This window comes from Hibiscus syriacus, unplaced genomic scaffold (assembly GCF_006381635.1).
Source record: "Hibiscus syriacus cultivar Baekdansim isolate YM2019G1 unplaced genomic scaffold, ASM638163v2 tig00020118_pilon, whole genome shotgun sequence".
NCBI lineage: Eukaryota > Viridiplantae > Streptophyta > Magnoliopsida > Malvales > Malvaceae > Hibiscus > Hibiscus syriacus.
In genome coordinates, this window is record NW_024062482.1 from 45604 (window position 1) to 117692 (window position 72089).

A 72089-nucleotide genomic window follows, 5' to 3' on the forward strand; every position below is an offset into this window, starting at 1 on the left:
TAATTGTACAACATGTGATCAATCCAAATAAACGAGCATACTATGTATAAATTTTTTATTTAATTGGTGTTGCTCTTAATTTAATGAAATTAGGGTGAAGTAAACAAATGTTCCCTTGATTATAGAGTATTATTTTATTAAGTTTTTTAGCTATTAAAAATATAAAATAGTTTCTCAATTATAGAGTATTGTTTTGTTGAATCCTTAGACTATTAAAAGTTATAAAATGATTACTTGATTATTCATATGTTCCAAACTCTTCTTTCGTTAAAACTGATGACAATCTAAGCTGATATTAACATGTTGACTGAGATATGATAGTCGTTTGAGATTTTTGGATAAGATTTTATCATATCACTATTGACATGTTAACGTCCAACTTAGATTATCACCAATTTTTTAATAGAAAATGACTAGTTTGGAATATACGAATAGTCATTTTATAACTTTAAATAGGAGGGACTCAACAAAACAATGTCCTACAATTAAGGGATCATTTCATAACTTTTAATAATCATGAAACTCAACAAAGTAATGTCCCATAGTTAGGGGATCATTTGTGTACTTTACCCTAAAATTTAAACAAAAATTGAACTACCTAAATCATATACACATGTAAAAATATATCAATAATTTAAGAAAAATAACGTTTTACCTTTTTTTCATTTAACTTCTGTTATTTACTATTAAAAAACTTCTTTTATTTTACGTTATTTAATCTTGTTTACAAAGTATTTGTGTGTATGTTTTTAGTAAATATAATATTGAAATAATAAAAGAATAATTTTCATTTTCACTTAGTGAGTGTGCTTGGACACCTATTATAAAATTGACTTGAGATGTAATTACACAATTAAGATATGTTTGAACAATTATCGTAAACTGTAAATCTTGTTAAATTGATATAACTAGATATTTATCTTTTTTATTTTTTCCATCGATAGTAGTAATAGTAGTTCACATCTTTAATTATTAGGGTAAATTACGAATTAAATACATAGTTTATGTACTAAACATATGATTTACCCAAAATAATAGATTGTATATTAAAAAAATAGCGATTATCTCTCTCATCTTGGTAGTTGATAGCTCAAAAAAAAAAAAAAAAATCATCTGTTATATTTGAACGTTATATATAAAATGTAAATCATTCGTAGGTAGTTTTTCTCTAAGTTCACTGTCTCTTTTGCTTGTTAAAGAAGAAAAAAAAGCTACTTCTCCATCGATCTCTTCCTCTCATTCTCACCATGTCTGCTAAATCCAAGTACGTTCACCTCACTCTCTTTCTGGGTTCTCTTTTCTCTTTATGAACTTCATGCTTTGTTCCTCAATTCCTTTTATTTTGGACTTAGATCTGACTTGGGTTTTCTTTACTTTCTTTGGACTGCTTATTTTTTAGTTCATGTGATGCTTTTCTCTGTAGTAAATTCTGGAATTTTGTTTGATTTGCTCCTTGATGCTTTTAGGCTCATGCTAAGGACCTTTTTCCCCACTCAAATTCATAGTTTTTTTTAGTAATTTTGTTGGTTGATTCTATTTTTCAAATGGGTTTTACTAGAATTTTGAGTATTCGAAATTTTGGGTGTTTCTTTTATTCCTGTGATTCTTGTAATTTGATATTTAAAGACCCCTTTTTCACTCAAATTCATAAATTTTTAGTCGATCTTGTTCTTTGATTCTCTTTTTCAAATGGGTTTTACTCAGATTTCGAGTATTTAATTTGATATAATAATTTTATCCTGCCAAATTATGTAGAAAAAAAGTTGCCATTTTTGAGATGAAATCCATCTTTAATTTGATTTGCTCATGAATTTTGTTTATATTCTTTGCTATTTTGTGTTTAAACTATGAGCCTTTGAACATTATCTCTACAGATCAAGTTCATCTGATACTCCAACCAAGGTTTCACCAGCTACACCTAGAGTGGCAAGTAAAGTAAGCCGGGGACTGGCTAAACCGGAACCTGGTTCACCCTCCCCATTGCAAAGTGCTTGTAATTCAGCTGATCGGTCGCAAAGACTATCTCTTAACTCGACGCCTACAGTTGTTCGTAGATCACCAAAGGTTGCCACGCCACCTGAAGTAAGTTTTTAAGTCAATGTTGTCATATAGTTCGGTATTTGATCTTACATTTTTCCGGTTAGATGTAAGTTCTTTTGGATTTGTTGATATGGGATTTGGTTATGAGGATTCTGAAGCTGTGTTGATTTTTGTTGATTTTTCCGGATAACGAGTTGTATTTCAAGTAATATTGTGAAAAGAAAATGTGCTATCTGTTATGAATCATTGTGTGTATGTTTTGACGTTTGGTGAGGAGAAAACCGGTTTTAGGAAAGAGAAACAAATAAACTACTGTTTTAATTACGAAGCTAATGGATTTCCATTTGCGTTATCGGTTGGTTTTGGTTTTCAGAAACCGCAAACACGTGTGGGTAAGGGATTAGAGTTGCAAGCACAGTTGAACTCGGTTCAGGAGGATTTAAAGAAAGCAAACGAGAAAATATCATTGATCGAGAAAGAGAAGGCACAAGCAATTGATGAACTGAAAGAAGCACAGAAAGCAGCTGAAGAAGCAAATGACAAGCTTAGAGAGGCTTTGGCCGCACAAAAGCTAGCTGAAGAGAACTCTGAGATTGAAAAGTTCCGAACTTTAGAGTTGGAACAGGTGGAGATGGATGCTGCTCAGAAGAAAGATGAAGAATGGAAGATAGAAATCGAATCCGTTAGGAACCAGCATGCTCTGGATGTGGCTGCTCTCGTCTCAACCACTCAGGAGCTTCAACGGGTGAAGCAAGAACTAGCCATGACTTGTGATACGAAAAACCAAGCATTAAATCATGCTGATGATGCAACCAAGATTGCTGAAATTCATGCCGAGAAGGCGGAAATTCTCTCGGCCGAATTGGTTCGGTTGAAGTCTTTGCTTGAGTTGAAGCGTGAACGAGAGATTAGTGAAAACAATGAAATGGTGTTGAAGCTCAGGGAAGAGATAGAATCATTGAAACAAGAAGTAGAGAAAGCAAAGGCCTATGAGGAGAAGTTGGTGGAAAACGAGGCATTTGTTGAACAACTTAATGTTGATCTAGAGGCTGCGAAAATGGCTGAATCGTATACACGCAATGTAGTAGATGAATGGGGAAACAAGGTTGAAAAATTAGAAATGCAGATTGGGGAAGCAAAGAAGTTAGAAAGATCTACATCGGAATCTCTAAATGCAGTCATGAAGCAATTAGAAAGCACCAATGATTCATTGCAAGACGCAGAATCTGAAATTGCTTCTCTTAAAGAGAAAGTGAGATCATTCGAAATGACGATCAGTACACAAAGAAGGGATCTTGAGAAATCAGAACACCAGATTAATACGGCTAAGGAAGAAAGTGCAGAAGCGAGGAAGTTGGTTGAGTCTCTAAAGTCCGAATTAGAAACTGTGAAAGAAGAAAAGACCCGAGCTTTAGATAATGAGAAGCTTGCAGTTTCCCGTGTTCAAACTCTTTTAGAAGAGAAAAGCAAACTCTTTAATGAGTTGGAAAATTCTAAGGATGAGGAAGAGAAGAGCAAGAAAGCAATGGAAAGCTTAGCTTCAGCCTTGCATGAAGTTTCTGCAGAAGCTAGGGATGCTAAGGAGAAGCTCTTATCCTGTGAAACCAACAATGAAAAGTACGAGACCCAGTTAGATGAGCTAAGGTTATTCCTGAAAGAAACAGATGAGAAGTACAAAACCATGCTCGATGATGCAAAAAACGAGATTGATCTTCTTACAAATACCATTGAACAATCCAAGAACGAACATCAGAATTCCATAACCGAGTGGGAACAAAAAGAACTGCATTTAGTAGATTGTGTAAAGAAGTCGGATGAAGAAAACTCTTCTCTACAAAAAGAAATTAATAGGTTGGTAAATTTGCTAAAACAATCTGAGGAAGAGGCTACTGCGTCCAAGGAGGAAGAAGCTCGGTTGAAGGATAGCCTAAAGGAAGTTGAATCTAAGGTGATTTATCTGCAAGAAGCTCTAGAGGAACTCAAGACTGAGAGCATGAAATTAAAGGAGAGTTTGTTGGATAAAGAAACCGAGTTGCGGAGTGTCATTCAAGAGGCTTCCGAGTCCAAGGAGGAAGAAGCTCGGTTGAAGGATTGCCTAAAGGAAGTTGAATCTAAGGTGATTTATCTGCAAGAAGCTCTAGAGGAAGTCAAGACTGAGAGCATGAAATTAAAGGAGAGTTTGTTGGATAAAGAAACCGAGTTGCGGAGTGTCATTCAAGAGGCTTCCAAGTCCAAGGAGGAAGAAACTCGGTTGAAGGATAGCCTAAAGGAAGTTGAATCTAAGGTGATTTATCTGCAAGAAGCTCTAGGGGAAGTCAAGACTGGGAGCATGAAATTAAAGGAAAGTTTGTTGGATAAAGAAACTGAGTTGCAGAGTGTTATTCGGGAGGCTTCTGAGTCCAAGGAGGAAGAAACTCGGTTGAAGGATAGCCTAAAGGAAATTGAATATAAAGTGATTTATCTGCAAGAAGCTCTAGAGAAAGTCAAGGCCGAGAGCATGAAACTAGACGAGAGGTTGTTGGCTAAAGAAAATGAGTTGCAGAGTGTCATTCAAGAGGCTTCTGAGTCCAAGGAGGAAGAAACTCGGTTGAAGGATAGCCTAAAGGAAGTTGAATCTAAGGTAATTTATCTGCAAGAATCTCTAGAGGAAGTCAAGACTGAGAGCACGAAATTAAAGGAGAGTATGTTCGATAAAGAAACTGAGTTGCAGAGTGTCATTCAAGAAAACGATGAACTCCGGGCTAGGGAAGTTGCTTCTCTTAAGAAAGTTGAGGAGCTGTCTAAGCTGTTAGAGGAAGCTATAATAAAAAAGCAGAGCGAGGAAAACGGTGAGCTAACCGACAGTGACAAGGACTACGATTTGCTGCCTAAGGTGGTTGAATTCTCAGAAGAGAACGGGCATGGAAGTAAAGACAAGCCCAAGTCATCAGGAGAACATCCTGAGGAATCCAAAATCGAAAGCTCTCCGCATGTGAATGATGGCTCGAAAGATGAGGCTCTTCAAGCAGACAGTTCCAAAGTGTTGAACATGAACGGAAAAGTGGTGCACGAGACAAAAGAAAAGGAGAATGATTCAGTAGAGTCAGTTGATACTGAATTTAAGATGTGGGAAAGCTGCAGAATCGAAAAGAAGGAATTTTCAGCAGAAGGGGAACCCGAGCAAGAGGAATCCTTTGATGAGGAAGTTGATTCAAAGGCGGATGCTAGTGAGGGCTTTGATCAGGTAAATGGTTCAACAGAAATTGTTGATGATGGAGGAAACTCGCCATCAAAGCAGCAACAACATAAAAAGAAGAAGCCTTTACTCCTTAAATTCGGGAACCTACTGAAGAAGAAGGGAAGTAGCAACCAGAAGTAAACAATGAAATCAGCCATGGCTTGACTTATCCCTACCAGCAGGCTTGATGTGTTTGTTTCATTTGTTTTCCTTAACATTATCTATATAGGGTTAGTCTCTTTACTTCATTTCCACTTCTATAATATTTATAATTGGATTCTCCATATTTTTTACTATCCAATGTGTGATAGAGATAATTCTTATTTTCTTTACTTGTTCTTCTTATCTGGAATTCATGAAAAACATGGTGACTTAAGCTGTATTTCAATGTGTTTTCTTTATGTTATACGAGGAAAGTAAATGTTTTGCCATGCACCGTTTGCTGTTTTTTTGTCTGCATATGTTTTTGTTGTGTGTATATATATATACACAAGGATGGATGTCATGGGTTGGGTTTTTGGTCCACCCGACCCGAGATCAAGGAATCTTCCACCTGAGACCCGATTCAACCCAACCAAAACAAGATTTCACCCGACCCGACCCCGACCCGATATATAACTTAAAAACCCAACCCGACCTGAAATAATAATAAAATATTATTTTTATTCAATATAAATAGTGACTTAATTGAAAAAAATAATATATAGAGGGGTATTATTGTAATTATTCTTAAATATATAAGATAAAATTATAAATTTTTTTTTGGGTCGGGTCGGATATTTTTCACCCTAAACCCGAACCTGACTCGGACATCATATTTAAAAAAACGATCCGACCCGACCCAAACCCGATTTTTTTTAAAATAACCCGATCGGGTTGGGTTCAGGTCGCATGCCCACCGCTATATATACACACACTGAAATTGTTTTTAAATACTTATGCGATTTATGGGATTTGCATTGTATTATTGTTTTATTGTATTTAGTATTCTATGATTAAAATAATTATAAAATATCTGGTTAAAGGGAATGTTGTTTTCCTCAGAGATTTTAGGTTCGTGCAATTACGTCTGTAAATTATGTACACTAGGCTAATATGTTATAGTGGTTAAAAGAAGTGTTGCACTCCTTAAAGATAAAGATCTTGGGTTCTAATTGTTGCCATATGCATGATGTGTTTGCGTTATCAATAGGTTGGGAAAGATTTTATCCAAATTATTTTGAAAAAAACTATCATTAATAATAGTGATGAAAATATAACTAAAATTAATATTTATAAAATAAAAAAGAAAAATACACAAGATCAATAAATGGTGGAGTTCTATTACCAAAACGTTATCGTTTTGTAGCTCACCAGATTGAGAGAATTTAAATTGGATTCAATATCGTCGGACTTTTCCCTACGGATCAAATTTCTCTTGATTAGTTCTCCAAAATCCTTCCCTTTCGTTTTTGTTGACATATCACGAACTTCGATGGATGAAAGTGTTAATTGTGTCTTATGAGTTCACTCTGATCTTAGAAAGTTCGAGATTCGTTAACTTATCTAATCATCATTATGTACTAGTTAAAAATATATTTACCAGTGCTTAAACAACTAATTTTCTTACTTCTCTTCTCATATTTTAACTTCAATGCTTTTATTTTTTATGTAAGATTTCTTTAGTATTAGTGGGGAATGTTGGTAATGCTCAATTATAACATACTTTTAAATGTTATTTATTTCTATTTTAAATAGTTTTAAATTATGTTTTGGAAATGATATTTTTACTCTCAAATGTTTGTTTTGACACACTCGTCCTCTTTTGAGTGTTGTTTTAGTTGAGAGAAGAGTAATACCATCCAAGGTCACTCCAGTTTTCGGGTGTACGAATTCTTAGAGAGTCGTGCTAACCACAGGGGTTGTTTGTCCATTGCAACGATTATACGCATAGTGACGAATTCGCTTCTAAGATAGTGGATTACCACGATACGATTATTGTTTTGATTGGTTATTTTATTTAATATTTTTCAGTTAATATTAACGTATCATTTTACATCAATCAATTTTCCCAATAACGTGGACCCGTTAGCGCGGAAAACAAGAATAACCTGAATGAGATATCTAATTCTTCATCTACTTAAACTCACTTTGAAGCTTGGGGAGATATAATGGATGATGTAGCAATGTTATTTCATTGTATTTAAATAAAAGGAACATAAAAATATAGGGCATATGCCATTGTGTAAAGGGAAAAAAATAATTATTCCTATATATGGTGTGTGTGTGTGTATATATATATATATATATATATATATAAAGTACATATTCCTCATGATAAGTAAAGTTAAGATGGTACTCAATAGGTTAGATTATTTCCACTTACTAATTGACATGCAAAATTAAAGAATATTAATATTGTTTTAAATAATTATAAATATAATGTATTAAATACAAATGATATTATTTGAAATTATAAGTAAATAATATTTAACATTTATTATTTTTTAAAATCATGTATAAATTTTAAATTGATCCGCAAACTTTAAAATATTTTAATTGAGTCTTCAAATTATCAATATTATTTTATTCATATTCTTTTATCAATCTAACAATATATTTGAGCATTACATGTCATTTTTATATGACATACAACATATTTAAAATATTCGAATTAAATTTTAAAACACGTACACGCGACATTTTTTCAATTGTCACACGACATTCTCATTTTTCTTGAAAACTTGTTACATGAGAGTCCAACATGAAGAAGTTTTAGGGTTCCATACAGCAGGAAGAAGAAACCTATCTCCATGGTACCCATGAGCATTGAAGCTACCACTAGTGCTAGGGTCAATATGGACCTTGTCCGGGTTCCCGGGGAAAGCGCCACTACCAAAGATCGCCTTGCAAACCGATCCGACACCGAGCGGAGCTTTTTCGGATCCGCCGTAGAAGCCTGTGTTTAGAGGGTTAGTGACCATATCAGCCAAAGTCGTCGCCAACGCAATCACCATCGCATCGGCTGCCTTATTCTGGCTCGGCGGTCGGAGAAAGATAATCGACTTCGGACCGTTGTCGACATCCTTGAAAGGCCATTCGCATTTTCCAGGGCACTCGATTTCCGGATTCCCGAGTATAATGTATGGTTTTTTGTTATCTTCGGTTCAAAAAATGTAAACAAATAAGTTCATAGTACGAGATGTTTATAAATGAAGGGGTAAAGTATACAAATGGTTCCCAGGGCGTTATTCTGTTGAATCTCATTACTATTAAAAATTATAAAATAGTATCTCAATTATAGATAGTTGTTTTGTTGAGTCTCCCGATTATTAAAAGTTATAAAATAGTCACTTGACTATTTATATGTTTCAAACCCATCATTTTCCGTTAAAAAATGAAAAACATTTGAGATGGACAATAACCTGCTACCTACATGAGATATGATAAAATCATACTTTAATGATGTCTACTGACACCACTGTTGCTTTCGAACATTAGCTCGACGACATAATATTTCAAGCATTGACTCAATGACATAATGTAATGGAGATTCGATCCATAAAATCCATCTCAAATAGTTCCGTGATTACATTTTATCATATCTAAGTTAACATGTTAATTTCCAGCTCAAACAATTACATTTTTTTTAACAAAAAATGATGAGTTTGGAATATATGATTAGTCGGGTGATCATTTTATAACTCTTAATAGTCAGAGGACTCAACAAAATAATACTTATAGTCAAGAGATCATTTTGTAACTTTTAATAGCCATTTAAAAAACTTACCTATAAGTCCTTGATCGGCACATTTTCTGGAGCAGAGTCCTTCAATATCTACATCCTTTGCAGTAATTATAACGGGGATGAGGTCAGGTTGATCATGTATGTGTTCACGTACAATTTTCGGAATAGAACCCGCTATGGTCAAATTCCTTCCATATTTATACGGAGTATCATCGATTTGTTTCATCACGTTCACAATTATTTTCGGATTCGGGTGATGTGCTTTGGCTTTTCCTCCTCCCGGCACCGTAGTTTGGTAGCTCTCGATCGTTTGCCATTACCGCGTGACCTTAGGATTGAGATCACGATCACCTTCTTTGTTCAAGGACATCAGGAAGTTGACAATGGTGGTTCTCTTGAGGACATTGCACTTTCCATACCAAATGATGGCGAAGTTTAGCGTCCCGTTGAGGATAGGGCCGCCGTGATAGGTGATTTTCGGGTGCATCTTCGAAGAGTCGTTCCGGCCGTAACCTAGGGACGGAACGAGGGAGAGGAGGGTAAGGAAGACCACTCCAATTGAGAACGAAGACATGTTTGCTTGGTGGAAACTTTTTAGGGCTCAAGATATGGAATGCGTTCTTCAATGAAGGGTGGTGAAATTATTGATTTTAAACACCCCAATATGATTTAATTTAGGCAGTTAAATTTTTGGTTGATGATTGAGATTTTTTCTAGGTAAATAACTAAATTTTAAAATTTGTTAAAACCAGTCAAATGAAATTCTATAATATAGAATGGAGGGAGAAATTCTTTAATAAAGGATGGACATCTTAAGTACCGAGGGTATTTTTAAATTTCTTAACAAAGTGGAGATTCTAAATATTTAACGTTAAATTTTGAACATGTATTAAAATGAAATAAAAAATAAAGTTTTAACGGTAATATTACTAAAATGAAACAAAAACTAAACTTTAGGTATGATTGTGAAAAAATTGAAATTTTAAGTATTAAAATGGACCAAACTGATAGTATAAGTACTAAACGTGTGATTTATCCTAATTTTTAAAATCTAAACAGAATGCTAATTTGACTCATAAATTTGAGATGAAATATAATTTTGATCTCTATACTTTAGACAACATACCAATATAACCCTAAATTCGATTAAAGTCTTCCACCACATGCCTCCACTTACCATTGTCGTCGTTGGTTACCATCAGTCGTCGAACGATCATTGAACTCTAAAATTTTCAATTCACTCATTTTTGGTCTCATAAACAAAAATTTGACGCATGTTTCATTGAAAAATGCTCCAGACTCGATAAATCTAACCTAGAACGAGGGAGATAAGATGTTAGGTCTTAAAGCAAGGCTAAAAGTTTAAATATTAGCGTTTTCAATAGAATAAAAAGAGATGAGAGGATCATCTCTATAACAAGTTTCTGCAACACATAATCTAGATTAATCAATTAATAAATTAAATAAAAATATTCATTCAAAAAAATATAGGGTAAACCACACATTTAATACTTAAACTATCAGTTTTAGTACCTAAACTTTCATTTTTTTAAAAATCATACATAACGTTTAGTTTTCATTTCATTTTAGTATCCCGCCATTAAAAACTTAACCCATTTAATACTTAAACTCTCAATTTTTTTCAAAACTTAACGTTAAATTTTGAACGGTGTGCTAAAATAAAACAAAAATAAAGTTTTTAATGACGGATACTAAAATGAAGTAAAAACTAAACGTTAGGTGTGGTTTTGAAATTTTTGAAAGTTTAGATACATAAACGGACAAAAATTGATGTTTTAGGTACTAAACACATAATTTACCCAAATTTCAGTCAGTAGATTAAAGAAAATTTGTTGAAACCCTCATCCTTTCCTTTCTCCTCTCCTTCCATAAATATAGCAAATTCTTGTCATATACTTTCCTTTCCATAGGCATTAGATTTTGATCTTTGATTAAGTTTAAAGATTGGGATTTCATTTATTATATATATATATATATATAATATAATATTTAAAATAAGTTTTTTTTTTCTTTTAAATTTTTAAAAATAGTAAATTACACGATGGAAGTGTGAGGTAAGTTTGTTGAAGCATCACATAAGCATGTCCCCAACAATTATACCTATAAACTATGCTCCCTTTATAAGAAACCCTAAAGATCCCCATGAAAACTTTGCTCATCCCATCACCCAAAAATGACCACCAAGCCAATGGCAACAACTCCCATAATGATCACCATGGTTACTCTCCTAATATCACTTCTCGAATCATCATGTTCGACGACTATGACACTTTCTCCCAACGATAATCGAGACCTTCGTGTCGCGATGGAAGAGATGCAGAAAGCTAACTACTTCACCTTTGTGATGCTTCTCAATATGTCGCCGTTGGACACGAAATTCCTTGCCAACATCACTTTCTTGATGCCGAACGACAGGATGTTGTCGAAGACGGTGATCCCCGAGAACGAAATCCACGCCTTCTTGCAACGTCATTCTATCCCTTCTCAGTTGATCTTCGAGCACCTTTTGTTTGTCCCGACCGGTTCGATTCTCCCCAGTTCGTTGCCCGAATACGCGATGAATGTCGTGAATGGCGGTACCCGGAGAGGTTTTGTCCTCAACAACGTTAGAATCATCAGCCCGAATATATGCACCGCGGGCTCTATCCGGTGTCACGGAGTCGATGGGGTGTTGAGTCCGGTGAGTAATATAAGTCTACATACTTGCTCCAACAACGGAGGTTCCGTGGCACCGCTTTCCTCTCCGGCGGATTCACTGCCGCCTTTGTCACCGCCGGCCGTCCCGTTACTTAATCCCCTCGTTGTCGATTTCATGGCGCCTGCCCCACAACCAGCTGGCGGCAGCCCTGGGCGTTCACAATTTTCATGGGATGAGAAAGTGTTTAAAGTGATAATTACTACTATTTTGGTACCTCTAGTGATTGGTGTTTCCATTTGAGGAACTTGATAGCCGTAGCTTTAAGCTTAAATGTTTGAAAATTGTTCATGCATATGTATCTGATCAATATAATAGTAAACTTTTATTTCAATTTATTTTGTAATTTTTTATAATAATATTGTTCATGCATATGTATATGATTCATCATGCATGAACTTGGTTTGAATTTATTCCAATAAATTGTCAAAAATTATTATAAATAATTCAAAACAAATAAAAAATTGAATATTTCCATTTCCTCCCACATGGGTTCTCCTCCTACCACGAAACAGCTGGGAAAATGGAAAGAAAAAAAAAAGAAAACCCAAAAATGAAAATCAAAATTGATAGCCATTTATGCTTAACAGCGTCATCTTGGTGTTCGCCCACAAACAGGACATGGTGCCTTTTCTGCAGTTGTTTCATACCCGTGTTTATCTCCGTGTACATTGCGGAATGAATATGATATCTACTAGAGGAACTATTACAACCAAAGCATGCGATTTTAAGTAGTCCGACCCCAGTTAGAGAAAAGAATGTTATTATATATATATTATTATTTTTATGAAAATTACATCATATATATATATATATAATACTTAACTCTAAGTCATTTCCCCTTAACGCCGTCGACTTTCATTGTAAAATTCTCACCGATTGTTTTCCGAGTCATTTTTGGTTTCATTAACTCCAATCCCCTTCTTTTAGTAATTTCAGAATCAATTTTAAAGAAATATGATATACTTTTCTTAATTTCAGATCGAGTTTGTATCTCAAATGTCAAGATGGATTCGAGGCAGGTGTAATAACATACTTTTCAAGGTGGGTTGGAGTCGGAACGGTAAAAAATCTGACTTGTCTCGTTGCCATCTCTACTTCTAACCTAATTTTTGTTCAATTCCTTTTTTTTCATGTTATTGAGTTATTTTGAATGTTATTGACGAGGTTTTATGTCGCTTTTGACATATCTGATAAAAAAATAGTAGTTTAAGAGGAGATTTATAATATACTTAACGAAAATGTAATTATAGTTATGATATTAACAAAATTGTCGTCCTATATATATAATATTTAGGTTAATTCTAAACTATTTTTTATTTTAGGAAAATAACTTCTAATGAGGGAAAATAACAATATTTGATCTCTACTATACTTCTTTTATTTTAGAAATCATATTTAGGGAGAGACGTGATAGGCATAGTATGATTAAACTTTGGGTTTGAATTGAGATCGAATTAGGAATAACTCGCATTGATTCGACTCGAGATGTTAACAATAATGTTATTATATATACGTTATGATATTTATGAAAACTGCGTCCTATATATATCTAATATTTAGGTTAATAAGTCATTTCCCCTTAACGCCGCCAGCTTTCATTTCAAAATTCTCTTCGATTTTTTTCTATATTATTTTGGGATAGCTGCAATAAGAGCCCTCTATATATTGTTTATACATTTGGATAATCTGAAAATAGAAACAAAAACATGGTGAGCTACAAAGACCAATGTGTCATTTAAATATAAATAATAATTCAGTCAATTCAAGCATGATATAAAAAATAATAAAATAATCAAGTAACAGGAAAAGTCAAATATTATTATTAGTAAATCATACAGAGTTCCTTATAACCTTACATCTCGTCATAAACGGATAGAACGAAAACCATTACCTCCTGAAAGGAACCCGACACCACCAATGTGGACTCAAAGTAGAAAACAAAAATCAGGATATGGATGTTACCTTCCGAAAATAAGCTCGAGTTAACCTCCAACGAGGAACTCATCAGAAATCAAAAGCATGACATGGATGTTGCCCTTCGTAGAAGATCTTATGCAAAATCAAGACAGGGAAATAACCCATACAGATGTCAGAACAAGGATATAATCCCATGCAGATGTCAGAACGGGATATAATCCAGGGTCGGATGCACTAAGCCCCCATAAGGGCAAGTGTATCCCATTATTTTAGAAAAATTATTAAATTTAGATTAATATGTTAAGGAAAAAATAAAAAAAAATATTTTTTTTGCATACCCATTATTTAAAAAAATTAAAATTTTGGACTCACATTCTTAATTATCTAGATTCGTCACTGATATAATCTCATATAGAATCAGAACGGAAACTATGCCCATGTAGAATCAGAATGGTAACTATGCTCATGCAAATATCATAAATGCATCAACATGCAAATTAACAATGATGTCACAATATTCAGAAGTCAGATATATATAAATATATATAATCAGTTCACGAACATTTTTACTAATAGCAACAAATAACATAACATGTTAAATATATCGAGCAGGTCAAGGGGACACACCTATATCAGCTAATCGATATTAACTAAGACTTACGCTTCTCACAATTAGTAGTAATAGATGCAGAATGGAAACCTTGAATCAAATGCGCGGAGTCGAGCTGAGCTGAACAAAGGTGATTCAGACTTACCGGAGAATGATGCGGAGACATATGACCACAAACGTTGGTTTTTCGAAAAGATTGATAGAGATGGAATTTTAAGAAAACTCGAATATTTGAACCTTCATCAGTTGCAAACAACGACGGAGAACGATAAACCAATGACACCATACGAATGAGGTCGACGAGACGAATACAATGGTGCCAGAGGTGTCGCACACCATACTAGCAATAAATCAAAGAAAAACCAAAACCAAAACTGTTGCGGAAGACGGCTATCGGATAGAGCAAAATCGTAACTGATAATTTGAGAAAATAAAAATGAAGATAAAAGAGACACAAAATTTACGTGGAAAACCCCTAAAAATTTAGGGTAAAAACCACGGGCAACGGTAGAAGAATTTCACTATGAGAAAATAGGAATTACAACCTCTCTCGATCTACCAAGGAGAAAACAATGATAATTCTCTCTAGATAAAAAGGAGAAAACATCTCAACAAACTCTCTAAAATCTATCTAGTATTGGAAGAAAACTAGAATGCTTTGGGATGATTTTGAAGCTAAATGAGCTAGGGTATTTATAGTTAAAACTTAAGGAATAATTTGTAAATACCTTAACTTACAATGGCTAAAATTGAGGTTCTACCATTGTTGAAAGATCAAAAATTTCTGCAGCCCTTTCTAAATGTCAACAAATGCTGCCACCAAATAATTTCCACTGAAAGTTTGGTTTACTTTCGGTGATGCCACTTATTTTCAACAATCTCTCACTTGAAGATTTGATTGGAACAATCATATCTTCACACAATTCTTTCTACCTTGTACCATCATGTTGCTTACGTCTCTGACAGGCCACAAGAGGATCGACACCAGGTAAATTTATCAGCATTGATCGCCTTCGTCATGAAATTTGCTATATTGTCTTTGGTATGGATCTTCTGCATATCTACCGTCCCTTCTTCTACCTTTTCACGAATGAAATGGTATTGAACTCGTATGTGTTTTGTCCTTGAATGAAATGTTGGATTCCTTGCTAGATGCAAGGCGCTTTGACTGTCACAAAACAGAGAGACATACTCTTGATTGTGCCCAAGCTCCTCCAATAGCATATTCAACCAAATTGCTTCTTTACTGGCTTGTGTAGCTGCTACATATTCTGCCTCTGTTGTGGATGTAGCCACAACTGACTACAATTTTGAAACCCAACTTACAGCTCCACCAGCAACTTTGAACACATATCCTGTAGTAGATTTGCTTTTATCCAAATCCCCTGCATAGTCATAATCTACATACCCATTGATTAGTAAGTTTGATCCTCCGTAACATAATGCAACATTTGAGGTCCCTTTGATGTATATTAGGATCCTCTTTACAATATTCCAATGCTCTTTGCATGGATTCGCCATGTACCGACTAACCACTCCCACTGCTTGTGCAATGTCTGGTCTTGTGCATATCATAGCGAACATTAAACTTCCCACTGCTGATGCATACGGTACTCGAGACATCTCCATCCTTTCTTCTTCACTGCTAGGACTCATACTGGAGGATAATTTGAAGTTAATAGGAAGAGGGGTAGAAATTGGCTTACAATCTTGCATACTAAATCGTGACAAGATTTTCTTCAAGTAATTCTTTTGTGAAAGCCAAATCTTCCTATTACTTCTGCCTCGGTGAATTTGCATCCCTAGAATCTTGTTTGCTAGTCCCAAGTCCTTCATTTCAAATTCCCTAGCCAGTTGTGCCTTCAATTCTTCAATATGATCTTTGTTGGATCCTGCAACCAACATGTCATCCACATACAACAGCAATATAACAAAATCGTTATCACCAGACCTCTTGAAATAAGTACAAGGGTCTGCATTAAGTCTGTTGTATCCAAGGCACATAATAAAGGAATCAAATCTCTTATACCAACACCTCGGTGCCTGCTTTAGACCGTATAGAGATTTGTTCAACCTGCAAACCAAGTTCTTCTTTTCGTCTTCTTCAAAACCTTCAGGCTGGAGCATATAAATCTCTTCTTCAAGATTTCCATGAAGAAAAGTTGTTTTAACATCTAACTGCTCTAGATGTAAGTCCAATGTAGCACACATTGCCAAAACTACTCGAATTGTTATTAGTCGAACCACAGGAGAAAATATTTCATTGAAATTAATACCTTCTTTTTGAGCATATCCTTTGACCACCAGTCTTGCACGATACCTCTCCACTTGATTGTCACCATTTCGCTTGATTTTGAAAACCCATTTGTTACCAATTGGCTTCCTTCCTTGTGGTAGTGGCACAAGGTCCCATGTATTATTTTTATGAAGGGCTTCGATTTCTTCTTGCATCGCCATCATCCACAGTGAAACATCTGAGCTGTGTATTGCCTCCTGGTATGTTGATGGCTCACCATCCTCTGTTAAAAGGCAGTATGCAATATTACCTTCTATAACATAATCTGAGTGCCAATTGAGACGTATTCTCACACGATCTGATTGACGAGTTGTTGGAGTTTCAGAACTCCCTGGTTCTTGTTCATTATGTGCTGGTTCTGCTTCAGAAGAATCTCATTGTTCAACCTCATTTTCCACATGTATCTGTGTAGTCTCTGACTTTTCAGTGCTATCATCATCTTCTTTTCTTTGTAACTTATCTTCTACAAAGATAACATCCCTGCTAATGATCACTTTGCGGGCAGTAGGATCCCACAAGCGATACCCCTTTACTCCATCAGCATACCCCAAGAATTTGCATTTCCTGGATTTTGGATCCAGCTTTGAAATTTCTTGGGCGTTGTACATCACGTACACAATACTTCCAAATACATGGAGGTTTGAATAATCAACTGGTTTAGCAGTCTACATCTCCATTGGTGTCTTCAGCTCTATTGCAGTTGATGGAGCTCGATTCACCAAATAACAGGCGGTATTGACTGCTTCTGCCCAGAATGATTTTTCTAGGCCTGCATCCCTCAACATTGCTCTTGTTCTTTCTAACAAGGTTCTGTTCATCCGCTCTGCCACTCCATTTTGTTGAGGAGTGTTCGCCACTGTGAACTGTCTTTTGATGCCTTCTTTCCTGCAAAAGCCATCAAATTCTTCACTTGTGTATTCTCCTCCATTATCTGTTCTGAAACACTTGATTTTATTTCCAGAATCAAGTTCCACCCGCGCTTTGAAGTTTTTGAAAGTTGAAAACACATCGAACTTCTTCTTAATAGGGTGCACCCAACATCTCCTGGAGTAGTCATCAATAAATGAGACAAAGTATTTTGCTCCACCTAGGGATGTTACTGGTGCTTGCCATACGTCAGAGTGAACCAGTTCTAGAACACTTTTGCCTCTAGAATTTGATGTGTTGAATTTCAACCGGTGCTGCTTACTTGTTATGCAATGCTCACATAAAGTAAGTGATACCTTTGTTAAGCCTGGAAGTAGTTTTTGCTCCATAAGGATTTTCATTCCTTGTTCTGACATGTGTCCAAGTTTCTTATGCCATAGCATTACAGAATCTGAACTACATGAGGCAACAGAGGCTTCTGCTTCTAGCAATGTCTCTCCCTTCAGCATGTACAAGTTTGCAGCTATCTTTTCACCTTTCAGCACCACAAGCGCTCTACGGAACACCTTCATGATTCCTTTCCGTGTTTCAATCTTGCTAGCATTATTATCCAACAATCCGTACGATAATAAATTTTTCTTCAGACCTTTCACGTGCCGCACATCTCGAACAACTTTAATTGTTCCATCATACATCTTCAATTTGATGGTTCCCACGCCAACGATCTCTAAGGCATAATCATTACAATTATACACAGATCCTCCTGAGACAGGTTCATAATGATGGAACCATTCTCTTCTTGAGGTCATGTGATATGTTGCTCCCGAATCAATGAGCCATATATCTGTAAATCGTTTTCTTCCTTCCACGGTGGTTGACGCTTCACAGCATAGAGCATCTCCATCATCTGAAGTGTTTGCGATATTGCCTTGTGGATTGGAGTTTTTATTTAGACTCCAACAATCCTTCTTCAAGTGACCCTTCTTTCCACAGTTGTAACACTTTAAATTCTTCTTGCTTCTCGACTTCGATCTACCATGTTTGTGACTGCTGCTTTGGCCACGTTCTGTTGATCTCCCTCTCATCGTTGTCATCGTTGTCAACGCTTCTGCTTGTTGCAGATTTACTTGTCTGTCTTCCTTGTTCTTGCGCCGATTTTCTTCTTGTAGAACAGCAGCTGCAACTTCATCGAAGACTAGACTGTGACATTACTGTTTGTCAAGTTGATGATGAGTTAATCATATGAATCCGGTAGACTTTGAAGTAGAAGTTCAGCACGTTCTTGTTCTCCTATTTTACAGCTTAAGGATGTAAGCTGAGAAAATAAGGTGTTCAGTGTATTTAAGTGCTCCGTCACTGAAGTAGATTATGACATACGGAGAGTGTACAATTTCCTCTTAAGAAAAATTTTATTGTGCAGCGATGTGGCCTCGTACAGTTTGGTAAGATGATCCCATATCTCCTTAGCTGTCTTCTTCTCCTCGATGCTTGACAATACTTCATCTGCTAATGCTAGATGAAAGTTTGCCATAGCATTCTTTTACGGATAGCTCCCACTATTTCACTATCGTGAATAGTTCTCTGGAACCTTCAAAGAATGGGTAATAACTTCTTATTTTCTTATGTTGGAGGATCCACCTTTTGGTGGGAACCACAAAGACAATAAGCAGATATTACACACTCTAATCTAGATCGGATACCAATTGTTGCGGAAGACGACTATCGGATAGAGCAAAATCGCAACTGATAATTTGAGAAAATAAAAATAAAGATAAAAGAGACACAAAATTTACGTGAAAAACCCCTAAAAATTTAGGGTAAAAACCACGGGCAACGGTAGAAGAATTTCACTATGAGAAAATAGGAATTACAACCTCTCTCGATCTACCAAGGAGAAAACAATGATAATTCTCTCTAGATAAAAAGGAGAAAACATCTCAAGAAACTCTCTAAAATCTCTCTAGTATTGGAAGAAAGCTAGAATGCTTTGGGATGATTTTGAAGCTAAATGAGCTAGGGTATTTATAGTTGAAACTTAAGGACTAATTTGTAAATACCTTAACTTACAATGGCTAAAATTGAGGTTCTATCATTGTTGAAAAATCAACAATTTCTGCAACTCTTTCTAAATGTCAACAAATGCTGCCACCAAATAATTTTCACCGAAAGTTTAGTTTACTTTCGGTGATGCCACTTATTTTCAACAAAAACAGTGAGTAGTTGAGAGAGAAAATTGAGAGAGAGTGTGTGTGAGCGCCTGAGCGGGAATTTCTTTTTCAAAATGAAAAAGGAAACAGAAACGAAAGTTGAACCAAAATTATGGGCGTTAACCCAAAATGTTTTGGTAAACTATGTTATAGGTCCTCAAACTTTTAAAAAGTCCTACTTAAGCACGAAAGTTTTAAAAACAGCTTAAGTTGGACCCTAAAATTTGGGACGAGACAATTATTGTTTCTGTTTTCTTCATTTTCAGTTCTTGATTTTTGATATTGTTTCAAGCTCTTATATTCATTGATATGAATCATACCCTAATCAAAACCCATGAAGGTTAGAACAAGGACATATATCATAAAGCATCTGAGTCGCGACAGCATGTTCCCTACTAAACAACTCAACCACATGTGGTGGGTTTTCAATTGAGCTAAACCCTTGACTTGATGAAAGAATGGACTAAATTGGCGGAATATTGAATGTTAATTATTTAAAATTAAAATTAAATTAAAAGTAAAGTGTAAAAGTTGAGGACTAAACATATTATGTCAATTTTATTTGCTGTTATGTAAGATTAATAGAAAATGATCAATTTATTACTTTTTCAAGTCAGGGACAATCTTATAACTTTTTATAGTTAGTGGACTTAACAAAAAGTATCTTATAATTAGATGACAATGTACACACGTATTACAAAACACTACTTAAATTTAAATTTTTTAAACAAACAAATAATATTTTCTTTTACCACCGACAACATTCAATAAATCTATTATTTTCCCACTTTTTATGTTCTACAAGTGGCTAAAAATATTAGAATAGGACAATAATGCATGCATGACCAAGAATGGTCCGATAGGAATTAGTAGCCAAAATAATTAAGGCTTTAAAAGCATGTGCAAATATGTACCATGCATACCTTTATATGTGTCATTGCGGTAGTTGTACCGTCAATATTTTTGTTTAAGAGAAAATAACTTCTAATTAGGGAAGATAAAAATATTTATTCTCGACTCAATTTATTTTATTTTAAAAATTATATTCAGGGAGAGACCTGATAGGTCTTATATGATTAAACTTCGGATTTAAATTGAGATCAAATTAAGAATAACTCGTCTTGATCTGACCGACTTATTAACAAGAATATTATTATATATACATTATTATATTTATGAAAATTGCGTCATATATATATATATAATATTTAGGTTAACTCTAAGTCATTTTTCCCTTAACGCCGTGGACTCTCATTTTAGAATTCTCTCCAATTTTTTTCCTAATCATTTTCGGTTTCATTTGCTTTAATCCCCTTCTTCTAATAATTTTAGATTCAATTTTAAAGAAATATGATAGAATTTGCTTTTTTAATTTCAGATCGAGTCGGATCGAGATCGAGTTTACATCTCAAATGTCAAGATGGATTTGAGGCAAGTGTAATAACATTACTTTTCGAGGTGGGTTGGAGTCGGGACAGTGAAAAATCTGACTTGTTCAATTCCTTTTTTTTCATGCTATTGAGTTATTTTGAATGTTATTGACGAGGTTTTATGTAGCTTTTGACAGATCTGATCGAAAAAAGAGTAGTTTAGTAGGAGATGCGTAATATACTTAACGAAAATGTTATTATAGTTATGATATTTACAAAATTGTCATCCTATATATATATATAATATTTAGGTTAATTCTAAAATATTTTTCCTTAACGTCGTCGACTTTCATTTCATAATTCTCTCAGTTTTTCCTAATAATTTTTCGGTTTCATTTCCTCCAATTCCCTTCTTTTCTTAATTTTGGAAACAATCTTGATATGATTCTTTTTTATTTTAAATTGAGTCGGATCTAGATCGAGTTTGCATCCCAAATGTTAAGATGGATTCAAGGAGGGTGTAATAACATTACTTTCGAGGTGGGTTGGAGTCGAGACGGTAAAAAATCTAACTTGTCCCGTTGCATTCTCTACTTCTAACCTAATTTTTGTTAAGTCATTTTTTCATATTATTGAGTTATTTTGAATGTTATTAATGAGGTTTTATGTCGCTTTTGATCAGATCTTGTCCCATTGCCATCTCTAATTCTAACCTAATTTTTGTTAAGTCCTTTTTTCATGTTATTGAGTTATTTTAAATGTTATTAATGAAGTTTTATATCTCTTTTGACGATATGATCGAAAAAAGAATAATTTAGGAGGAGATGCATAATATACTCAAATCTTAGATTGATCCATAGGACGAATTTGAAGATTTAAAGATAGTAGAATTTTTGGAGATATAGATGAAAAAAATTGAGGTTTATTTTGGTAAAATTAGGTCTTGACTTGGAAAGAGGAAGTCCAAATCTTGTTTGTAGATATTATTTGTGATTTTGGTTTGAAGTTCATTTTTCTTTTTTGGTTGCCTTTTAAGACTTTACTTTGATTAATATAGACCGATCTAGGTCGTACACCTGATTTTAGGGGATCCGTATATACATTATGTAAATCATGCTTATGATTTTTTTTATTAATCTGGATAGGTACAAGGCAATATTTGTTTAAAGATAGCTCTCAACCATTTGACATCGACTGCTCGTATCCTTGGCATTCTTGGTACTCGAACTCGAGACCTCATAGAACAACAACAATTCCTTTACACTGAGATCACTCGATTCGTTCAAATCATGTTTGTGAATAGTGTTGAATAATTATTAAATTTATATTAAATAGTAATGGATAAGAATTTGACCCGAACACTTTTGTTTTGGGTCATAAGGCCCAAAAAATGGAATTTTGTCTCTACTAAAACTCGATTAAACCCTAATACGGACCGGTCAAATTAATTTATATTTAATCAATGGGCGTGTCGTAATAAATTTATTAATACAAGGAAATAAAAATCCAGCCAGCACTATTTTTCCGAATTAAGCCTATTCCAAAATCCTGAATAGCTTTTTTTTTACCATAATTAGCCCATTCTTAATTATCAATATATATATATATATAAATATATATATTTCTACATATTAACTAAAATCAAACAGCAATCTTTGTCGAAAAGTGTGGTAAGAAAAAAAGTGGTTTGTTCGAATAACTTTTTAGATTTTTACAATTTTAGATTTTTTTTTCTATTGCCAAACAATAAGAAAATTGTGTTGCATTTGTGATTTTATTCATTTTCATATTAATACATCCACTTTATTAATCTCAAAATATTTTACATAAATTTAATTATAGAATATAAGAAGATTAGTATATTTTTATTTTTATTTTTCTAAAACTATTTTTTAAAAATTAATATATATATATATATATATATATATATATATATTCGAATATTGAAGGATTATGTATCAATATCAGCAAATGAAAATGGAGAGTGAATATACAGGAAATTCTTCATCATCGTCCTCGTCGTCATTCACAGATGAAATCATTGGAGCAGATGAACAACTCAATCATGAGCAAGCCAATGTTGTTGAACTTCCATTTTTGTATGTCATTTATTTTTGTAGATATTCTTTTAAATTCAAATCTTAACACCTATAACTCTTCATTTTATCGTAAAATCGAGATATGTTTAGTTACGTAAACATTTAATAACATTTTTAATGATTAATTAGGCCTCAAGCAATGGACACACCAGCTGATGGGAGTTCATTGATTACTGCTCACAACTCGACTGAAATTGCGATGAACAGTACCATTGAAGCCTCTAATGGCTACCTTTTTCTGACGACAAATCTCCCACCGGAGTTCCGTCTGGATTTCTCTTCTACCTTTCAATTTCATCAGGTTAATTTCTTTTCTATACTTGTATATTAAAAGTTACAAAATGGTCCCCGATTATAGGGTATTGTTTTGTTGAGTTCATCGTATTAAAAGTTACAAAATGGTCACTCAATTATTCATACGTTACAAACTCGTTATTTTCTGTTAAAAATTTAACGGTCATCTGAGCTGAACAGTAACAAACTGATTGAGATATGATAGTCGTTTGAGATTATGGGGATCATATTTTATCATATCTTAGTCAAAAGGTTAATGTTCAGATAAGATTGTCATCAATTTTTTAACGAAAAAGAACGAGTTTGGAACATATGAATAGTCGGGTGACCATTTTGTGACTTTTAATAGTCAAATGACTTAACAAAATAACGCCTATAATCGGGAGACTATTTTGTAGCTTTTAATAGTCTGATGACTCAACAAAACAACACCCTATAGTGGAAAGCCATTTATGTACTTTACCCTCTATATTATTAGTTAGTCCAAATAATTACTATCACTTTTGTTTTGTTTTGGACACCCAACTATTTATATGTTTTAAAATATATCTAACGTTACATTTTAATTTCATTTTGGTCATCCGTCGTTAAAATATTAACATAACTTCTGACATTGAATTTGTTTAAACTTTTTTAAATGATGAGATGACATTACCTTATCGTGACATATCAATATCACCGTTAATTTTTTTTATAGGCACTTCTTAAATCTTGATTTGTCAACTTTGTGTAGTATTATCCGATAAATATTTAACATCATTATCTATTTAAACTAATTAATAATAAGAAGTCGATAATACATTGGGAAATAATGATTTTTTTTACATTTTAGTCCTTTTACATGGTTCAAATTGTATAGATGGCGCAAGGAATTTGGAGTGGATCCTCTTTGGCCAGCACAAACTGGATTAATTATTGGCAGCATTTTTCTCAGAAAACTACACATCAACCTGCTACAAATTTCGGGTATTTGTATAATATTCGTGTTATTTTCGTTTCGTAGAATTTTATTTCTCATTTTCGATTCGAATATAGTAAAACATTAACTTTTTCTTCCATATAGGCCACATGGTTTTGGATTCCAAGCACTACTGAATCAAGTCATCGCTACAGATAATTTTTATGTGAATGATGATGTGTTAATTCAACAAGCACGTGCAATATTTCATGCAGATATATATATATATATATATATATATATTAATCATTTTAATTAAATCCGTTAATTAATAAAAAATCTTAATTGATATCGGATTTAAAATTTGATTTATGAATGATTAAATCTTAAGCTTACGATGGTAATTAATATTTTCTATGTACAGGATAATGAATTGGCAAGAAGACCCTAATCTTCATTTTATGGAGTGGATGTATCCGATGCTTCAACCTCAAAATATTGGTGGATCCGATGCTTCAAGTTCAAGGTAATTATTCATATAAGGGTCTAATCTTTTAAAAAAAATAAAATAAAAGTCCAACATTTTCAAGTTTATGTAGATAAAGATGTATTGCTTTCTAATTTACTCAAACGAGGGTCTTTATCTGCAAACACTTTCAAGAGCTTAGGCGTTTATTTGAACAGATTTGAAAATGTTAAAATACTTAATTCAATCACTTTGAACTGTTAGACACTTATTTGAACATATATTGAAACTTTAAACCCTTACTTTATCTTTTTAAAATTTTAGATCTTTATTTGAACAATCCTAAAAAAAATTAGCCAGACTTAAATAAATAAACTTGTATCCATTAAAGTTCGGTTTAATCCATAAAAACCTCTATTTTCAGGCCCAAAATAATCGAGAATAAGGTGTACGATCCTTCGTATGCAGCTATGGGATTGCCAGTTGATCCTCATCTAAGAATGTTTCAAGCAATGAATGCAAAGAGTAAGTTTTCATAGCACTGAACTTTAGACGTTGTATCATTTATATTACTGTGAGCTTTCAGTTTTGTTAATCATGGCACCAAATTTTGATATCTTTAACAGTTGGATCAAAACAATTTCGTTTTGGTAATGTGTCTATATCGACAGTCTTCAGCCGTCAATCACGTCATCGTCAGTGGTATACTTGAAACGAAAATCAAAATTCAGTGTTATAATTGACAAAACTAAAAGTTCAATAGTATAAACGATACAACGCCTAAACTTTGATGATATCTGATGCAGTTTACTCATATTAATTTTATTTGTTCCATTTGAAAGCTAACATGTGCTTTGATTTTTTTTTCAGACAACAATAATAACAACGACAATAATAATAATAATGTGGAAAAGGAGGAGGAAGAGGAAGAGGAAGAGGAAGAGGAGAAAGAAGAGAACGAAGATCGTTAATGGAATAGCATGGCCCACAAAACTTCACAATAGTCCCCCATTGTTGGAGACCTTTTGAAATTTTAATGTTTTATTATCCATGATTTATTTACAACAAGCTTGAAGCTTGTTGTGTGGAACTACATTTTATGGTTTTGCTTGTGTTTAATTTAGACAGATTTATGTTTTTCTTTCTGAGATGACTATCCAGTTCAGTTGGTAGAGCACAAGGTTCTTAACCTTGAGGTCGTGGGATCGAGTCCCACGGAGGGCATTTCATAATTCGGAGGTCTTCTACGGAAGTTGCTTTCAACCTGGTGTTGGGGGCAGCCTATTATCTTACCTCCCCCTTACCCCATTAGATATGGGAACAAGGGACAACCATTTATGTTTTTCTTTCTCAAAGTTGGATATTATTGATATCGCCATTTATAAATTTCTTTTTTGGATTTTCCCCATATCTGAACCTACTAGAAATTCTTCTTACAAATTACAGTATGAAGCATACTTGGGGTGTATTTAGACATCACAATGTAATTGCATAAAAATTGTAATTACAAGGAATTACAAGAATACTATAGAAATAAAGAGTAAAGTACACGAATGGTCCATCGATTATAGGTTGTTTTTTTTGTTGATTCTTTCGACTATTAAAAGTTATAAAATGGTTTCTCAACTATAGGGTATTGATTTGTTGATTCACTTGACTATTAAAAGTTACAAAATGGTCATTCAACTACTCATATGTTCCTAACTCGTTATTTTCTAATAAAAATTTGACTACACTATGAGTTGGACGTTAATATATTGACTTAGATATGATAAAATTTGATCATATAATCTCAAAAGATTAATATGTTAATGTTCAGCTTAGACGATCATACTTTTTTTAACGAAAAATGATAAGTTTGGAACATATGAATATTCAGTTGATCATTTTGTAACTTTTAATAGTCTAGAGACTCAACAAACAACACCCTCAAGTCGAGAGATTATTTTGTAACTTGACTACGAGGGACTCCCTAAAGCAACATCCTATAGTCGTAGACCATTTGTTGCTTTACCCAAAAAAATGAGATTCAAAATTTAACCTAAGAAATTTACAAAAATTACAATTTTTTTTTTAATTGAAAAGTAGAAGCTACAAAACTTATGCAACAAACAGCAATGGAGTCTTGTTCCAACAGGGAGATCACGTCGACTAGAGGGAGGGATAGACGAATCAGCTCCAGGGAATGAGGCGTAGCAATTCTGGCAAGGTAGTCTGCTGGTTTATTGCATTCTATAATGAATACAATTGTTAATTTAGATGGAGCTTTTCGTGATTGATAATTTTTTAGGCAAATTAAAAGTAAAAATAAAATCAGAAACAATAAACTCACACATGAAACCAAAAAGAAAAGAAAAGAAAACATAAAATTATGTATAATTGTCTTTGAAAAAAGGGTTACTACTTGTGTTATGGCCTTTGTATAGGAAAGTTCCTCCAACAATTTTGCTTCAGTTTTCATGCTGTGATCCTCCGGGTGAATCATCGTCGTTATCGCTATGCTTCTTAGCTTTCCGATGATTCTTTTTCGCGGAACCGCTCTTACGGCCTGACGAATCATTTTCGTCCTTCGATTTCTTCTTCTTCTTGCTACTCCTTCGGTCCTTCGATTTCTTTCGGCTCTTCTTTCCCGGAGAGTCTCCCGTCTCGTCAACCGATTTCACGCTGTCGTTTCGGCTTTCTTCGATTAATTTGTCGGTTGATGAAGCGTTGCCTTCGTCGTCATCGTCTTCCGGATTACCTTTGGATGCGTCGCTGCCGCTGCCCTTACGGCTCAACTCCTCCTCTTCGTCGCCGCATGACAAATCACTTCTCGATTTCTTACGGCTACTGCCTAACGAACTCGACGATCTCCTGCTACTCCGGTGGCTGAGAGAACGGTCGGACTTTAGACTCTGTTGTTGATCTAAACTCCTGTCGGCATTGCTGCTGCTTGTCAACGATGCATTGTAACCGTCGTCTTCATCGTCGTCGTTATCGCTTCTCTCGTCGCCCTCGTCCGAGTTCCCCGAAGCTTCATCTTCTCCCTCGTCATCGTCGTCGTCGGAGACTTGAATCTTACCGGAGAGGGCCTTCAATTTGGATGAGACGGAAGGAGAGAGACCTTCGGGGATATTGTTTCCTTGGTTGGCGACGGAGAGGAAACTTAAGACGGAAGCTAAATCGCTTATCAACGGTCGGGCAGAGGCTTCTTCTTGCACGCACATGGCCGCCATTGCTACAGCTTGATTCAATCCTCCTTCTGGGAATTCTTTGTTCATTGATGGATCTGCCATTTGTGGGAAATATTTTGGTTCCTTGAATATTGGTTGTGCCTGTTCCAATCACACACTAATCGAATTACTTCGAACTCGAAAATCGACTCGAATTTAAAAATCTAATACAATTTAAATATGAAATAATTATTTGATCTGAATTTGAAATGACGCTAGTGTTGAATAAAGGTGAGGATAGCACATGTATCTGGGGTACGATTGAATTATTATTTTTTGGGGTCATAGTGCAATTTTACCGCTACTTTAATGTATAAATTTATGAGTTTTGAAGGGACTAAAGTGAAATTATCCCATTTTGTGGGAACCAAGGCCATTGCCTATCTCTTGCCATGCCCTTGGTGTCAAACTTCAATAACAAAACCCTAAATAATCTGAACCCAAGTGTAAAACTTAAAGTGACCCGAATCTAAAATGATTGGATTGAAAATACAAGGGTAAAGTACATAAATGGTCACCTGATTATAGAATATTGCTTTATTAAGTTCACTGACTATTAAAAGTTATAAAATTATCTTTCAACTATAGGGTTACTTTGTTGAGTCCCTTGACTATTAAACGTTTCAAAATAGTCACCCGATTATTCATTATGTTCCAAACTCATCCTTTTTCGTTTGACGGCAATCTTAGTTGTACGTTAACCTACTGACTCAAATATGATAAAATCTGATCTCATAAACTCAAATGACTATCATATCTCAACCATCATATTAATGTCTAGCTCAGATGACCATTAATTTTTTAATGAACAAAGACAAGTTTGAAACATAATGAATAGTTGAGTGACCATTTTGTAACTTTTAATAGTCAAAGGACTCAATAAAGTAATATCTTATAATCGGGGACTATTTGTGTACTTTACCCAAAAATTGAAATGATTTAAACTAAAAACGACCCACGATAAAACTATATGAATTCAAAGTAATCCAAGAAAATTTAAAACTTAAATTGATTCGACTCGAAATTAACCCGATTTCCTATAATCAAATTCAATCGGACAAATCCAGCAATGTACTTACCCAATTAACCAACATTTGCTCTTCCTCCGGTTTGGAAGTGTCCAGAGCTTTTCTGCCGGATATTATCTCTAACAGAACAACCCCAAAACTATAGACATCCGTATGCGCATTAACGGTACCCGAATTTATACACTCCGGGGCATTGTAACCATTGTTTTCCCTTATCTTCGACTGCACCAGCATATTGCTGTCGGTCGGGGGCCCGAGCTTGTCGAGCCCGATGTTGGACAACTTCGGGTTGAATTCGTCGTCCAAAAGAACCTTTGAGGACTTGAGGTCACGGTATATTACAGGAGGCTTTGCCTTCTCATGCAAGTATTGTAGCCCTAGTGCTGTCCCGTGTGCTATTTTCATTCTCGTCACCCAATCTAATCGCTGCTTATCTCCTGCGTGAAAAATATCAACACGAAACATGTATAAAATATCGGGTTAAGTATATCATATGTTTCTAAACTATGATTCTTTCTAAATTGGTCCCTCTAATTGAGCCCTCAAATTGTCAATTTCGTATCAATCAAGTCCTTCTGTCAACTTTACTATTAGCTCAGGCATTTTCGATGATATTTTCTATTTTTTTTATAGATTGGAATTGGTATTACGGTAAGACTGAAAGAAGGAACTGATTGATGCAATATTGAGAATGATCAATCATAATATTTTAAAGTACATGGACCGATTCATAACCTAGACAATAGTTTGCGGATATTCAGTGAAAGTAACCGGAAAATGTTACTATGAAATGTTGGGTTAATTATATCAGATGTCTATAAACTATGGTTATATTTTAAATTGGTCCCTCTAGTTGAGCCCTCAAATTATCAATTTCATATCAATCAAGTCCTTCCGTCAACTTTACTATTAGTTCAGGTATTTTGGATTACAATATCTATTTGTTTTACAGATCTGAACCGACATTTAACAACTAAATTGATAACCATACTAATAGACGGAACCGATTAATGCAATATTGAGAATGATCAATCAGAATATTTTAAAGTATAGGGACCAATTCGCAACCTAGACGATAGTTTGGGGATATTCGGTAAAAGTAACCGGAAAATGTTAGTATGAAATATCGGTTTAATTATACTAATCCCTTCTAAACTACGGTTCTATTTTAAATTGGTCCCTCTAATTGAACCCTCTAATTATCATATTCATGTCAATCAAGTCCTTTCGTCAACTTTACTATTAATCTAAGTATTTTTTAGGGCAGTGTCTGTTTTTTTTTTACAAATCTGAACCGACATTTAACAACTAAACTGACAACCAGACTGATAGAATGAACTGACTGATGCAATACTTGAGGAGGATCAATCAGAATGTTTTGAAACATATGGACCGACCTAGACGATAATTTAGGGATATTAGGTGAAATTAACCCAAAAATGGAAGAGAAAAGAACATGTACCATGGAGATGATCTTGTAAGGAACCCCCTGGCATGTACTCATAAACCAAAAGCCTCTGGTCCCCATCAGCACAATATCCGACAAGACTGACCAAATTCGCATGCTGTAGTAAACTCAGCTGCCCTACTTCCACAAAGAACTCATTGCTCCCTTCCATTGCATTCCTATCAAGTTGTTTCACAGCAACATCCTATATTTTTGTTTTGTCCAAATTAAAATAAACAAAATCATTAGAAAACATAATCCGAGGTGCGATATTCGTGTCCGACACGTATCCGGGTACGATACAAACACGTGATCCTTCGAATATACGAAAAGTTGGGATGTAAAAAACGGACCTGATCCTGAATGGTTCCCTTGTAAACTTTGCCGAGACTACCTTCACCCAACAAACTTTCTTGCTTGAAATTCTTGGTGGCTGAGGCTAACTCACGGAAGTTGAATGCTTTGATCGAACTGTTGTTGTCATAGTCAGCTGGAGCAGTTGTAGGAGGAAGAGGAGGTGTCTCCTTATGTTCTGTTTCTGGTTTTCACAAAAATATGGTTTAATTGTGGATTTATTCCCTATTAAGCTGAAATTTAGGATTTAATTCTTCTCTTTTAATTTGGCTGAGTTTGATTCCTCTACTTTTATAATGTCGTTGAGTCTTCTTGAATAGGGGTGAAGCCAGGAATGCTATGTTGAGAGGTCGAGATAAAATTAAAAAGTGTCAAAATAGCTAACAATAACTAAATTGAAGTATTAATTTTTAGAGGGACTAAATTGCAATTGAATCATTTAATCAGAGGGCTTGTTAGGGGGTCATTAAAGTGATATTATTGGTTGAATATGATTAATTGTATTTTCGCATGACTCTTGATTATGTAACTGAAAAACAAGGGTACATCATCATATACCACCGAATTTTAGGTGTTGTATCATTTATAATACTAAAATTTAATTTTATCAATTATAACATTGAACTTTGATTTTTGTTCAATTATACCACTGGACCGTTAAATAGTTAATAGTCGGATCAAAATGATGTCATTTTGGTGAGGAGTCTACGTCGACGACTGTTAGCCATGTTGACAGCTGTCAGTCGTGTCATCGTGTCGTTAATGATTTAACAGTTCAGTGGTATAATTGAAACAAAAATCAAAATTCAATGCTATAATTGACAAATTGAAAGTTCGATGGTATAACAATACAACGTCTAAAGTTTAATGGTATCTTATGTAGTTTACCTTAAAAATAATATAAACAATTTATGTTGTAGTTTTAACAATTAAATGGATAATGTTATAATGTTGACCTACTGATAACATTATTACAATTCATGATGTCCCATGCAATAGTTTTAATGTTCTGTTCATTTAATGGCGATATCTAACCTAATCATGTTTGTGTTCATTCGTATTAGTATTCATGCAGTCACCTTTAAAAGAAAATATCAAATCATTTTCGATCATTTATTAAAAGTTAATTAAAAAATTGACGTACCAGATATAGTAGATTGTTGAGGTTGTAGTTCTTCGACATCAGAATCATCATGGTCCTTTTTGTTGGTGCTCTCCTTGGTCTTTTGTGAGGAGAAACAAGGGAAACAATTCATTTTATCTATTTTATCGGAATGTTAACCGGAGACATCGATGTTGGGGAGAAACCTTCAACAGATTGAAGGGCCCCTCTTAGGAGCAGGGGATTTTGCAACCAAGGAAGCGAACAAATGATCACGAGAATCCATGGTTTTGGAACATAACCAAATTATAAAACAAAAAACCAAAAAAAAAAGACAAGCAAAATATTGTAGGTTTTGTTCCTCAAAGTTGTCGGAGAAAAAAAGAGAGAATTGAGTGGATATTTCTTGAGAAAAAGATGGCCAAAAATATGTAATGAGATTCAGGATTTTATGTTGGTTTCCATTTTATTGTCAAACCTTTCTAGCCATCTATTTTTATCTCATGATATTGATTAAATAACATGTAATTTGATATATGTCCATGATGAATTTCGTATAATTTTTTTCTTCGACCAATAAAATCATTGTTATATCATATTTCTCATTTTAAAAATCTTTTAGACTTTATTTTATATTAAAATTTTTATTCTATTATGTCGAGACGAGAGTCTCATATTAAAATTTATAATTTTCACAACATTAAATTAGACAGTAGATTATATGAGGTACATTCACTTATTAAAATTCTTATTAAAATTCTTCCCAACAATCACAAGTCGTACCTTCAGACAACGTTAATAATAGTGATACAGGTGTGAACCTCTAGTCTCTTGAAAACAATAATCACGATGGTTCTCAAGAAACAATTCATTAAATATAATAAATACTTTCATATATAAATCTTAGGTTAAGTCACTTTATGATATTCCTTCAATTAAGGAGACAAATATTATATACTAGAGCCTCGAGTGAAGGAGGGAGAAGAAGATGGAGTAATCGTTGGGGACAACGTCAAATTGCACAGTGCCATCTCACATTGCAAAAACTGAAAAATAATTAAAAAATTGGAAGAGTAATTGTTCTACATGAATATTAACAAATTTTGTAACGGTATTTTGACTAGGATTTTATAGAAAAAAATAAAAATTAAAATTTAATATTTTTATGTTTATACTTTTATTAATTTGAATAATAAAAACATTAGAAATAATTAAATTAAAATGTTATTTTAGTTTTTTTTACAATCGTTAGATTAATAGTTAGCATTAAAATTGAACATAAATTAGAAACAAACAAATGTTTCAAATAAAAAAAATGAAACGAATTTGATTGTATAAAATAATCAATCTTAAAATAGGGAAATCAGAATTCATCGAACTTTAGGCGTTATATCTTTTATACTGCTCAACTTTTAATTCTGTCAATTATAACACTGAACCTTTAAATCGCTAACAGCATGATGACGTGGCTAACAGCTACCAACACCTCATCAGAACGACATCATTTTGATCCGTACGATTTAACAATCCAATGATATAAAAATCAAAGTTTAGTGTTATAATTGGTAAAATTGAAAGTTCAAAGGTATAAACGATATAGTGCCTAAAGTTTGATGGTATTTGGTATATTTTACTCTTAAAATAATACTTGAACCTTTAACATATTTAGATGTTATCTCTATAATTACTTATTTTTCACATAAATTTGTAAGATTTTCGTTAAAGTTAAAACCTTTTTATAGGAAAATAAAGTAAAACATTATCAATGATTTTTTAATATATATATATATATATATTAATATATATATATATATATATATATATATATTTTTAAAAAAAATCTCGATTATATGATTAATTGAAAATGATTAGATTAAAGATGTTACATATAATTTTATTAAAAGTAATTAATAATATTTATATGCATAAACTACATACACAAACACACGAATCATATAAATTGGGTAAAAGTACACAAATGGTCCTCCAACTATAAGGTTCTGCTTCATTAAGTCATTCGACTATTAAAAGTTATAAAATAGTTATTCGATTGTATAATGTTACTTTGTTAAGTCCTTTGACTATTAAAAGTTACAAAATAGTCACTCGACTATTTATTATGCTCCAAATCCATCCTTTTTCATTAAAGAATTAGCAATTGCCTAAGCTGGACGTTAATATGATAGATGAGATATGATAGTCGTTTGAGATTCTAGGATCATATTTTATCATATCACAGTCAAACAGGTTAACGTTCGGCTCAAAATACCGTCAATTTTCTAACGAAAAATGACGAGTTTAGAACATAATGAATAGTCGGGTGATCATTTTGTAGCTTTTAATAGTCGAGGGACTCAACAAAGCAACACTCTATAGTCGGAGAATCATTTTGTAACTTTTAATAGTCAAGGGACTTAATAAAGCAATATATTATAGTCATGGGACCAGTTGTGTACTTTACCCTAAAAAATTTAAAAAAGTATAAATCTAGTTTAATTTTAACTATATACTTCCTCTCTGGAAGTAGACTTTTCAATACCTGTATAAAATATTGAACAAAGTTTCCTTGAAAAGAACTTGTGAACCAACCTTCTGGTTCAAGTAACCATATAAAAGTAGAACTAGTCTTTATTTTAATCAGTCAATTCTACAAAATTCCACACTTAAATCAATATTTAATCCATCAACTTAATCAAAGATCTGCCCATTATTTAATTATATAAATGCATCACTTGTTTTGATAATCTTTGGTGTACTTAATGGAGAGGGACATGAATCTGCAGCACTTTAGCCATAAGCATCCATTGATCTTCTCCAAAGAGCATGTTGATGAAGGCAAAGAGATCGTTCTTTGCTCGGGCTGCGAGAAACCGGTGTTGGGTCCGAGTTACGGTTGTGATAGATGCGAGTTTCGGCTTCACGAGATATGTGCGAACCTGCCGGTCGAGATAAACCATCCGTTCCATCGCGATCACCCTCTTGTTCTGCTGTCTAATCCCCCTGCTCGATACGTTGAGTGTCTCTGCGATTTCTGTGATGCATCGTGCAACGGCTTTGTTTACCATTGCTTGTCTTGCGATTTCGATATTGATGTCCCGTGTGCTCTGCTTCTGCCGTGTTTGACCGGGGAGTTTATCGAGCTCGAGCGTTTCAGCCACCAGCATCAGTTGGTTTTCATAGAAAAGCTTGATGGAAGTGTTTGTTGCTTGGGATGCAAGGAAGTGATTTCCGGTCCTGGTTACGGTTGCTCTCGGTGTGAGTTCTTCCTTCATAAGAAGTGTTTGATGTTGTCCCCCGAGATTAGACACCCGTATCATCGCGAACATCCTCTTATTCTTTTGACGAATCGTCCACCGTATTATTCGAGCTGCGCCTGCGATTTTTGTCACAGAACATGCCAAGGGTTTGTTTATCACTGCCCGACTTGCAAGTTCGATCTCGACATCAGATGCGCTTCGCTTCCTCGATGCATCGTTGAAGCCGAAAATCATCGACACCGGTTCATCCACCTGATGAAGCCACTCTCGTTTATATGCGACACCTGCGGCATCGAGGGCGACCGTTTCCCTTACTTATGTACTCAGTGCCAAGTCATGGTCCATGAAGAATGCAGATTTTTACCCAACACCATAGAAATCAGAGACCACTGTCATCCTGTTACACATTTCAGTTTGCTTCAACGAATTAGCGATTCGTGTAACCATCGTTGTGGTATCTGTCATGACGAAGTGAGCAGAAAGTACGGTGGTTACGGTTGCTTTTGCTGCGATTTCATTGTTCATTCGAATTGTGCAGTGGCGAATTCTGTTTCTGTGATAAAAACCAAAGGGGACGAATTCTTCGATTCGATCAACGATCTCGGTGAAGCCGATATGGTAGCTATGGTGGTCAAGCATTTTAGCCATCCACACAATTTAACCATGAACGCAAAGGTAAATGATTATAAGCTTTGTGATTGCTGCATGAGACCCATTATGGAACAATTCTACAGTTGTGAAGAATGTGTCATTTTCCTCCATGGAACATGCCTCGAATTGCCTAGGAAGAAGCAGCACCCTCTTCACTCGCACCCGTTGACACTTCTCGAGAAGCATCCGAGCTTTGGGGGCTTGTTTTTCTGCGACGGTTGTCATCAACGATGCCACGGCTTCACCTACAGCTGCGAGCAGTGCGATTTCAACCTCGACGTTCGATGCGGTTCGTTGTCGAACATCCTCAAACACGAATCACATGAGCATCCCCTTGTTTTCAGCAAGCGAAGCAAATGCAGTGCTTGCGGTTTCAGTAACGAGGCCTTATACTCCTGCTCCGATTGCAACTTTGCATTGGACTTCGACTGCGCTTTGTTACCGAATGTAGTAAAACATAAGCACCACGAGCACCCTCTCGATCTGACTTACCAACGCGATGCAGATCAGATATACTGCGACATCTGCGAAGAAGAAATCGACCCGAAGCGCTGGTTCTACCGCTGCAAAGTGTGCAACTTTTACGCTCATCCGAAATGCGCTTCTGGGCGGTACCCGTACATCAAGTTAGGGAAAACGTACCCGTACGAAGCTCATCCGCATCCGGTCGCCTTTGTTCACAAGACAAAAGGTAATGCTCCATGCAGCAAAAGTGGTAACCCTTGCAAAGGGCTTGCCCTTGAATGTACTAAGCCTCAATGTAATTTCATCATCGAATGGTGTCATGTTGAAATTCTCCATCTCTAAGGTCATTTTGAAAGTAATGAACCTCAAATTATACCAATGAAAAGCTTATACACACTTTTCTTTGTACAATCAAATTATATTCGTGTTCGTTTATTTATTTTTGAAGTTATTTATGTTTGTTCGTTTATTTATTTTTGAAGTTATTTATATTTATTCGTTCATTTAGTGTTTGTGAATATCTTCATTTAACGTTTGTTCAATGTTCAACAACCAACACTCTATGTTTATCATTTTATTTGGATACCAAAAGTAATATCAGAACATCATCATCTTAATTAATATAAATTTTAAATTTATAATACGTACTAAATGATTTCAGAAAACTAGAAAAATAGTTTTATCTCTACAGATTTCGAGTTTGAGCACGATGTCTGCAAATAATATTTAAACATTAAATATCAAAAGATTAAAAGTTTTTCGAATCAAATGGTATATATACCGAAACAAATAAGGTTCGAGAGGGTCCTAGTCTTTCATTTTAGGTCTGACAATTTGAATATTTATCAAATTAAGTCTTGACATTTTGAATTTTTCAATTTAAATATTTATTAGATTCGTATTTTGAAATTAGAATATTTAATCTCTCTCAATATTTTATCAAAGTTTTGAATTTCACGTATCATATTTTTAATTATTCATTATTTTTTATAGTTATTTTATTTTACTATTTTTTATTATAATTTCATTTAAATATAATAGTTTAATAATTTTCAAACGTTTATTGTTGGATCATACAAAAACGTTTGACTTGATATATTTATCATTGTTTAAAGCATCAAATATGTGCACAATTTGACATAATATATTTAATTTATTTAGGACTATATTAGTAGAGTTTTTTAATACAAAACCAAACAAAAATTTATTACATTATATTACATGGGTTAACAATAGGGCGCACAACCTGGAGGCTTATGGCCCTTCCTGTCTTGCAATACACGGCGAAGTGCTCGCAATTGTTTGAGATCAGGTCGTAGGGGGCAAACCCTTTTTCGAGGTAATAGACGGCGGCCTCGATAACTTCATGGGGAGGCTTGGACGGGACGCTAGAGCAGGTGCCGAGTTTTCTGGTAGTGACTATAAATAAAGGAACTCCATACTCATAGATCTCAACTGTTTCTCCTTGGAGGAAACAATCGATGCATACTTTGGCTATTTCGCCATTGATGAATCGCTTGTTTCCACATTTGTTGCATTCAGATGGCGCACCAAGTTTCTTTCCTTTTCCTTGGAGATGAACCACCATGTCGTCGCCCACATATATTCCTGCAGGGATTAGTCGTAAACATCCAAATGTGTGTATATGTATTGATGGTAACCATGTATGTTATGTTGATTGGAGATGATTCATCCCTTATAGTTTAGGCGAAGAATCGATTGTTTATTGTAGAATCATAGGTTGTTAAGGTTATCCGGCTTTTAGAAATCTAAAAAACATTACGTTAAAAAATATTTCTAACGTTTGATTAAATAGTCATTTAATTCATATTTTTTAGAGCATTTGTCCCTCCAACATTTCATTTTAGGACAAAACGATCTCTAATTTTTAACTAAATAGTCACTTTAGCTCTTTTTCTTTTATTTTGAAGTATTTTGGCCCCCAACGTTTTCATTTTAGGGTAAAAAGACATCTTTTCTGGAACATTGATTGTTTGTTTACTAACAATTTCCATCCATATGGGCGTTTTTGCCAAATGTAATGTTGTGGGCCAAATGCTCAAGAAAAAAATAGGAGTTAAAGTGATTATTTAATTAAATGTTATGTGTACTTTTTTTCATCATTGTACCAATATGAAAATTGTTGGAAAATAAGAAATCCCCTCTATTTTGTACAAGGGGTTTATATATAATGACCTTTATTTTTGGTGTCCGATTTAGGTCATGATGGTTATCCGTGGACCGTATGATAATACAGAATGTCACACTCCAAATGGGGTTAATTGAATTTTTTTAAAAGTGCTGGGGCTTGCACTATAATTAGACCATATTTTTTAAGCATTCGAACCCATTTAATTTTTCTATGGTTTCTTTTTCCCCCATTTCAGCTTTAAAAAACTCACACCAAATTGTTTCTCTCTCTCTCTCTCTCTCTCTCTCTCAACCACCCTTTGTTTTTTGTTTTTCTTTGATTCGTCCCTAATCGTATTGTGGTGTGCGATACCGCCGACACCATTGTGATCCCTTGACACCATTTAAAAGGATTTATTAAACATATTTCGCTCGTAAATTGTTTATGTGATCAGTGAGACTATCCTAATTCAGTTGTAACGGCCAGGTTTAGGGACACAAAAATAGTTGTTAGATAATAAATATGACTCTGAAGAACTCCGAAAAAGTATCCTTTGAAAACTTTAAAGAATTCCGATAGATAAAGAGTGATTGCGAGAGTATTGCCTTTGAAGAGGATACGAAGGAAGTATGACAATATATGTATTGATTAAACAGAAAAAGAGAAACAAACCATGGTGATCGTATAGTCCTCCCTGTCTTCGACAGTAGATGTGGTCGCCTGCTTCGGGTCGCCTGTAAGCAGGTATAAGTGCCATATGTATGTAAAATTATATTATTTTATGTGAATGCTTGTGTTTAACTGGTGCTTTTAGCATTAAACTCAAGATGAATTTATAGTAGCTGTGGGTAGAAGAAGTAACAATGCCAATGGAATTTGATTCTTTTGGAAAGCAGGTGGGTTCTTGTGCCAATTTAGTCAAATTATCCTTCTTCGATTATGCTAAATTACGCATCCAAGGTGGATGCTTGACACGATTATTGTTAGATAAAAGTAATGTATACACCCATTTTTTTTTACAGAAATAACTAAATTTATTCAAAATAGAAAATATTCAAAATTACAATAAATATTTACAATCATAATCATAAATTAAGAACATAATTAGGATAATTTTCTATATGCACTGAAACAAAACTAGTAACTTAAGATCACATAAGGACATACAATAAAAGATTAAAATCTAATCAAAAAGTTCGAACAAAGATAGATACAAATATATCTGATCGTATCGACAAACGAACCACAAAAGGGGATGAAGCTATTGAAAGACCACCGACAAATCGCAAATCAGACTCGAGCGCCGTGAAAAGCTATCCACGAATAAAGCTATCAAATACATGAACAAAAAATTTGTAGACACCAAATTTTAATACAAAACTCAACAAAACAAAAATTAGGCTCAAGAGTTAGACTCATTTTATCATTTTCGCCCCTATTGAATTTTCGCATCAATTTAACCCTCGAAGTTGGTTAGTTACACAATGTTTAAAATATTTACTATTATTTAGGGTTTATGACTTAAGGTTTAGGGGTTAGAGTTTATAGTTTAGGGTTTAAGGTTTAGGATGATGGAAAACAACTTCGAGGGTTAAATTGATGTAAAAATATCATAGATGCGAAAATGATAAACTGAGTCTAGTACAAGAACAAAAGTAGCCCTTGAGCCAAAATAGTGTAAATTACACATTTACTACATAAACTATCAGTTTTGATCCGTTTTAATACATAAACTTTCAATTTTTTGAAAATTATACCTAAAGTTTAGTTTTGTTTTATTTTAGTACCCCGTCGCCATGTTTTGAAAAAATTGAAAATTTAGGTATTAAAATATCAAAAATGATAGTTTAGGTACTAAATGCGCTAAGTTTTTAATGATGGATACTAAAATACAACAAAAACTAAACTTTAGATTTGATTTTGGAAAAATGAATGTTTAAATGATAAAAACGGATCAAAACTAATAGTTTAGGTGCTAGATGCATTAAGTTTTTAACGGCGGATACTAAAATGCAACCAAAACTAAACTTTAAATATAATTTTGAAAGAAATGAATGTTTAGGTAATAAAAACATATCTAAATTGATAGTTTATATATTAAATGCATAATTTACCCCAAAAATATTACAATTTTAATGTCTAATGTACGTAATAAAATATACTCAACAAAAATTTTAAAGCAAATTAATATTTTTTATACATATAATCTGTCCATATAGCTTTTTCTATTTCTATCTCTCTTAGTAACTTATTCTTTAGGTTTTTTCTTTTTCTTTCCGGAGTGTGACAGTTAATATTATTAAACTAGACTTATATTCCTCATATAAATCCTTCATAAATTATTTGGAAAAACTCTCACCACATGATTATGAATAACACAAACTAACATTATATTTATTGTATTTGAACATTTTAAAAATACAATTTAATGTATGACACACAAAAATATTTTTTTTAAATCTCAAAGACTCGTTCAATAATGATTCGTAACGATGAATGAAGAAAATTAGAGAGTTCAATTTTACTTTTTGAACGTTGATTGTTGAACATTTTTAAATGATATCGAGCATCATGATATAGAGAGAATTACATTTAAGAGGTCTTCAACACCAGCAACATAATATTTGCTTAAACATTATTAGAATATAGTTATTACTTGATACATTATAACTTTAAATTAATTATTTTTGTATCATTAATGTCAATTGTTACTTTCTAGAATACTAAATGCTTTTGGACGTCCAAGTGCATCAGCTAAGATATGAGAATCATGCACACTATTTTTCTAACCGGTTACAACATAAGTAAATTTCATATCAAAGGTAATGACAGTAAATAAATTTTAGGGTAAACAATATGTTTGGTACGTAAACTATCAGTTTTGATCTATCTTAGTATTTAAATTTTTAATTTATTTCAAAATTATATCTAATATTTAGTTTTTATTCCATTTTAGTACCTCTTCATTAAAAATTTAATGCATTAGTACCTAAACTATCAGTTTTGGCTCATTCTAATACCTAAACTTTAAATATTTTTAAATTGGTCCCCAAACATTTTCAACATTTCAATTTCATCCAAAGTTATATGTATATACTAATCACGCTCCATGTTAATAAAATCGTTAGGTCAAGTTATAATATTATATCTTTGAAAAAAAAAGTTTAGGTTAAATTATGGATAAAAGTGATTACATGTTTGGACGAATTTGGGGATGAAATTGGAAGGCTTAAAAGTCTAGAGACTAATTTAGAATAAGGGTCATAGTTTGAGGATAAAATTGGAATGTTCAGGACTAATTTAGAATGAGTATCATATTTTGAGGATGAAATTAGAATTTCAAAAGTTTATAGACCAATTTTAAAGATCATAGTTTAGGGACATAAGATGCAATTAACTCCATAATTTATAAAAGATTAATATTTAGGTGAACTTAGGTTAGTGAAATTATAATGCGTACCGAATAAAAATCTTAGCTGCTGTAAAAATAAGAAAGGCATAATTCCTCATGTTTATAAAATATTAGCTTAAAAAATACGAGAAGCTTCGTATCGAATATGAAACTATAATTCCTCAAATATATAATAGAATATTCCAATTTGAGGATTCTATTAATAGAATTCATAAATGTTTTTAATAATTAATTGGTGTGAGTATTTGATAATGAACACTTATATTCGTAATATGTTAGACAACACAAGATGTGATGTTATTATGAAATAAACCACTTATTAGGAGGGATTAAAAAAAATTAAATTCGAAACGTTACGTCTACAAAATGTGTATGTATTGTCAAATAAATTAAAAAAATAACACATATTTTTTAAAACCAAATGGACCCTTAGTCTCTTGCTTCTGTTATGAACTTTACAAAATGCTAAGCTAAAATTGCATCTTTTTGCCGTTGAAAAGAACCGGGGATTTTGATACTTTGGAGAGCAGTCACCATCTCTACTGTCTCATTCATGGGGTGATAAAATGATTCCTCGCACTCTTGTTTTCATGGTTTTGTTGTTCCAATTCAAAGCTTTATCTGAAACGATTCTCTACATGTCACGGCAACCTTTATCAGCATATAAATCTCCTTTCTTTGAGATTTGTTGTCTGATGATCTAATCTTAATTACGTAGCTCCCATCTTCTTAGTGAAGTAAACAGTAACCGTGAAGTTGAATCTATAATTGTAACAAATTTGTAGTGGGACGAGGTATTAATTTTTTTAAAATTAAAGATTTAAATTAGGGATGGGCACGTGATCCGAATTCAACGGATTCTGACCCGATCCGATTCAATTGAGATTGATTTTTATATAAAAAATTGGATTCGGGTTGGATTCAGATTCAGTTCGGGTTTAGGTCGAGTTAACTTCAGTTCGGATCGATATCAATTCAGGTTAAAACGATTTAGGTCTGAAACAGTTAAATACTAGGTTAATTCAGGTCCGGATAGACTTCAGGTCGTATCTCGTTCAGATCGGATCACATCATTGACAAACAAAATTCAGGTCGGATCTTACCGGATACGTATTGAATTCAGGTTGGGTATTTTTTTGAAGGAAAATGTTGATGGGGCTGTTGAGCAGGAAATTGAAGCAGTTGAAGGGCAACGTCGAGGCTCGCGGAAGAAGAAGGTGCCAGCTAGGCTAACTGATTTTGTCAGATTCTAGAAGCCATGGAATATAAATAATGTATTGTGCAGTGCACTGATTTTGTCTCGACGTACCAGACACAGTAGATTGTTGAGGTTGTAGTTCTTCGACGTCAGAATCATCATGGTCCTTTTTGTTGGTGCTCTCCTTGGTCTTTTGTGAGGAGAAACAAGGGAAACAAATCATTTTATCTATTTTATCGGAATGTTAACCGGAAACGTCCCTGAATCGAAAAGAGCAAGAGATGTTGGGTTCAAAACATCGAGAGAACGAGTCGCATTAATCCAGCTAGTTATGCGAGAAATTAAAACTAAATCGAATCAAACCAGCCGGAGACATCGATGTTGGGGAGAAACCTTCAACAGATTGAAGGGCCCCTCTTAGGAGCAGGGGATTTTGCAACCAAGGAAGCGAACAAATGATCACGAGAATCCATGGTTTTGGAACATAACCAAATTATAAACAAAAAACCAAAAAAAAAAAAGACAAGCAAAATATTGTAGGTTTTGTTCCTCAAAGTTGTCGGAGAAAAAAGAGAGAACTGAGTGGATATTTCTTGAGAAAAAGATGGCCAAAAATATGTAATGAGATTCAGGATTTTATGTTGGTTTCCATTTTATTGTCAAACCTTTCTAGCCATCTATTTTTATCTCATGATATTGATTAAATAACATGTAATTTGATATATGTCCATGACGAATTTCGTATACTTTTTTTCTTCGACCAATAAAATCAATGTTATATCATATTTCTCATTTTTAAAATCTTTTAGACTTTATTTTATATTAAAATTGTTATTCTATTATGTCGAGACGAGAGTCTCATATTAAAATTCATAATTTTCACAACAACATCAAATTAGACAGTAGATTATATAAGGTACATTCACTTATTAAAATATTCTTCCCAACAATCACAAGTCATACCTTCAGACAACGTTAATAATAGTGATACAGGTGTGCACCTCTAGTCTCTTGAAAACAATAATCACGATGGTTCTCAAGAAACAATTCATTAAATATAATAAATACTTTCATATATGAATCTTAGGTTAAGTCACTTTATGATATTCCTTCAATTAAGGAGACAAATATATACTAGAGCCTCGCCTCGAGTGAAGGGCTTGCAGCAAAAGTGGTAACCCTTGCAAAGGGCTTGCCCTTGAATGTACTAAGCCTCAATGTAATTTCATCATCGAATGGTGTCATGTTGAAATTCTCCATCTCTAAGGTCATTTTGAAAGTAATGAACCTCAAATTATACCAATGAAAAGCTTATAAACACTTTTCTTTGTACAATCAAATTATGTTCGTGTTCGTTTATTTATTTTTGAAGTTATTTATGTTTGTTCGTTTATTTATTTTTGAAGTTATTTATGTTTGTTCATTCATTTAGTGTTTGTGAATATCTTCATTTAACGTTTGTTCAATGTTCAACAACCAACACTCTATGTTTATCATTTTATTTGGATACCAAAAGTAATATCAGAACATCATCATCTTAATTAATATAAATTTTAAATTTATAATACATACTAAATGATTTCAGAAAACTAGAAAAATAGTTATTATCTCTACAGATTTCGAGTTTGAGCACGATGTCTGCAAACAATATTTGAACATTAAATATCAAAAGATTAAAAGTTTTTCGAATCAAATGGTATATATACCGAAACAAATAAGGTTCGAGAGGGTCCTAGTCTTTCATTTTAGGTCTGACAATTTGAATATTTATCAAATTAAGTCTTGACATTTTGAATTTTTCAATTTAAATATTTATTAGATTCGTATTTTGAAATTAGAATATTTAATCTCTCTCAATATTTTATCAAAGTTTTGAATTTCACGTATCATATTTTTAATTATTCATTATTTTTATAGTTATTTTATTTTACTATTTTTTATTATAATTTCATTTAAATATAATAGTTTAATAATTTTCAAACGTTTATTGTTGGATCACAAAAAAGTTTGACTTGATATATTTATCATTGTTTAAAGCATCAAATATGTGCACAATTTGACATAATATATTTAATTTATTTAGGACTATATTAGTAGAGTTTTTTAATACAAAACCAAACTAAAATTTATTACATTATATTACATGGGTTAACAATAGGGCGTACAACCTGGAGGCTTATGGCCCTTCCTGTCTTGCAATACACGGCGAAGTGCTCGCAATTGTTTGAGATCAGGTCGTAGGGGGCAAACCCTTTTTCGAGGTAATAGACGGCGGCCTCGATAACTTCATGGGGAGGCTTGGACGGGACGCTAGAGCAGGTGCCGAGTTTTCTGGTAGTGACTATAAATAAAGGAACTCCATACTCATAGATCTCAACTGTTTCTCCTTGGAGGAAACAATCGATGCATACTTTGGCTATTTCGCCATTGATGAATCGCTTGTTTCCACATTTGTTGCATTCAGATGGCGCACCAAGTTTCTTTCCTTTTCCTTGGAGATGAACCACCATGTCGTCGCCCACATATATTCCTGCAGGGATTAGTCGTAAACATCCAAATGTGTGTATATGTATTGATGGTAACCATGTATGTTATGTTGATTGGAGATGATTCATCCCTTATAGTTTAGGCGAAGAATCGATTGTTTATTGTAGAATCATAGGTTGTTAAGGTTATCCGGCTTTTAGAAATCTAAAAAACATTACGTTAAAAAATATTTCTAACGTTTGATTAAATAGTCATTTAATTCATATTTTTTTAGAGCATTTGTCCCTCCAACATTTCATTTTAGGACAAAACGATCTCTAATTTTTAACTAAATAGTCACTTTAGCTCTTTTTCTTTTATTTTGAAGTATTTTGGCCCCCAACGTTTTCATTTTAGGGTAAAAAGACATCTTTTCTGGAACATTGATTGTTTGTTTACTAACAATTTCCATCCATATGGGCGTTTTTGCCAAAATGTAATGTTGTGGGCCAAAATGCTCAAGAAAAAAATAGGAGTTAAAGTGATTATTTAATTAAATGTTATGTGTACTTTTTTTCATCATTGTACCAATATGAAAATTGTTGGAAAATAAGAAATCCCCTCTATTTTGTACAAGGGGGTTTATATATAATGACCTTTATTTTTGGTGTCCGATTTAGGTCATGATGGTTATCCGTGGACCGTATGATAATACAGAATGTCACACTCCAAATGGGGTTAATTGAATTTTTTTAAAAGTGCTGGGGCTTGCACTATAATTAGACCATATTTTTTAAGCATTCGAACCCATTTAATTTTTCTATGGTTTCTTTTTCCCCCATTTCAGCTTTAAAAAACTCACACCAAATTGTTTCTCTCTCTCTCTCTCTCTCTCTCTCTCTCAACCACCCTTTGTTTTTTGTTTTTCTTTGATTCGTCCCTAATCGTATTGTGGTGTGCGATACCGCCGACACCATTGTGATCCCTTGACACCATTTAAAAGGATTTATTAAACATATTTCGCTCGTAAATTGTTTATGTGATCAGTGAGACTATCCTAATTCAGTTGTAACGGCCAGGTTTAGGGACACAAAAATAGTTGTTAGATAATAAATATGACTCTGAAGAACTCCGAAAAAGTATCCTTTGAAAACTTTAAAGAATTCCGATAGATAAAGAGTGATTGCGAGAGTATTGCCTTTGAAGAGGATACGAAGGAAGTATGACAATATATGTATTGATTAAACAGAAAAAGAGAAACAAACCATGGTGATCGTATAGTCCTCCCTGTCTTCGACAGTAGATGTGGTCGCCTGCTTCGGGTCGCCTGTAAGCAGGTATAAGTGCCATATGTATGTAAAATTATATTATTTTATGTGAATGCTTGTGTTTAACTGGTGCTTTTAGCATTAAACTCAAGATGAATTTATAGTAGCTGTGGGTAGAAGAAGTAACAATGCCAATGGAATTTGATTCTTTTGGAAAGCAGGTGGGTTCTTGTGCCAATTTAGTCAAATTATCCTTCTTCGATTATGCTAAATTACGCATCCAAGGTGGATGCTTGACACGATTATTGTTAGATAAAAGTAATGTATACACCCATTTTTTTTTACAGAAATAACTAAATTTATTCAAAATAGAAAATATTCAAAATTACAATAAATATTTACAATCATAATCATAAATTAAGAACATAATTAGGATAATTTTCTATATGCACTGAAACAAAACTAGTAACTTAAGATCACATAAGGACATACAATAAAAGATTAAAATCTAATCAAAAAGTTCGAACAAAGATAGATACAAATATATCTGATCGTATCGACAAACGAACCACAAAAGGGGATGAAGCTATTGAAAGACCACCGACAAATCGCAAATCAGACTCGAGCGCCGTGAAAAGCTATCCACGAATAAAGCTATCAAATACATGAACAAAAAATTTGTAGACACCAAATTTTAATACAAAACTCAACAAAACAAAAATTAGGCTCAAGAGTTAGACTCATTTTATCATTTTCGCCCCTATTGAATTTTCGCATCAATTTAACCCTCGAAGTTGGTTAGTTACACAATGTTTAAAATATTTACTATTATTTAGGGTTTATGACTTAAGGTTTAGGGGTTAGAGTTTATAGTTTAGGGTTTAAGGTTTAGGATGATGGAAAACAACTTCGAGGGTTAAATTGATGTAAAAATATCATAGATGCGAAAATGATAAACTGAGTCTAGTACAAGAACAAAAGTAGCCCTTGAGCCAAAATAGTGTAAATTACACATTTACTACATAAACTATCAGTTTTGATCCGTTTAATACATAAACTTTCAATTTTTTGAAAATTATACCTAAAGTTTAGTTTTTGTTTTATTTTAGTACCCCGTCGCCATGTTTTGAAAAAATTGAAAATTTAGGTATTAAAATATATCAAAAATGATAGTTTAGGTACTAAATGCGCTAAGTTTTTAATGATGGATACTAAAATACAACAAAAACTAAACTTTAGATTTGATTTTGGAAAAAATGAATGTTTAAATGATAAAAACGGATCAAAACTAATAGTTTAGGTGCTAGATGCATTAAGTTTTTAACGGCGGATACTAAAATGCAACCAAAACTAAACTTTAAATATAATTTTGAAAGAAATGAATGTTTAGGTAATAAAAACATATCTAAATTGATAGTTTATATATTAAATGCATAATTTACCCCAAAAATATTACAATTTTAATGTCTAATGTACGTAATAAAATATACTCAACAAAAATTTTAAAGCAAATTAATATTTTTTATACATATAATCTGTCCATATAGCTTTTTCTATTTCTATCTCTCTTAGTAACTTATTCTTTAGGTTTTTTCTTTTTCTTTCCGGAGTGTGACAGTTAATATTATTAAACTAGACTTATATTCCTCATATAAATCCTTCATAAATTATTTGGAAAAACTCTCACCACATGATTATGAATAACACAAACTAACATTATATTTATTGTATTTGAACATTTTAAAAATACAATTTAATGTATGACACACAAAATATTTTTTTTAAATCTCAAAGACTCGTTCAATAATGATTCGTAACGACGAATGAAGAAAATTAGAGAGTTCAATTTTACTTTTTGAACGTTGATTGTTGAACATTTTTAAATGATATCGAGCATCATGATATAGAGAGAATTACATTTAAGAGGTCTTCAACACCAGCAACATAATATTTGCTTAAACATTATTAGAATATAGTTATTACTTGATACATTATAACTTTAAATTAATTATTTTGTATCATTAATGTCAATTGTTACTTTCTAGAATACTAAATGCTTTTGGACGTCCAAGTGCATCAGCTAAGATATGAGAATCATGCACACTATTTTTCTAACCGGTTACAACATAAGTAAATTTCATATCAAAGGTAATGACAGTAAATAAATTTTAGGGTAAACAATATGTTTGGTACGTAAACTATCAGTTTTGATCTATCTTAGTATTTAAATTTTTAATTTATTTCAAAATTATATCTAATATTTAGTTTTATTCCATTTTAGTACCTCTTCATTAAAAATTTAATGCATTAGTACCTAAACTATCAGTTTTGGCTCATTCTAATACCTAAACTTTAAATATTTTTAAATTGGTCCCCAAACATTTTCAACATTTCAATTTCATCCAAAGTTATATGTATATACTAATCACGCTCCATGTTAATAAAATCGTTAGGTCAAGTTATAATATTATATCTTTGAAAAAAATAAAGTTTAGGTTAAATTATGGATAAAAGTGATTACATGTTTGGACGAATTTGGGGATGAAATTGGAAGGCTTAAAAGTCTAGAGACTAATTTAGAATAAGGGTCATAGTTTGAGGATAAAATTGGAATGTTCAGGACTAATTTAGAATGAGTATCATATTTTGAGGATGAAATTAGAATTTCAAAAGTTTATAGACCAATTTTAAAGATCATAGTTTAGGGACATAAGATGCAATTAACTCCATAATTTATAAAAGATTAATATTTAGGTGAACTTAGGTTAGTGAAATTATAATGCGTACCGAATAAAAATCTTAGCTGCTGTAAAAATAAGAAAGGCATAATTCCTCATGTTTATAAAATATTAGCTTAAAAATACGAGAAGCTTCGTATCGAATATGAAACTATAATTCCTCAAATATATAATAGAATATTCCAATTTGAGGATTCTATTAATAGAATTCATAAATGTTTTTAATAATTAATTGGTGTGAGTATTTGATAATGAACACTTATATTCGTAATATGTTAGACAACACAAGATGTGATGTTATTATGAAATAAACCACTTATTAGGAGGGATTAAAAAAAATTAAATTCGAAACGTTACGTCTACAAAATGTGTATGTATTGTCAAATAAATTAAAAAAATAACACATATTTTTTAAAACCAAATGGACCCTTAGTCTCTTGCTTCTGTTATGAACTTTACAAAATGCTAAGCTAAAATTGCATCTTTTTGCCGTTGAAAAGAACCGGGGATTTTGATACTTTGGAGAGCAGTCACCATCTCTACTGTCTCATTCATGGGGTGATAAAATGATTCCTCGCACTCTTGTTTTCATGGTTTTGTTGTTCCAATTCAAAGCTTTATCTGAAACGATTCTCTACATGTCACGGCAACCTTTATCAGCATATAAAATCTCCTTTCTTTGAGATTTGTTGTCTGATGATCTAATCTTAATTACGTAGCTCCCATCTTCTTAGTGAAGTAAACAGTAACCGTGAAGTTGAATCTATAATTGTAACAAATTTGTAGTGGGACGAGGTATTAATTTTTTTAAAATTAAAGATTTAAATTAGGGATGGGCACGTGATCCGAATTCAACGGATTCTGACCCGATCCGATTCAATTGAGATTGATTTTTATATAAAAAAATTGGATTCGGGTTGGATTCAGATTCAGTTCGGGTTTAGGTCGAGTTAACTTCAGTTCGGATCGATATCAATTCAGGTTAAAACGATTTAGGTCTGAAACAGTTAAATACTAGGTTAATTCAGGTCCGGATAGACTTCAGGTCGTATCTCGTTCAGATCGGATCACATCATTGACAAACAAAATTCAGGTCGGATCTTACCGGATACGTATTGAATTCAGGTTGGGTATTTTTTTGAAGGAAAATGTTGATGGGGCTGTTGAGCAGGAAATTGAAGCAGTTGAAGGGCAACGTCGAGGCTCGCGGAAGAAGAAGGTGCCAGCTAGGCTAACTGATTTTGTCAGATTCTAGAAGCCATGGAATATAATAATGTATTGTGCAGTGCACTGATTTTGTCTCGACGTACCAGACACAGTAGATTGTTGAGGTTGTAGTTCTTCGACGTCAGAATCATCATGGTCCTTTTTGTTGGTGCTCTCCTTGGTCTTTTGTGAGGAGAAACAAGGGAAACAAATCATTTTATCTATTTTATCGGAATGTTAACCGGAAACGTCCCTGAATCGAAAAGAGCAAGAGATGTTGGGTTCAAAACATCGAGAGAACGAGTCGCATTAATCCAGCTAGTTATGCGAGAAATTAAAACTAAATCGAATCAAACCAGCCGGAGACATCGATGTTGGGGAGAAACCTTCAACAGATTGAAGGGCCCCTCTTAGGAGCAGGGGATTTTGCAACCAAGGAAGCGAACAAATGATCACGAGAATCCATGGTTTTGGAACATAACCAAATTATAAAACAAAAAACCAAAAAAAAAAAAAGACAAGCAAAATATTGTAGGTTTTGTTCCTCAAAGTTGTCGGAGAAAAAAGAGAGAACTGAGTGGATATTTCTTGAGAAAAAGATGGCCAAAAATATGTAATGAGATTCAGGATTTTATGTTGGTTTCCATTTTATTGTCAAACCTTTCTAGCCATCTATTTTTATCTCATGATATTGATTAAATAACATGTAATTTGATATATGTCCATGACGAATTTCGTATACTTTTTTTCTTCGACCAATAAAATCAATGTTATATCATATTTCTCATTTTTTAAAATCTTTTAGACTTTATTTTATATTAAAATTGTTATTCTATTATGTCGAGACGAGAGTCTCATATTAAAATTCATAATTTTCACAACAACATCAAATTAGACAGTAGATTATATAAGGTACATTCACTTATTAAAATATTCTTCCCAACAATCACAAGTCATACCTTCAGACAACGTTAATAATAGTGATACAGGTGTGCACCTCTAGTCTCTTGAAAACAATAATCACGATGGTTCTCAAGAAACAATTCATTAAATATAATAATAAATACTTTCATATATGAATCTTAGGTTAAGTCACTTTATGATATTCCTTCAATTAAGGAGACAAATATTATATACTAGAGCCTCGCCTCGAGTGAAGGGCTTGCAGCAAAAGTGGTAACCCTTGCAAAGGGCTTGCCCTTGAATGTACTAAGCCTCAATGTAATTTCATCATCGAATGGTGTCATGTTGAAATTCTCCATCTCTAAGGTCATTTTGAAAGTAATGAACCTCAAATTATACCAATGAAAAGCTTATAAACACTTTTCTTTGTACAATCAAATTATGTTCGTGTTCGTTTATTTATTTTTGAAGTTATTTATGTTTGTTCGTTTATTTATTTTTGAAGTTATTTATGTTTGTTCATTCATTTAGTGTTTGTGAATATCTTCATTTAACGTTTGTTCAATGTTCAACAACCAACACTCTATGTTTATCATTTTATTTGGATACCAAAAGTAATATCAGAACATCATCATCTTAATTAATATAAATTTTAAATTTATAATACATACTAAATGATTTCAGAAAACTAGAAAAATAGTTATTATCTCTACAGATTTCGAGTTTGAGCACGATGTCTGCAAACAATATTTGAACATTAAATATCAAAAGATTAAAAGTTTTTCGAATCAAATGGTATATATACCGAAACAAATAAGGTTCGAGAGGGTCCTAGTCTTTCATTTTAGGTCTGACAATTTGAATATTTATCAAATTAAGTCTTGACATTTTGAATTTTTCAATTTAAATATTTATTAGATTCGTATTTTGAAATTAGAATATTTAATCTCTCTCAATATTTTATCAAAGTTTTGAATTTCACGTATCATATTTTTAATTATTCATTATTTTTTATAGTTATTTTATTTTACTATTTTTTATTATAATTTCATTTAAATATAATAGTTTAATAATTTTCAAACGTTTATTGTTGGATCATACAAAAAAGTTTGACTTGATATATTTATCATTGTTTAAAGCATCAAATATGTGCACAATTTGACATAATATATTTAATTTATTTAGGACTATATTAGTAGAGTTTTTTAATACAAAACCAAACTAAAATTTATTACATTATATTACATGGGTTAACAATAGGGCGTACAACCTGGAGGCTTATGGCCCTTCCTGTCTTGCAATACACGGCGAAGTGCTCGCAATTGTTTGAGATCAGGTCGTAGGGGGCAAACCCTTTTTCGAGGTAATAGACGGCGGCCTCGATAACTTCATGGGGAGGCTTGGACGGGACGCTAGAGCAGGTGCCGAGTTTTCTGGTAGTGACTATAAATAAAGGAACTCCATACTCATAGATCTCAACTGTTTCTCCTTGGAGGAAACAATCGATGCATACTTTGGCTATTTCGCCATTGATGAATCGCTTGTTTCCACATTTGTTGCATTCAGATGGCGCACCAAGTTTCTTTCCTTTTCCTTGGAGATGAACCACCATGTCGTCGCCCACATATATCCTGCAGGGATTAGTCGTAAACATCCAAATGTGTGTATATGTATTGATGGTAACCATGTATGTTATGTTGATTGGAGATGATTCATCCCTTATAGTTTAGGCGAAGAATCGATTGTTTATTGTAGAATCATAGGTTGTTAAGGTTATCCGGCTTTTAGAAATCTAAAAAACATTACGTTAAAAAATATTTCTAACGTTTGATTAAATAGTCATTTAATTCATATTTTTTTAGAGCATTTGTCCCTCCAACATTTCATTTTAGGACAAAACGATCTCTAATTTTTAACTAAATAGTCACTTTAGCTCTTTTTCTTTTATTTTGAAGTATTTTGGCCCCCAACGTTTTCATTTTAGGGTAAAAAGACATCTTTTCTGGAACATTGATTGTTTGTTTACTAACAATTTCCATCCATATGGGCGTTTTTGCCAAAATGTAATGTTGTGGGCCAAAATGCTCAAGAAAAAAATAGGAGTTAAAGTGATTATTTAATTAAATGTTATGTGTACTTTTTTCATCATTGTACCAATATGAAAATTGTTGGAAAATAAGAAATCCCCTCTATTTTGTACAAGGGGTTTATATAATGACCTTTATTTTTGGTGTCCGATTTAGGTCATGATGGTTATCCGTGGACCGTATGATAATACAGAATGTCACACTCCAAATGGGGTTAATTGAATTTTTTTAAAAGTGCTGGGGCTTGCACTATAATTAGACCATATTTTTTAAGCATTCGAACCCATTTAATTTTTCTATGGTTTCTTTTTCCCCCATTTCAGCTTTAAAAAACTCACACCAAATTGTTTCTCTCTCTCTCTCTCTCTCTCTCTCAACCACCCTTTGTTTTTTGTTTTTCTTTGATTCGTCCCTAATCGTATTGTGGTGTGCGATACCGCCGACACCATTGTGATCCCTTGACACCATTTAAAAGGATTTATTAAACATATTTCGCTCGTAAATTGTTTATGTGATCAGTGAGACTATCCTAATTCAGTTGTAACGGCCAGGTTTAGGGACACAAAAATAGTTGTTAGATAATAAATATGACTCTGAAGAACTCCGAAAAAGTATCCTTTGAAAACTTTAAAGAATTCCGATAGATAAAGAGTGATTGCGAGAGTATTGCCTTTGAAGAGGATACGAAGGAAGTATGACAATATATGTATTGATTAAACAGAAAAAGAGAAACAAACCATGGTGATCGTATAGTCCTCCCTGTCTTCGACAGTAGATGTGGTCGCCTGCTTCGGGTCGCCTGTAAGCAGGTATAAGTGCCATATGTATGTAAAATTATATTATTTTATGTGAATGCTTGTGTTTAACTGGTGCTTTTAGCATTAAACTCAAGATGAATTTATAGTAGCTGTGGGTAGAAGAAGTAACAATGCCAATGGAATTTGATTCTTTTGGAAAGCAGGTGGGTTCTTGTGCCAATTTAGTCAAATTATCCTTCTTCGATTATGCTAAATTACGCATCCAAGGTGGATGCTTGACACGATTATTGTTAGATAAAAGTAATGTATACACCCATTTTTTTTACAGAAATAACTAAATTTATTCAAAATAGAAAATATTCAAAATTACAATAAATATTTACAATCATAATCATAAATTAAGAACATAATTAGGATAATTTTCTATATGCACTGAAACAAAACTAGTAACTTAAGATCACATAAGGACATACAATAAAAGATTAAAATCTAATCAAAAAGTTCGAACAAAGATAGATACAAATATATCTGATCGTATCGACAAACGAACCACAAAAGGGGATGAAGCTATTGAAAGACCACCGACAAATCGCAAATCAGACTCGAGCGCCGTGAAAAGCTATCCACGAATAAAGCTATCAAATACATGAACAAAAAATTTGTAGACACCAAATTTTAATACAAAACTCAACAAAACAAAAATTAGGCTCAAGAGTTAGACTCATTTTATCATTTTCGCCCCTATTGAATTTTCGCATCAATTTAACCCTCGAAGTTGGTTAGTTACACAATGTTTAAAATATTTACTATTATTTAGGGTTTATGACTTAAGGTTTAGGGGTTAGAGTTTATAGTTTAGGGTTTAAGGTTTAGGATGATGGAAAACAACTTCGAGGGTTAAATTGATGTAAAAATATCATAGATGCGAAAATGATAAACTGAGTCTAGTACAAGAACAAAAGTAGCCCTTGAGCCAAAAATAGTGTAAATTACACATTTACTACATAAACTATCAGTTTTGATCCGTTTTAATACATAAACTTTCAATTTTTTGAAAATTATACCTAAAGTTTAGTTTTTGTTTTATTTTAGTACCCCGTCGCCATGTTTTGAAAAAATTGAAAATTTAGGTATTAAAATATATCAAAAATGATAGTTTAGGTACTAAACGCGCTAAGTTTTTAATGATGGATACTAAAATACAACAAAAACTAAACTTTAGATTTGATTTTGGAAAAAATGAATGTTTAAATGATAAAAACGGATCAAAACTAATAGTTTAGATGCTAGATGCATTAAGTTTTTAACGGCGGATACTAAAATGCAACCAAAACTAAACTTTAAATATAATTTTGAAAGAAATGAATGTTTAGGTAATAAAAACATATCTAAATTGATAGTTTATATATTAAATGCATAATTTACCCCAAAAATATTACAATTTTAATGTCTAATGTACGTAATAAAATATACTCAACAAAAATTTTAAAGCAAATTAATATTTTTTATACATATAATCTGTCCATATAGCTTTTTCTATTTCTATCTCTCTTAGTAACTTATTCTTTAGGTTTTTTCTTTTTCTTTCCGGAGTGTGACAGTTAATATTATTAAACTAGACTTATATTCCTCATATAAATCCTTCATAAATTATTTGGAAAAACTCTCACCACATGATTATGAATAACACAAACTAACATTATATTTATTGTATTTGAACATTTTAAAAATACAATTTAATGTATGACACACAAAAATATTTTTTTTAAATCTCAAAGACTCGTTCAATAATGATTCGTAACGACGAATGAAGAAAATTAGAGAGTTCAATTTTACTTTTTGAACGTTGATTGTTGAACATTTTAAATGATATCGAGCATCATGATATAGAGAGAATTACATTTAAGAGGTCTTCAACACCAGCAACATAATATTTGCTTAAACATTATTAGAATATAGTTATTACTTGATACATTATAACTTTAAATTAATTATTTTTGTATCATTAATGTCAATTGTTACTTTCTAGAATACTAAATGCTTTTGGACGTCCAAGTGCATCAGCTAAGATATGAGAATCATGCACACTATTTTTCTAACCGGTTACAACATAAGTAAATTTCATATCAAAGGTAATGACAGTAAATAAATTTTAGGGTAAACAATATGTTTGGTACGTAAACTATCAGTTTTGATCTATCTTAGTATTTAAATTTTTAATTTATTTCAAAATTATATCTAATATTTAGTTTTTATTCCATTTTAGTACCTCTTCGTTAAAAATTTAATGCGTTAGTACCTAAACTATCAGTTTTGGCTCATTGTAATACCTAAACTTTAAATATTTTTAAATTGGTCCCCAAACATTTTCAACATTTCAATTTCATCCAAAATTATATGTATATACTAATCACGCTCCATGTTAATAAAATCGTTAGGTCAAGTTATAATATTATATCTTTGAAAAAAATAAAGTTTAGGTTAAATTATGGATAAAAGTAATTACATGTTTGGACGAATTTGGGGATGAAATTGGAAGGCTTAAAAGTCTAGAGACTAATTTAGAATAAGGGTCATAGTTTGAGGATAAAATTGGAATGTTCAGGACTAATTTAGAATGAGTATCATAATTTGAGGATGAAATTAGAATTTCAAAAGTTTATAGACCAATTTAAAATAAAGGTCATAGTTTAGCGACATAAGATGCAATTAACTCCATAATTTATAAAAGATTAATATTTAGGTGAACTTAGGTTAGTGAAATTATAATGCGTACCGAATAAAAATCTTAGCTGCTGTAAAAATAAGAAAGGCATAATTCCTCATGTTTATAAAAAATATTAGCTTAAAAAATACGAGAAGCTTCGTATCGAATATGAAACTATAATTCCTCAAATATATAATAGAATATTCCAATTTGAGGATTCTATTAATAGAATTCATAAATGTTTTTAATAATTAATTGGTGTGAGTATTTGATAATGAACACTTATATTCGTAATATGTTAGACAACACAAGATGTGATGTTATTATGAAATAAACCACTTATTAGGAGGGATTAAAAAAAATTAAATTCGAAACGTTACGTCTACAAAATGTGTATGTATTCTCAAATAAATTAAAAAAAAATAACACATATTTTTTAAAACCAAATGGACCCTTAGTCTCTTGCTTCTGTTATGAACTTTACAAAATGCTAAGCTAAAATTGCATCTTTTTGCCGTTGAAAAGAACCGGGGATTTTGATACTTTGGAGAGCAGTCACCATCTCTACTGTCTCATTCATGGGGTGATAAAATGATTCCTCGCACTCTTGTTTTCATGGTTTTGTTGTTCCAATTCAAAGCTTTATCTGAAACGATTCTCTACATGTCACGGCAACCTTTATCAGCATATAAAATCTCCTTTCTTTGAGATTTGTTGTCTGATGATCTAATCTTAATTACGTAGCTCCCATCTTCTTAGTGAAGTAAACAGCAACCGTGAAGATGAATCTATACTTATCACAAATTTGTAGTGGGACGAGTTATTAAATTTTTTAAGATTAAAGATTTAAATTAGGGATGGGCAAGTGATCCGAATTCAACGGATTCTGACCCGATCCGATTCAATTGAGATTGATTTTTATATAAAAAAATTGGATTCGGGTTGGATTCAGATTCAGTTCGGGTTTAGGTCGAGTTAACTTCAGTTCGGATCGATATCAATTCAGGTTAAAACGATTTAGGTCTGAAACAGTTAAATACTAGGTTAATTCAGGTCCGGATAGACTTCAGGTCGTATCTCGTTCAGATCGGATCACATCATTGACAAACAAAAATCAGGTCGGATCTTACCGGATACGTATTGAATTCAGGTTGGGTATTTTTTTTGCAGGAAAATGTTGATGGGGCTGTTGAGCAGGAAATTGAAGCTGTTGAAGGGCAACGTCGAGGCTCGCGGGAGAAGAAGGTGCCAGCTAGGCTAACTGATTTTGTCAGATTCTAGAAGCCATGGAATATAAATAATGTATTGTGCAGTGCACTGATTTTGTCTCGTTCAAGTACGTACGTACGTACGTACGTATGTATGTATGTATGTATGTACGTATGTACGTATGTACGTATGTACGTATGTACGTATGTACGTACATACATATGTATGTATGTACGTATGTACGTAGGTACGTACATACATATGTATGTATATACGTACATACATATATACGTATGTACGTACATACATATGTACGTATGTACGTACATACGTATATATATGTATGTATGTATGTATGTATGTATGTATGTATGTATGTATGTATGTATGTATGTATGTATGTATGTATGTATGTATGTATGTATGTATGTATGTATGTATGTATGTATGTATGTATGTATGTATGTATGTATGTATGTATGTATGTATGTATGTATGTATGTATGTATGTATGTATGTATGTATGTATGTATGTATGTATGTATGTATGTATGTATGTATGTATGTATGTATGTATGTATGTATGTATGTATGTATGTATGTATGTATGTATGTATGTATGTATGTATGTATGTATGTATGTATGTATGTATGTATGTATGTATGTATGTATGTATGTATGTATGTATGTATGTATGTATGTATGTATGTATGTATGTATGTATGTATGTATGTATGTATGTATGTATGTATGTATGTATGTATGTATGTATGTATGTATGTATGTATGTATGTATGTATGTATGTATGTATGTATGTATGTATGTATGTATGTATGTGTATGTATGTATGTATGTATGTATGTATGTATGTATGTATGTATGTATGTATGTATGTATGTATGTATGTATGTATGTATGTATGTATGTATGTATGTATGTATGTATGTATGTATGTATGTATGTATGTATGTATGTATGTATGTGTATGTATGTATGTATGTATGTATGTATGTATGTATGTATGTATGTATGTATGTATGTATGTATGTATGTATGTATGTATGTATGTATGTATGTATGTATGTATGTATGTATGTATGTATGTATGTATGTATGTATGTATGTATGTATGTATGTATGTATGTATGTATGTATGTATGTATGTATGTATGTATGTATGTATGTATGTATGTATGTATGTATGTATGTATGTATGTATGTATGTATGTATGTATGTATGTATGTATGTATGTATGTATGTATGTATATGTATGTATGTATGTATGTATGTATGTATGTATGTATGTATGTATGTATGTATGTATGTATGTATGTATGTATGTATGTATGTATGTATGTATGTATGTATGTATGTATGTATGTATGTATGTATGTATGTATGTATGTATGTATGTATGTATGTATGTATGTATGTATGTATGTATGTATGTATGTATGTATGTATGTATGTATGTATGTATGTATGTATGTATGTATGTATGTATGTATGTATGTATGTATGTATGTATGTATGTATGTATGTATGTATGTATGTATGTATGTATGTATGTATGTATGTATGTATGTATGTATGTATGTATGTATGTATGTATGTATGTATGTATGTATGTATGTATGTATGTATGTATGTATGTATGTATGTATGTATGTATGTATGTATGTATGTATGTATGTATGTATGTATGTATGTATGTATGTATGTATGTATGTATGTATGTATGTATGTATGTATGTATGTATGTATGTATGTATGTATGTATGTATGTATGTATGTATGTATGTATGTATGTATGTATGTATGTATGTATGTATGTATGTATGTATGTATGTATGTATGTATGTATGTATGTATGTATGTATGTATGTATGTATGTATGTATGTAGTATGTATGTATGTATGTATGTATGTATGTATGTATGTATGTATGTATGTATGTATGTATGTATGTATGTATGTATGTATGTATGTATGTATGTATGTATGTATGTATGTATGTATGTATGTGTATGTATGTATGTATGTATGTATGTATGTATGTATGTATGTATGTATGTATGTATGTATGTATGTGTATGTATGTATGTATGTATGTATGTATGTATGTATGTATGTATGTATGTATGTACGTATGTATGTACGTATGTATGTATGTATGTATGTATGCTGTTATTAAATTTTGTTGACCATAACCTAAAAATTAAGAAATGGTTAATCACTAACGATTAAATGTTATTAACGGTTCGGTTATAGGATAACATATGGTTAATCTATTACATTTTTTTCCAATCATAACACAACTTAAAATTTTCAAAATTTTATAAATGTATGCTGTTATTAAATTTTGTTGACCATAACCTAAAAATTAAGAAATGGTTAATCACTAACGATTAAATGTTATTAACGGTTCGGTTATAGGATAACATATGGTTAATCTATTACATTTTTTTTCAATCATAACACAACTTAAAATTTTCAAAATTTTATAAAATTCACGACGATAAAAACATATATATTTGTAAACAATTTATTTATTTTCAAATACATTTTATTTAATAAAAATATACATATTATGAGGTAAATTTTTTTTTCAATTTATAATCTTACATGTATATTTATATTTTGTAATTTAACACTATATATTTCTTCCATCTATGTTTGATTTAATGTGTTCTTTTATAAGATAAATATGGTAACTAAAAGATAGGATGAACCATTTGATTTAATATATTACATACATATATAAATACATAGATGATACATACATACATACATATATACATACATATGTACGTACGTGTGTATATATATATATATGCATATGCCAATACATTTATAGATAGATAACACTAGTGACCAATTCATTACTTTTAAAACTTTAGTGAAGAAAACAAAAATTTACTCAAATTTTAAAGACCATTTGCATAGTTTACCAAGAAAAATTAATTTTACTATATTAAATTCAAAATGAAAATGAAAAAATTTCGCTCTCAAAAAAATTATTTTTGAATGCCGCTCATTCCTCCCTCTTTTTCTCATTTCCATTGTGCTTCTAACCTACAAATAAGAAATATAATAATTTAATTTTTAATTAATAAAATTAATAATTAATAGATAAATTATTTAATAAAATTAATTTATTTTTTATAATTAAATTTATATAAAATAGTCATAATTAATATAAAAATTAAATTTAAAAATTTTAATTAATAATTTGTCCTAAAAAATTTTAAAAATATTTTTATTAACTTTATTAATCTCAAGTTAATTATTTAATAAAACTTTTGAATATATTTACAAACTAAAATGTATAAATATAAAATATACATATTAATTTAATGATTATAATTAATCATGTACCTTAAATTATGAAGATGCATTTTGTAACATTTTAATATCATATATTCATAATTTCACAACTTAGTCAATTGTCAAGTAAATATCATATCCGTTTAATAACAAGTCGGATCATTTACATGTTGAGTAAATTATAGTCAGGTTCATAACAGGTCAGGTTGATAACAGGTTGAATAATACCAGTTATTTACCATGTAAATTTGGGTTCGGGTTCATATCTCTCGGATGCATGTCATGTTCATTTATCATATTATCAATTTAATTTTGGTTCAGATCCACAATTTCTAGGTCCACTCGAGTTCAGGTCAACACCAATTCGGACTCAAATTGATTTCGAATTGCCACAACCTCATATCACAAATAATTAACTCAAGCCTATTTCAATCAGTTTTGTAGGTCGGGTGAGTGCCAATGTAATTTGATTCTTTTGAAAAGTAGGTTCTTGTGCCAATTTAGTCAAGTTATCCCTCTTCGATGATGCTAAGTTACACATCCAATGTGGATGCTTGACACGATTATTGTTAGATAAAAGTAAAAATAAAAATATTGTAGACACTGAATTTTAATACAAAACCCAACAAAAATATATTACAATATATTACATGTATGGAGTACAACCTGGTGGCTCACGGCGGTCCCCGTCTTGCAATACACGGCGAAGTGCTCGCAATTGTTTGAGATCATGTCGTACGGGGCAAACCCTTTTTCGAGGTAATTGACGGCAGTCGCGATAACTTCATGGGGAGGTTTGGACGGGATACTAGAGCAGGTGCCGAGTTTTCTGTTAGCGAATTCAATAAAAGGAATTCCATAGTCATAGATTTGAACTGTTTCTCCTTCGAGGAAACAGTCGATGCATACTTTTTCTATTTCACCATTGATGAATCGCTTGTTTCCACATTTGTTGCATGGAGATGGAGCGCTAAGTTTCTTTCCTTTTCCTTGGAGATGAATCACCATGTCGTCGCCCACATATATTCCTGCAGGAATTAGTCTTAAACATCCAAATGTATGTATATATATATATTGATGGTAACCATGTATGTTATGTCGATCCAAAATGATTCATTTCTTATAGTTTAGGCGAAGAATCATAGGTTGTTATGGTTATCTGGCTTTTAGAAATCTAAAAAGCATTATGTTAAAAAAATTGTCCCTAATGTCTGTACATTGATGCATTTCTGATTTAACATAAGTTCAGTCTCCTTCCTAGTTCTATATGGGATCTTCTACGGAGGAATATCTCTGTCCTGATTCTGCATAGGATCCTTTACGGAGGGCATAATCCTCGTCCTAATTCTGCATAGAATCCTCTATGGAGGGCACAATCCTCGTCTTAATTTTGCATGGGACTATGTTCCTCATCCTGATTTTGTATGAGATGATATTCATGTCCTGATTCTGCATGGGATTATGTTTCCCGATCTGATTCAAAATTCTATTTGGGATCCTCTTCGGAGAGGTAGATCTCCATCATGATTTCTGCATTCTGACTTGTGTACCTCTTCAGAGGGTAACGTCCCACCCTGTATTCTGATGTATTCAGAAGGTAAAATTGTGTGTTATGGATGTTGCATTCTGATGTATAAACCCTAATGTTACTATTTGTGTTGTTATATATATATATTTTTATATATATTTACTGTATAGTATACACTGAGCTTTTTAGTTCACTCTGTTTCTGCTTTTCTTTTTCTAGATTATTCGGTTACAAGACCAGTTTGAATATTAGAGGTGTGGTTTAAATTTCTTATTGTGTGAAGTTAATTATTTATTTTCAACCTCTTTATCTATAGCATGATTTTATAATTAGTAAATGTTTTTAAAAGGATTTATTAAATAGATTTCGCTCGTAAAATGTTTCTGTGATAAACGAGACTATCTTGATTCAGTTGTAACTCTTAAGCCGGGTCTAGAGGGTTACATAAAAATAGTTGTTAGATAATATATATGACTTTGATATACTATATAGACCATCAGAAATCATGTTAAGAGATTGTTAATTGTCTAGAGAATGTAACTTTTCAAAGGCTTTGAAGAACTCTGAAATTTTCCTTTGGAAATTTTTTCCCGAAAGTTTCAACGGTCGATGGATAAAGAGTGATAGCGAGAGTATTGCCTTTGAAGAGGATATGGAGTAAGTACAACAATTAAGTATATTGATTAAATAGAAAAGAACGAGAAACAAACCATGGTGATCGTATAGACCCCCCATTCTTTGACAATATATGTGGTCGCCTGCTTCGAGATGCCTATACGGCTGTGCCATATCTAAAATTATATTATTTTATGTGAACTTTTGTTTAACTGGTGCTTTTAGCATTAAACTCAAGATGAATTTATAGTAGTTGTGGGTAGAAGAAGTAACAATGCCAATGGAATTTGATTCTTTTGGAAAGTAGGTGGAGTGCCAATTTAGTCAAATTATCCTTCTTCGATTATGCTAAACTACGCATCCAATGTGGATGCTCGATACGATTATTGTTAGATAAAAGTAAAAGTAAAAATAATGTATACACCGAATTTTAATTCAAAACTCAAAAAAAAAAAATTAGGTTTAACGGTTACTCTTGTCTCTATAGTAGACTTTATCATTTTTGTCCATATGATATTTTCACATCAATTTAGTCTTTGAAAATGTTAAATTATATCATTGTTTAAAATATTTGTCATTGCTTAGATTTAGGGTTTAGGGTTTATAACATCCCAAACTATAGACTAGTAGTTTCGGGTTTACCCGATAGATAAGTGGACCTTGTGGAATTAATAATTCAAATCATTGGGCTTAATTGGGTTGAAATTAGGCCCAATTAACCATAAAAAAGGATTTTTGGATAGTAAAACAAAAGAGGAATGATCAAAATATGCAATTTCACCCTTTAAGAGATGAAGACTTTTATATCTATTTCATCTCATTCTTCTCTTCATTTCTTCCTTCTTTCTCATTTCCTTCTCCCATTTTTCTCTCCAAGTTTCCATAACACAAAAGTAAGTTCTTGAGCCCCTTTCTTGCTTCAATTTCATTCCTTTTCCTTGCAGCAACATCATTTTAATGAACCAAAACCTTGGGTTCTTGCTAGCTAAAGAGAAAGTGTGGTTTTTCATCCAAATCATAGAGAGAGTGAGTTTGGCTAAGCAATGAGTTTCATTTCGGGATCCTAAAATTAAAGTAATGTATTTTTAATCCTTTACGGTGTTAAGGATTTCTTAAACATGATAATTTGCTAGGATTTGAGTATTTGAGCTTTTAGGATTTCAAGCTTAATTTAAGCCATAGATGATGAATTTGATGTGAAGCATGCATTTTTTGACACTTTATAACCTTAAATAACTCCCTAGAGTTTCAGCGGACGATTAGAAACCAATCTATGGCCTTTAGAGTGATTTTAGGTGTTTTCTCGAGCCTAAATAAATCATTTATGGTTTTGAATATTGTTATTGGGATGAATACTATCAATATTGGTTGAATTTAGGCAAAAATTAGGGATTTTATTTGGGAGTATCGATACTGTTGTGGAGAGTATCGATACTGCCCCTATAGTATCGATACTTAAGGTGTACAGTATCGATACTCGGCTATTTTTTAGGACATCGAAGCTATTCTTTTATTGATACTCATAGGGATATAGATATTTGACCCTACGGTATCGATAATGCAAGTAGAGTATCGATACTACACACTTTGGATGGTTACAGAGGATGTGCCTATGAACAGTATGACGAGATAACCAGATTATGAAAGAGCGAAGTTGCGTATAGCAAGAATGTCAGTGATGGTGAACGTACAGTTGTTCCTCCAATTCGAGGGTGAATTGAAGAAAAGAGTAGTAAGAGCGATTAGGCAGTCGGTATCCAATATTAAACCCGAGCCAGTTATTGAGCCAATATTAAACCCGAGCCAGTTATTGAGCCAACTAGTGTTGCATACAACTAACAATCGACATTCCTTAGAAAATGTTCATCATTTTTCTTAATAAAATAATAATTATTCATCACCTCAAATCAACATATAAAATATACAATAGTTCATCTTTTCCTTTCTAATATGTGAGTAATGCATTCTACCAACATCACTGGTTAAAACATCAAAGAATGTCTAAAAGTATAGGGTAAATTACAAATTTATAATTGAATTTTACTCTTTTTTTACTCATTGTACTTTAAATCTATTCAATTTTTATTGAACTTAATACATTGGATTTTTTGTCACTCAGGCGTTAAATAGTTAACGACGTAAAATGGACTGATATATAAATGCAAACGACGTCGTTTTAGTGAATTTTTTTTAGAGGGTGTTGTTTTTAATGTTGTTAACTATAAATGAAGCGTTCAGTGATAAAATTTGTAATTTGCCCAAAAAAATAAGTTTAGCACAAGGGTTATTTTTTCCATGCAGTTCATCTTTCTTTTCTAATGTGTGACTAGTTTATTTTACCAACATCACTGATTGAAACATCAGAAAACATCTTAAAATATAAATTTCGATAACTTTTATCTCGGGTTTAAGGTGATTATAAGATAATAAAAAGCATATAGTTAAAAGAAAAAAAAATAGAACCAATAAATGGGAACAAAAGAGGAACAAGATGGGGATATGCAGACCTAAAAGTAGAGTGGATCATGGAAATCAGAAGGAAAAGAAAATTGAGGATTTCACTTCAGCTGTTGTATGTTTGACCAAACTGCCTGTAACAAGAAGCAGCCAACAACATGTTTCCAAACGAGACCAAATCTGGCATAATTACCATAGGAAAACACCACTGTTTCCCATTCAAAGCTTCTTGCCCCATTGGGAGAAAGAAAAATGCTACTAAGGAGCTCCATACGTGGAATCATATGCACCATGCATCACGAATGAATAGAGGGGACCGGGCAGTCGCCTCTTTGAAAATCTAAAACCATAATATATTTTAGTTTTTTTCTATGTATTTTCTATTGAAAATATATTTTTGCCCCTGTAATTTTATAAGTTTAAGTTCGTCCCCTTGAAATTTTAAAAGTTTAAGTTCGCCCGCCTACCATAAAATCCAACATGTGTTCCTTCCATGCATACACCGCAATCCCTATTGTAATAATTAATCTCACAAATAATTTCGAATTCGAGTAATAATGATCTCGAAGCTGAAGATGGAGTTAGAATACCAATTCTAGGAAGATAAAATATATCATACATTATTCAAACTAACATTTTACATCTAAGTTGGCTTGGTAATTATACACTAGTGTATGTTTATAATCTTTTAGTCATTGACAACATACATATGCCATGTAGACGTAATTATTCGAACTTGAGGGCTCTAAAAAGAATAGGGTAAAGTACACAAATGGTCCCCTAACTAGAGGGTATTGTTTTGTTAAGTTTCTCGACTGTTAAAAGTTACAAAATGATCACTTGACTATTCATTATGTTCCAAACTCATCCTTTTTAGTTAAAAAAATTGATAGTTATCTAATGAATTATCTAATGCCTAAGTTGATTGTTGAACTAAGGGTGAATAGTAATTAAAATATCCAAATCAAAATAAAATTTAGAAAAGCTAGAGATATGTCTGCAAATATTTAAATTTACATTATCTATTGTCACCTTCACTTTTTTACTATTGATTGATGATCAATTTAACATTGATTTATAATTAACCTAAATTTAAATTAACTATTTTTCTGATAAATTATAAATCTAGAAAGGACAGGAAGAAAGAAGAACGTATCTAGAAATCATAACTTACGAGAATATGAGAAAATAAATATAAGTAATTTTACTAACTGACTAAATATATTTACACACTTGTTTATTACTGATATTCATATCAATATCGAATTAACAAATGTCTGATTTAAACTCGTTAATCAACTATTAGTTAACGATGACCGATAATGACATAATTGGATAATTATATCATACGTGATAACGCTTATATAACATGTATGCCATGTGATAAATTCCGATAAATTAAAAATTATTCTTTCATTTTGAACAATTGTAGAAATCAAAACAAAATTTAGGGTTTGAGCCCACAAAGTTTAATGATGGAGGAGTCGTTTTAAGAAGTGGATTATCATATATAGTGATGGTAACGGGTCGGGTTAGGGTATTTTTGGTCAATATGACCCTATTCGAAAGTATGTATATTTCATTGGAAATCGACTCGACTCAAAAATTTTATATCTTTCATCCAACCCGAAAAATATATATTTTTCATTCGACTCTGGCCCGGTCTGAATTTGTAAAGTATAAATCATATACGACTCAATACAGTATAAAATAAGGACTCGATTGAAAAAAAATAATTTTTTAAGAAAATTATTATTATCTTCATGTCAGATCATGTCAAAATTTTCTTCACTCACCACCCGAACTTGACCCGACCCAATCTCACCTCTTAAAAATCTTGCTCGACCTGACCCAAACTCAAATTAATTTTTTTTAAATATTGACCCTATTAGATCGAATCGAGTTGAAATACTTTAGATTATGGTTAAATTTTCGTCCCTTATCATATAAGCCATGTTATAAAGAAGGGACATGGAGTGACAATATATAGAGTAAGCTACATGTTTAATATTTAAACTATTACTTTTGTTTCATATTAGTACCTAAACTTTTAAGATTTTCAAAATCATACTTAGCGTTTACTTTTTATTTCATTTTAATACCCGCAGTTAACTTTTTGTTTTGTTTTAGTACCTAAATTTTTAACTACGGGGTATTAAAATGAAATGAAAAACTAAATGTTATGCATGATATTAAAAAAGTTAAAAATTTATGTACTAAAACGGAATAAAAGTGATAATTTATGTACTAAATGGATAGTTTAGCCTAATATATAAGAAAGATAACTACAGTAAGTAGGTGGGAGGGTAAAAACACAGAATGGGGACACATGCACAACCTGAAACAATAACAAAAACTCTTTAAAAGAAAGAGAGAGAAATGGAAAGAGATGGTACCAAATTTGCAGAGAAAAAGGAGGAAGGGTCATGTCACACCGACCCCAAAAATCTCTGATAACTCTCAGTAATAATAAGCATCAAAATGCAAACAGCTCATTGTTAGACCTCTCAAAAATTATAGTCCATGATTCGAATAATTGATTTTATTTGACTTGATGTATGAATCCTAACTATAAAATAATATTTGAATAGTTTAAAAATTTTAGTAATAAAAAAGAACTCGAATTGACTTAAGAAAAATCGATCTTTTCTACTCGAATTGATTTTACTCGATTCGAAAAAAATCAAATTTGAGTTGAATTATAAAATAGACTTCGAATAATAACTCAATTTAATAATTAGTGAATTAATTTTTAAGTTTGAGTCGAATCTCTCAACTCTATATGATATATGCATATCTCGAAAAAAATTGAAGAATTATATATATATATATATATTATATGGTTATAGAAAATCGTTTAAATTGAAATCAAATATTTACAATTAAATTTAAATCGAAACACGAACAACCTAATCCGAATTTTATAAATTTGACTCGACTGGAAAAATTTCAAATAAAGTTTATATTATAAAGCGTGACTCAACTTGAATTACTCGAAATTTTTTTACCTAACTCGATCTAACGCTAACCTTGAATTAGGGACCCTTGACCATGGATAATAAAGAAAGATAGAAACAAAATAAACACAAAGAGTCCCCCTTCACCCCCTCAAATCACTCATTGCTTTCTCCCCGTCCCCTTTGCCTCTGCTCCTGGGGGAGACAATTTCCCCTTTCCTTTCTCTCACTTTCTTTCATCCCCTATATAGCTAGGCATCGTCTATGGTTTTCACAACACACATAAATCATCATTTTCATGCACTTTCATTGCACCCCCCCCCCCTTCCCCACAGGTGTTCTTTTTTCCCGGCGAGTGACTGCTCATTTTCAACTGCAGTAAAATAGAGAGCAGATAAAAGTAAAATTAAAAGGTTTTACTGAAGAAACCGAGGCCACCACGCTCTCGTCCAGTACTACACTAGTAGTAAATATATCAGTTTCTCCCACTATTTTTCTCTTCTCTACCTTTTTATTTTATTTTATTAAGCTCCCGAGACAAAAAGAACGAGAATAATATGTTAATTCTCAATCCCATGATCTCCCTATAGTCAGAGTCAGACTCCCCTTCGCCTATATTTTATTATATTCGATATAAATTGAATTAGATCTCGATTATATCCGAAGTTGAATTTTTCTCCTTGTTATAATAAAGTTTACACCTTTACAGCAAAATGAAGCAGCTGGTGATAATATAGTATTTTTTTTCTATGAAATTCAAGCAAGATCTGTTCCCAAAAGCCCTTTTTATTGAAATTTGTGTAGTAAAAGGTCTTCTTTGCGAGATCCAATCAACCCCATTAACCTACTGGTAAATTATCAGCCACCCTAAATTCCCCTTTCCTCTTCATCTCTTCCCATAACCCTATCATTTTGTAGTCTGATGAACTCTGGCTTTTTTTGGACAAGAACGTATCGTTTTCAGATTTGATTGCTTTCTTTTGAATAAATAAGAAAAATTTGTTTCCATTTCTTGTTATATGGTACTGGAAATTGGAAAATTGTTGTGTTTCCTTTTTTTTGTTTGAGTTTTTGTTTTTTTGATGTGGAGAGTGAGATTTTTTGCGGTTGGTTTTGTTTTTCATGCAGAGAAGGAGGTAGAACATGGCGGCGGCGTCTTCGAATTCACCGTGCGCGGCGTGTAAGTTTTTGCGGCGGAAGTGTCAGCCGGAGTGTGTTTTCGCGCCTTATTTCCCGCCGGACCAGCCGCAGAAGTTCGTCAACGTGCACAAGGTGTTCGGCGCCAGCAACATCACGAAGCTGCTCAACGAGCTGCACCCGTCACAGCGGGAGGACGCGGTGAATTCGCTGGCCTACGAGGCGGACATGCGGCTGCGCGACCCCGTCTACGGCTGCGTCGGGGTCATCTCGCTCCTCCAGCACCAGCTCCGCCAGCTCCAGATGGATCTCAGCTGCGCCAAGTCTGAGCTGTCCAAGTACCAGAGCCTCGGAATCACCGGACACGCCGGGCTCATAGCCGCAGCAGCCGCCGCCACCGCCACAACACATCAGAACTTGGGTATCAATCTGATCGCGAGCGGCGGAGGCAGCGGAGGAGGGCGTGAACACCATTACCACCACCATCAGTTCTTCCCTAGGGATCATCAGAACCAACAACAACAACAAATGATAATGAGCTTTGATGCTGGCAGTAACTACGATTCAAACCTACTCGCTATGAATGTCTCGTCGGGGATCGGTCAACTCAGTCAGTTCCAACCGCCTAGAGCGGCTGCCGGAGATGACCGCCGTTCCATTCATCCCTCCTAGGGTTAGGGTTTTCTTTAACCCTAAAATCATCACAGCCACCCAAAGGTACACTTCTGCCTCTCTGTTATCATCATTATTATCCTAAAAAATTTATTTCTTTTCGTTGTTGAAAACCATGGCTCTATTGAGTTGACTCAGTGTCACAATCACAAAAACTAGGGTTTATTGGTGCTGAATAAAATGTCAAAATTAGGGTTTTAATTCAACATGTTGAAATTTCATATAATCATTCCTTTTATACAAAATTCCATGCAATCTTAAATTTTCAGAAATATTTTCAAAGACACCATTTATTAATTATTATTTATTTTTAAAAATATTTTTAATATATATATATGAATTATTTCCTTTAGATAATTTGAATAAACCACCCTCTTTATTATACATATTTATTTCCATAATAAATTACTAAAGGAGCTTTAAATAGCATAAGACTTGCATTCTAATTTACATTTCTATATTGATTAATAAATATATTTCTTTTAATAATTACCTATATTGCTAGTACTATATTTCTATTTAGTATATATATATGTTATAAACAATTACTTGTATATATGTTAAGAATTATCATTTGATACATAAAAAAATTGATATATATTAAAATTAAAGATAAAAAATAAAGTTGTTATTCATGATCAATAAATAATAATTTAATAACAACTTTGTTAACTAGGCACTCTTTAAGTTGCTGTATAAAATAATATTTTTTCATATCGAAAAATATAAATTAAATAATCCTTGAACACTCTTTAAAGCGTTAGGGTAACCCTAAAACATTCCTGACCAGGTCACTGCGAAACCCTAGTTTTCAATTTTTTACCATAAAGAGGTTGACTGTAAATGGTGTTTTTTTTTGCCAAAATTTGTAAAAAAAGTTAATTGGTTGTTAAAATGAATTGTGGGGTATAAAACATAAAAATAAGAGACCCCATTGTTGTTGACCAAAACAGCCTACTAACAGTGATGACTTTGATCATGCATGCATGATTATTAGTTTTTGTATTCGCGATCATGTTCGTGTGCAGATTTCGATACATTCAAATATTCATATGATATTAGGGTTT

The 72089-nt window shown here is 32.5% G+C and overlaps 8 protein-coding genes and 1 pseudogene across 9 annotated transcripts in view; 4 read left to right on the top strand and 5 right to left on the bottom strand.

The window, feature by feature from the left end:
* The first annotated feature begins 1164 nt into the window (after nt 1-1164).
* LOC120209749 (WEB family protein At3g02930, chloroplastic-like) lies at nt 1165-20432 on the top strand. Of its 2 annotated transcripts, XM_039208671.1 has the most exons (7): nt 1165-1264; nt 1875-2082; nt 2414-3925; nt 4094-4240; nt 4745-5439; nt 12719-12724; nt 20422-20432. In XM_039208671.1, exons 1-5 carry the CDS (start codon nt 1248-1250, stop codon nt 5396-5398), a joined length of 2538 nt encoding a protein of 845 aa, XP_039064602.1. In that variant the 5' UTR covers nt 1165-1247; the 3' UTR covers nt 5399-5439; nt 12719-12724; nt 20422-20432. The 2 variants fall into 2 exon arrangements, with proteins under 2 accessions (XP_039064602.1, XP_039064603.1); XM_039208672.1 differs by lacking the exon at nt 4094-4240 and having other exon boundaries at nt 2414-3988; nt 4661-5439.
* LOC120209754 lies at nt 7984-9558 on the bottom strand (annotated as a pseudogene).
* Nucleotides 11179-11943, top strand: LOC120209755. Its single transcript, XM_039208677.1, has one exon. It carries the CDS (start codon nt 11179-11181, stop codon nt 11941-11943), a length of 765 nt encoding a protein of 254 aa, XP_039064608.1.
* Nucleotides 20433-27177: 6745 nt separating the features above from the next.
* On the bottom strand, nt 27178-32024 carry LOC120209756 (probable serine/threonine-protein kinase PBL25). The gene is made up of 5 exons (XM_039208678.1): nt 31913-32024; nt 30768-30904; nt 30430-30619; nt 29019-29401; nt 27178-28041 (listed from the first exon to the last, which is right to left on the bottom strand). The coding sequence occupies exons 1-5, from the start codon at nt 32022-32024 to the stop codon at nt 27178-27180; spliced, it is 1686 nt and encodes a 561-aa protein (XP_039064609.1).
* Nucleotides 32025-34629: 2605 nt separating this feature from the next.
* Nucleotides 34630-36585, top strand: LOC120209757. The gene has a single exon (XM_039208679.1). The coding sequence runs from the start codon at nt 34630-34632 to the stop codon at nt 36583-36585; it is 1956 nt and encodes a 651-aa protein (XP_039064610.1).
* A 791-nt stretch (nt 36586-37376) lies between these two features.
* LOC120209745 (lecithin retinol acyltransferase-like) lies at nt 37377-39164 on the bottom strand. The gene is made up of 2 exons (XM_039208668.1): nt 39047-39164; nt 37377-37851 (listed from the first exon to the last, which is right to left on the bottom strand). Exons 1-2 carry the CDS (start codon nt 39129-39131, stop codon nt 37451-37453), a joined length of 486 nt encoding a protein of 161 aa, XP_039064599.1. The 5' UTR covers nt 39132-39164; the 3' UTR covers nt 37377-37450.
* Nucleotides 39165-45071: 5907 nt separating this feature from the next.
* LOC120209747 (lecithin retinol acyltransferase-like) lies at nt 45072-46833 on the bottom strand. The gene is made up of 2 exons (XM_039208669.1): nt 46716-46833; nt 45072-45514 (listed from the first exon to the last, which is right to left on the bottom strand). The coding sequence occupies exons 1-2, from the start codon at nt 46798-46800 to the stop codon at nt 45114-45116; spliced, it is 486 nt and encodes a 161-aa protein (XP_039064600.1). The 5' UTR covers nt 46801-46833; the 3' UTR covers nt 45072-45113.
* Nucleotides 46834-62265: 15432 nt separating this feature from the next.
* Nucleotides 62266-63943, bottom strand: LOC120209748 (lecithin retinol acyltransferase-like). Its single transcript, XM_039208670.1, has 2 exons — nt 63895-63943; nt 62266-62684 (listed from the first exon to the last, which is right to left on the bottom strand). The coding sequence occupies exons 1-2, from the start codon at nt 63917-63919 to the stop codon at nt 62293-62295; spliced, it is 417 nt and encodes a 138-aa protein (XP_039064601.1). The 5' UTR covers nt 63920-63943; the 3' UTR covers nt 62266-62292.
* Nucleotides 63944-70350: 6407 nt separating this feature from the next.
* LOC120209744 (protein ASYMMETRIC LEAVES 2-like) overlaps nt 70351-72089 on the top strand; it is a 1963-nt gene continuing 224 nt past the window's right edge. The window contains exon 1 of the mRNA XM_039208667.1: nt 70351-71067. Within this exon, the coding sequence (XP_039064598.1) occupies nt 70357-71022 (666 nt within the window). The 5' untranslated portion in view covers nt 70351-70356 and the 3' untranslated portion in view covers nt 71023-71067. The remainder of the gene's footprint in view (nt 71068-72089) is intronic.

Bases quoted from the DNA above. Each gene is read 5' to 3' on its own strand.
- LOC120209749 (XM_039208672.1), top strand. The intron at 2,083-2,413 runs GTAAGTTTTTAA...TTTGGTTTTCAG, and splicing joins AGGTTGCCACGCCACCTGAA to AAACCGCAAACACGTGTGGG. The intron at 3,989-4,660 runs GTGATTTATCTG...GTTGAATCTAAG, and splicing joins TAAAGGAAGTTGAATCTAAG to GTAATTTATCTGCAAGAATC.
- LOC120209755 (XM_039208677.1), top strand. From the start codon at position 11,179: ATGACCACCAAGCCAATGGCAACAACTCCCATAATGATCACCATGGTT.
- LOC120209756 (XM_039208678.1), bottom strand. From the start codon at position 32,024: ATGAATTGTTTCCCTTGTTTCTCCTCACAAAAGACCAAGGAGAGCACC. The intron at 30,620-30,767 runs GTCCGTTTTTTA...ACAAAAATATAG, and splicing joins AGGGAACCATTCAGGATCAG to GATGTTGCTGTGAAACAACT. The intron at 28,042-29,018 runs GTAAGTACATTG...TGATTGGAACAG, and splicing joins AGCAAATGTTGGTTAATTGG to GCACAACCAATATTCAAGGA.
- LOC120209757 (XM_039208679.1), top strand. From the start codon at position 34,630: ATGGAGAGGGACATGAATCTGCAGCACTTTAGCCATAAGCATCCATTG.
- LOC120209745 (XM_039208668.1), bottom strand. From the start codon at position 39,131: ATGGCACTTATACCTGCTTACAGGCGACCCGAAGCAGGCGACCACATC. The intron at 37,852-39,046 runs GTTTGTTTCTCT...TAATCCCTGCAG, and splicing joins AGGACTATACGATCACCATG to GAATATATGTGGGCGACGAC.
- LOC120209747 (XM_039208669.1), bottom strand. From the start codon at position 46,800: ATGGCACTTATACCTGCTTACAGGCGACCCGAAGCAGGCGACCACATC. The intron at 45,515-46,715 runs GTTTGTTTCTCT...TAATCCCTGCAG, and splicing joins AGGACTATACGATCACCATG to GAATATATGTGGGCGACGAC.
- LOC120209748 (XM_039208670.1), bottom strand. From the start codon at position 63,919: ATGGGGGGTCTATACGATCACCATG. The intron at 62,685-63,894 runs GTTTGTTTCTCG...TAATTCCTGCAG, and splicing joins GGGTCTATACGATCACCATG to GAATATATGTGGGCGACGAC.